At 49.8% G+C, this 72089-nt stretch overlaps 2 protein-coding genes across 4 annotated transcripts; one reads left to right on the top strand and one right to left on the bottom strand.

Moving 5' to 3' along the window:
* Positions 1-13523: 13523 nt before the first annotated feature.
* Positions 13524-24790, top strand: LOC142488378 (thiosulfate sulfurtransferase-like). The gene is made up of 2 exons (XM_075588849.1): positions 13524-14161; positions 24126-24790. Exons 1-2 carry the CDS (start codon positions 13570-13572, stop codon positions 24422-24424), a joined length of 891 nt encoding a protein of 296 aa, XP_075444964.1. The 5' UTR covers positions 13524-13569; the 3' UTR covers positions 24425-24790.
* A 10659-nt stretch (positions 24791-35449) lies between these two features.
* On the bottom strand, positions 35450-68008 carry LOC142488366 (uncharacterized). 3 transcript variants are annotated; one of them, XM_075588805.1, is made up of 5 exons: positions 67713-68008; positions 41869-42001; positions 40719-40832; positions 40387-40497; positions 35450-38264 (listed from the first exon to the last, which is right to left on the bottom strand). In XM_075588805.1, the coding sequence occupies exons 3-5, from the start codon at positions 40732-40734 to the stop codon at positions 37126-37128; spliced, it is 1266 nt and encodes a 421-aa protein (XP_075444920.1). In that variant the 5' UTR covers positions 40735-40832; positions 41869-42001; positions 67713-68008; the 3' UTR covers positions 35450-37125. The 3 variants fall into 3 exon arrangements, with proteins under 3 accessions (XP_075444920.1, XP_075444918.1, XP_075444921.1); XM_075588803.1 differs by having other exon boundaries at positions 41944-42001; XM_075588806.1 differs by lacking the exon at positions 41869-42001.
* Positions 68009-72089: the final 4081 nt, after the last annotated feature.

Raw genomic sequence — 72089 nt, 5'->3', positions numbered from 1 at the left:
GGGGGAAGAAAATGGAGAAAAGAGGGGGGGGGGATGAGAAAAACCCACTAATCTTGAAATGTATTAATAGTCCAAGTTGGGGGCCCAATCAGGCAGACTGTACATCATATATGCAAAACATACATTGATTGTGAACCTAAAAACAAAAAGTATATAATCAGACAAAATAAAACATATTTTTTGAAATCTAACTTATACCTATATTAAAAACATATAAGCAGCCTTCATGAAGAACAGAGGATAACTGCTAACTTAGTAGTACATATATTCAATTTATCAAACCATGAAACAAGAAGAAGAGTCATATACGGTAATACATATTCGGCTTGTCCAAAAATGGGAATGCGGTTTTGCGGTTTTACTTATATTGTTTGTGATTGCAACCACAATAATTTCATACAGTCCATTCATTTGTTGTAGACTGATTAGTCAAAAACAAAGATACAGGGTTATTACGGTTAATGAACACAATACAATGCAATGATGAGCTTGGAGAGGTGAGACCATGCATAATACTGAAATATCTGACAATGGTTTACTTTAGAAAATGATTAATGCTCCATTCAATGTTAATTCCATCTGGAAAACGGGTTTTTAGCATGAAGATCCAGAATGACTCCCTGCAATCTAACCGTTGTGTCAAATCACCGCCCCTTATTTTGGGTAAAATTCTCTCAATTCCCATAAAGGAAAAACTCTCGGTGCCACCCTTAGCACATTCTGAGAAATGCTTGGAGACCGGGTGCGCCAAGTCTCCTCTCTTGATGAGTCTAAAATGCTCTTGCATTCTGATCTTAAGGGACCTTGTTGTCCTTCCGACATATCTTTTCCCACAGCCACAGTTTATCACATAGACCACAAAAGATGTATTACAATCAATAAAATTATTAATGTTGAAACGTCTATGTGGGCTGTGGGAAAAGACAAATCTGGAGGGTTTCATGTACCGACACATGCTACAATTATTACACCTGAAGGAGCCCTTTGTATTAAATGTGTTTGTATTGGTCGTAATTTCTAGCTGTGTGTAGTTAGATTTATTTATTTATTTATAAAATGTGTTACCAGGAAGTAATATGAGACTTACCTCTCGTTTTCAAGTATGTCCTGGGCATAAAGTTTTAATGACAAATACATAGTTACAAATACATAGTTACAATGAGGGGGTTCTGGTAAGTGCATCTGCAAGGGGCCAAGCTTTATGTAACAGGTGTATAGTATTAGCCCCAGAGCTACTCATATGCTTTGTTAAGCAGGTATGTTTAAAGGTAGGTATTAAAGGTGGATAGAAAGGGTGCTAGTCAGGTGTTGAGGGGAAGGGCATTCCAGAATTGTGGGGCAGTCAGTGGGAAAGTTTTAAGGCGGGAGAAGGCTTTCGATACAAAGATAAAACACAAAAAACAGGGGCGCTGTAGCATACGAAGGTGTATTATAGGACTGGATGTATGTTCACAAATAAATATCACGAACAGCTGTGGGCCATGAGATAATAACAAAAAACTATTGCCTGTATATATGGTGTGGTCTCCTGCCCGATCTGGATGAAAACGTGGGCTGCACAGACGTGTGTGGCAATATCCTGCTGGTTCACCGCTGCTGGAAGCTCAGGAGCCGTTGGTGCTGCTGATCCTCCGTCTGCCACGCTAGTCCCTCGGGTATTCCTACTCGGGGTGGGGGTGTTGCGCAGCCTCCTGAAGTTCCGCTTGTACACCCGCTGGCGTCCTGATCGTCTGCTGCTGTCTCTCAGCTGACGCACTCCAGCACACTTCCAGTGTTCCGATCTTGCAGGAAATGCTATGTCCTCCTCGCTCTCAGGCTAAATCAAACTGGAACACTAACAATCAGGCTGTAACTAAACTTGACTCTCTGCTTTAAAAGTGAGGAGGAAAATTGAGTGCGAGATGCGGGATTTGATAGGAAGCCAGGAGAGGGATTTCAGCAGGGGATTCGCTGAGACAGATTTAGGAAAGAGTAGAGTGATTCTGGCAGCAGAGTTTAAGATAGATTGTATGGGATACAGGTGAGAGGCAGGAAGGCCGGACAGCAGGAGGTTACAGTATTCGAGATGGGAGAGAATGGGGGCCTGAGTCAGAGTTTTAGCAGTCGAGCAACAGAGGAAAGGGCCTATCTTTGTAATATTGCGGTGGAAAAAGCGACAAGTTTTAGATATGTTTTGAACGTGAGAGGAGAATGTGAGAGAGGAGTCGAGTTGACCCGTAGGCAGCGTGCTTGGGCTACTGGGTGAATGACAGAACTTCCAACAGTAATGTGGAAGGAGGTAGTGGGGCCAGGTTTGGGAGGAAGTATGAGGAGCTCGGGTTTTGCCATGTTAAGTTTAGGTCGGCGGAGGGCCATCCAGAAGGATATCACAGAGAGACATTCAGAAACTTTGGTCTGTACAGCAGGTGTAAGGTCAGCGGTTGAAAAGTAAATTTGTGTGTCATCAGCATAGAGATGATATTTGAACCCAAGAGATGTAATTAGGTCACCTAGAGAGAGTGTGTACAGAGAAAAGAAGAGAGGTCCCAGGACAGAGCCCTGGGGTACACCCACAGAGAGATCGATAGAGGAGTAGATGTTAGCAAAAGAGACACTAAAAGTACGATGGGAGAGGTAAGAAGAGATCCAGGATAGAGCTTTGTTACAAATACAGTACCAAGAGTATGGAGAATGTGAAGGAGAAGAAGGAGGTCCACAGTATCAAATGCTGCAGAGAGATCGAGTAATATGAGCAGAGTGTAATGACCTCTGTCTTTGGCAGCATGGAGGTCATTAGTTATTTTAGTGAGGGTTGTTTCAGTGGAGTGAGCAGTGCGGAAGCCAGATTGTAGAGGGTTTAGGAGAGAATATGTGGTGAGAAAATGGAGCAGAATAGAAGACGTTCAAGAAGTTTACAGGCAAAAGGCAGGAGGGAGACAGGTCGATAGTTAGAAAGACATTAAGGGATTGTAGTGGGGCTTTAGGGGGCCGGTAGATGCCAGCAATAAGAACGGAACCCGCACTGTGGGCCAGTTTGCCATTGAATTCCGAACCCTTGCTGCAGAGACGGGCTGGAACGATGAAGCTCTGATGGCAGCATTGTGGCAGGACTTTCTGAGTATTTAAAGGACGGGGAAAAAAAAAAAAGTCTGAAAACATCCCCGAGGAATTGGCGAGAAGCTTTGAAGCAGGAGAGAATCACTTGCCCGCAGATAAACACCTCCTACGTGGAAAATGTAATGAATAAAACAACTTCTTCAGTGGCGCTGATTTATTTACATACCTCTTTCTTTTAGTCAGGGCAAGAAAAAGTGCTGAAATTACCATTTTCATGCAGTCTGATGGGTGAATAAAAGAGAAACGTTTGGCTATATTTTGACGGATTTCGTTTCCAGTCTGTACTGTGCCAGCAGCATCTTTCGTGGTCATAGTCCCAGAATACCATAGGCCCTTAGATTGTAAGCTCTTCAGGGCAGGGACTCCTTTTCCTAATGTTATTTTTATGTCTGAAGCACTTCTTCCCATTATGTGTTATTTGTATTACTTGTTATTTATACGATTGTCCCGTGTATTACTGCTGTGAAGTGCTATGTACATTAATGGTGCTATATAGATAAAGACATACAATACATATAGTGGCGGATTTGAAAATCCGCTGCCGCTAGGCACCTGCCTCTGTCGGTCGCCTCCTTGCTAGTGCCGTCCTCCATTTCCTTTGGAATCCCAGCGTCAAATGACGCCGCGGACGTCATCAACGTGACGTTGCACGGCACCGCGTTGCCATGGTAACACAACGTCATGACGTCATTTGGAGACGCCGCGTGTCGTCACGTTGGGACGTCCGCAGTCATCTGACGCTGGGGTTACAAAGGAGATGGAAGGAGGCGGCCAACACATGTAAGTGACTTCCCATTAGGTCCAGTAGGCCAGAGAGTGAGGCAAATGTATATGTGGGCGGACATTTTTGCTGTCCCCAAATTTTGCCGCCAATGGCCTGGGCCTAAAGGGAAACCTGCTACTGCATACATACACACAAATACACAAACAAACATCTAGACGACAACCATGAACTTTAGGAGAACAAGTACACAGCCTAACCCACTGGTAGGCCACAGGCAGGCCGTGGGGGCTTCCCCTGCAGCCCATAACCAGCGTCCTGTCTCTTTGCCGGTGTCCCTCTGCTGCACAGACAGGTGTCTCAGTGTTAAGTTACTACAGGCCTATAATAACCACTGAATTCCCAATGTAATATTAGTGAATGATATGAATTCTTTTAAATAGATTTATTTCTATCAAATTTTGCTAAATATATGTGTAACCCTGTTTCCCGTACCCAATCTCACATGGGGTCTCCTAAGGGAAATAGCTCTCTGGTTACATTGCTCTTGTTGGTGCATACCTGCTGGTAACAGGGGGCCCTGAGTCTCCCGCGATGACATGGGGGATAACAGGACAGGCTTCTGGGGCTGTGTTCGAATTCTTCTTACTGGTGCAGCGCCTCCATCTTGTGCAGCCCCCAGTTATGTGTGGTGGAGTACCTGCAAAAGAACTTGTCCCTCTCCTCCCAATATACTCCACTCTCAGGCAGGAGGTATAGGTAAAAGCAGATGGTCTTTCTTGGTCCTTCTTGATTCAGCACAGTCTCTGTCACAGCACGCAGCACTCAGAGGTTGTCACCTTCAGGATGTCCCTGGTCACCACTCCTAGTCAGGGCCCTAGAAGCTGTCCTTGCTCTTCTCTTACTAACCTTGTGGAGTAAGAGGAATATCTCTCCCCTCTCCCAGGGGGAGGGCCTCAAGCGTACCAGAGCCCTGGCAGCTTGCTGGAATCGACTATCCTCTGTCAAAGATGGAGAGGAACTCACTCAATCAGGAAGTGGCAGTTCATTTAGTACAGATCCAGTAGACCCACTCGTGTGCCTCTGATTGACACAAGGCCTGAGTACTACCTTCTCTGACCAACTGAATTACAGTGTGTGGGGAAAACCCATATTTACTCCTGGCAGACCTGCCCTTACCAGGTATTACTGCACAGGAGGAGGACAGAATAATAGCCCAAACCTACCAAGGCTATATATGTAATAGGTTTGTGTGTGGCCGTTTTTAGGGCTCGAGGGCTGTACATGCGGCCCTTGAATTATATCCTTTTTTCCCACCATTGACTTAACTCCCTCAGTTTTAGAGGGGACAACAATGTATTGTTCAGTTAAAAAAATGCAGTGGTGGACATAAACGGGTTTGCATTCATATTTCTGCGACAGAACAAAATGGCCGCTATCAATTGGTATACATCTGAGTTGCCATTTTGAAACGTATCCGGCTTTTCTCAATAGCCTGTTCATTTTAAAATGGCTGAAACAGGAAGTAATCTGGCGGCCATGTTCAACAACGCAGCATGATTCGTGTACAAAAATTCCAAGTTTAACCCTTTCGCCACCAACTCATTGCTTCTCACCTATAATCTGCAGTTCCTCACAACAGGAGCGGCCCTAATTGTGGGCGTCACCGGTTCCCAAGCAATGAAAACAAAAAATGTGCAGTGAAACTTGCCTTTAACATGAAGGTTCAATAAATCCATTGATTTTCTTTGCGCAGAAGAGCAAAGTACAAACACTGCGGCTTTTAAGTGTTACTTTTATTAGGGGTTGGGCTAATTGCTGCAGTGTGATTATCAACTAAGAAGCGACGTGGGCTGCTTATCAACGCAGGATTTATATCAGTCTCACGGCTGCAAAACTGGTATAATTCTAGGACAAGAAAACAGCCCCCGAATTTGAGCTTCATAGATTTCTCCATCCGCAATCCGAAGAAGCTGTGCAGATAAGGCAGTGTTTTTTTACCCAGAGTTCCTAAGAAGCATTGGGTTCCCCGGGCATCCCTAAAGGGGTTCCTGTAATTTTCTGGTCATTTGAAAGTTGTATCAAATACAGAAGAATTTACAATGCATCTGATCTCAGACGCGCTATTAGAGAGGGTTGGGGTTCCTTCCAATGCATCTGATCTCAGACACACTATTAGAGAGGGTTGGGGTTCCTTACAATGCATCGGATATCAGACACACTATTAGAGAGGGTTGGGGTACCATACAATGCATCTGATCATAGACATGCGTATTAGAGAGGGTTGGGGTTCCGTACAATGCATCTGATCACAGACGCGCTATTAGAGAGGGTTGGGGTTCCGTCTATGCATCTGATCATAGACACTTATTAGAGAGGGTTGAGGTTCCTTACAATGCATCTAATCTCGGAACCGCTATTAGAGAGGCTCGGGGTTCCTTACAATGCATCTGATCTCAGACACACTATTAGACATGGTTGGGGTTCCTCAGAACTTCACTTAGGGTTCCTTAACCAAAAAAAGTTTGGAAACCACAGAGATAATGTGTCAAAAAAATAATGTAAAGTAAGCCCTATAGCCTGTAGGAGCGGGACGCCATGACCTATGGTGCCTCTTACGCACCCCCCCTCCTGTTGGGTTGGTTAGGGTTAATATGTTGGTAAGAAATTAGTGACAGGGCTTTCTTAATGTTATAAGGGGGTTCGAACTGAAAAGCAGCCTCTTCATTGGACACCAGCGAAGATTGCCATTTAGACTACTCATCGTGATATCGTTCGAGCGATCTAGGAGAGCAACGGGCCACAAAGCCTCCAGATGGTACAGAATGCGGGCAGCGGAAGAGGAGCATCGCATGGCACCTCTACTCAGAGAGGCCCACAATCGCAGGTCGGACTGGCTTGCTTGGCCACTACGGGTGAAGCAGTAGGAGAGGGAGTCTGTATGGTATAACAAATATTCCTAGTGGTGGAACGACATCTCTCCAAATGTACGTTGTGACGTTGGGTGCTGTGGTATCTCTGGGTTGCACCCTGCAGATACGGCCCACATAATGGGAACATGTATATAAATGTATTATTGCTGTGTTCCCCCTGTGAATGTATGTCACTGTCCCTTCTTAGGTATTTGTATTGTACTGCTTGTGGGCTAAGTGGGATTGGACCCATTCCCTAAGTAACCTGTTTGGGGTTATAACTCTGGAACCGCTGGGGCTAGCAACTAGTTTCTGGTACCGCCCCACCTTGCTTGAAGGGGCTAAACTGTGTTGGAAAACCCCAGCGCCTCGGGGAACCCCTTCCTGGTAATCGAAAAAATGTTTCTTTTGCTGAATAGAATCAGTGTTATATCCCTTCCCCTGAAACGCACCAATCTGCTAAATTGCCCTAACTTCGGTTCCGGAGGTCCTAGAAACTCCTCACAGCGGTCCCCCGATAATGGACCCTGGGAGCCAGTAAGACAGCCTATCCCCGCGAATCCTAATCCTTAGGGGGTTCGGGGTTCACTCAGTTTTTCGATTACCAGGAAGGGGTTCCCCAAGACACTGGTTTTGCAAGATGCATTTTTGAGGAGCAGAGACCAGTTTAAAGGGTTTTAAATAGCCCTGTTATGTTGGGGACAGATTAAGTGGTGTCCGGCCGGGTCCTGTGGTGTTGGTGTGGTTTACGGTTTTGTTGTTTCCTCACAAAGGGAATAATCTCATATTATTTTCTCATCCGGCCGTCCGGTCAGCAATGAGGGTCACGAGCGGTTGGCTGCGGGATCGTGACATAGCAACGGCCAGTCTGGCAAGGTTTAAATGATGTTATATTTTTGGTTGTGGAAACATTATGGTGGTAATAATAAGCAAAGCCATGGCCGGTTTACTCCAGCCCTTTGTCGTATGTTTATTGGTGTGTTAATCATGTGTGGGTCTGTATCTGTGTACATGTGTGTGCATGTGCATATCACTGTGCCTGTGTTTGGACTGCATGTATTAGCGTGTTGAGGTGTATGTACCATTAACCCCTTGCCTGCTTTCCTCATCCCACTGGCAATAAAAGGGATCACATTTGTAGTTACTGTACCACATATTTGTTCTGTCTGACCGCCTCGCAGCCTCCGCAGGTTCACTTTTACATGTAAGTGACTCCCAGCAGCATTTTGTCCTCAGCTCCGTAAAAAAACAAATGTGGTCATTAGAGATAATTACGTCACTTACCTTTTACCTCCGCCAACTTTTGACATCAGTGATTGCAGTACGATGGTACAGTACTAGGGGGTACTGAGTACCAATGTTCATTTATTTGCAAAGCCAGAGTACCACTACTTTTTCATTTAAACACTCGCAGCTCCACCTTCTATTAAAAAAATATAATAATAAAGCCTCTCTCCTTTTTTTGTTTTAGAAGTATAAATATTGCACAAATCCTTTTAGAATATGGTCCGATTAGCTTTACCTCAATATTTAATACATTTAGGACATAGTATCCCTACTTTTTAATCCACTTAGACAAATGTTGACACAACACAATAAAGGTTAATTATTAAAATGTATTGTCCGTGAAAGAAAAATCATTGGCTCCTTGTCACTATCAGAGAAAAGTGTGAAACACTTTGCCAGATAAACGACGCATGTTTCATCCTGCGAGATTTGAAGGACAACACTTTGATCCACTGACACTGAGTCACTCGTAATCAATTGACCCTTTTAGTGTGAATATTAGGTTAGGATCAGGTTTGTCCCAGGACAGGTTTGCTTGACAATGCCAGCTAAGGGGATAATATAAGACAATACCCTGGCATTTGGTTCTGTCAAAACTTTAACCCTTTAATGTGACAACATATTGCAAAGACCTTGGCGGCCAAAGGATCGACTCCTACGTAGAGATGGGAGAATTTGGGGGGGCCGATTTGGATCCGCAGCGGATCGGCCGGTTCCGTTGATTTCAGCGGATCGGCCGGTTCCGTTGATTTCAGCGGATCGGCCGGTTCTTTTGGTCGGCGGATTTGAGCGGCTCAATCTGAAAAAGGGCGATTTTGGCGTTTTGCGGATTTTGTATTATTATTACCAGTACACTCAGCGGATTCCGCCCCCTGTGGTCGGATTTGTAGAATCCAATCTGCAGATTCAGCGATCCGTTGGCGGATTCTTAAGAATCCACTGCTGTAAAAAACCTTGGACCCTTCTTTCACATGGGAGCCTGGTTCAATTCCCGGTGTCGGCTCCTTGTGACCTTGGGCAAGTCACTTCATCTCCCTGTGCCTCGGGCACCAAAAACATAGATTGTAAGCTCCACGGGGCAGGGACCTGTGTCTGCAAAATGTCTCTGTAAAGCGCTACGTAAAATTGTTGTGTATCTGATTAAATGTGACTGTGGTCGGTTATGTGGGAAAAACACTACGAGCGCTGCGTAGACATGTATTAGAGCACATTAACTCTGTTATCAACAAAGCTGACACGCCAGTTGCACGTCATGTTTATTTGGTACACAAGGGTGACCCAAAATGTCTTCAATTTATAGGGATAGATCGTGTAATAAATACCATAAGAGGTGGTGATATTGATAAAAATTTGCTTCAAAGAGAAGCCGAGTGGATATATCGCCTTAAAACTTTATACCCACATGGCCTCAACGAGGGCTTCACATTCACACCCTTCATTTAACTATTTACTTCATCCATCAATGATGACTGTGTGTCTATTTTACCTGGCTCAAAGTGAGCATGTCCCCATTCTGTTTGTCTCTTCCTCTTTTATTCCCCTTTTTATTTTGTTTCTGTTATTAATTAATCGTCATAGTCTGACATGTCTATGCAATCTGCACTTCAACATGTAACAATGTTGCCATGTCTCTCTCCTCGGTTTATCACAAGTTGTTCAGATTGTTTCCAGTTACAGTAATATACTGAGAATTTAGCATAGTGCAGATTTATTTTTGATACAATTTTTGTATTTATTAAGTACCATGTTCTCTTTGATTTAATAAAATATGTGATTATTTAGTGTGTGTAACACATTGCGGGTATATGTACACTGGCCGTCTGCATATTTGATCATTCAGCTCCTGTTCAATGCTTATAACAGTGAGCAGTAGTCATTTTGCGTTTAAAGTGCTCATGACGCACTTACTCGCAAATGACTATAAATAGATGGCTTGTTGTAGTATCCCGTGAACAAAGGAACATAGGCCACAACGGGTTTAGCAAATCAAACTCATTAATTGAGCCAACACAACGTTTCGACCATAATGGTCTTTATCAAGTGACATTATAAAGACCATTATGGTCGAAACGTTGTGTTGGCTCAATAAATGAGTTTGATTTGCTAAACCCGTTGTGCCCTATGTTCCTTTGTTCATCTGTTCAGGACTGATCGCAGGCTTTCGTGCAAACACTGGAGCACCGGTAACTGTATCATTATTTTTCTTTTTTGAGGTGTGCAGCATTTCTCTCATATTGTCTGGATTGTTGTAGTATCCCGACATCCACCTGCCCCTGACGAAGCTCCGCCTGGAGAGAAACACGTAGGGGGTGGGCGCAGTGACGTGGTGACGTCACATCACGTGGTGTAGCTGATTCCTGTTGTACCCGAGCCCCGGCATGTATGCTGGATGTGCGTGATCTGCCGTGTCCCATGAGAGACGCAGCGTCCAATCTATGATCAGCTAAGTATTCTTATATGATGATACAGAGTGTTATGCTGCAAGGTATATGATTTTCATCACTAGCTACAGGGACTCCCGAGTAAAATTTGACAGCGATGTTGGAGCTGTGCTGTTTGATTTCAAGCAGCGTTCATATGGTAGTTTAGTTGATTAGGGAATTCCCTCATTTGCTTTGCAAACATACCTCTGAGACAAGACTGTTTATTAGTGACCCTGGAGTTTGCATGGATGTTAGTCCATGTGTTATTTTGTTTCACTCTATGTATTATCCATCTAGATGCTGGGGCATAGATATATGAGCTTGACTGCCAGATTTCAGAGTTATTAACTGTGTGCAATACTCTTGATTTATCAACTTGAGCAGGAGGATAGGTTAACACCATATATTATATAGTATTGTGTAATCACATAATCATTACCTACATACAATTGAGCAGGATTTATATGAAATATTTAGTGTGGTGTGCACCATAAATGTACACTCTGTGAGTGATCTTGTGATGCGTCACAATCTTCACCCAATTGTTAATGCTACGTAAAATTAGCAGCGCTATACAAGAACATGCTATTATTATTATTATTCATACAGTATTTAGGACTTAGCCTTATGTCTATCCCAAGCGTGTTTGAATTCCTTTAGTGTATTAGCCCCTAACACCTCTGCTGGAAGACTAATCTATGAATCCATAGGAAAAGGTGGAATCCATACGGCAGAACATCCCCTCTGTTTCTTCCCCCCATCCTACACCTCTTCCTAACTCTCCTCCTGCCTTCCTTGAGTCTTTTTCCACTGTCTCAGAGGAGGATGTGTCGCTGTTGATCTCCTCTTCTCCCTCTACCACTTGCCCTCTTGACCCCATTCCCTCCCATCTCCTAAAACCTCTAGCTCCTACTATAATCCCTACGCTTACACACATTTTTAACTCCTCCCTCTGCTCTGGAACCTTTCCATCCTCCTTCAAACATGCAACAGTCATACCATTACTCAAAAACAGCAAGCTTGACCCTACCTGTCTTTCTAACTATCGACCTGTCTCCCTCCTGCCTTTTGCCTCTAAACTACTTGAACGTCTTGTATTCTCTCGCTTGCTCCATTTTCTCAACACCTATTCTCTCCTAGACCCTATACAATCTGGCTTCCGCACTGCTCACTCCACCGAAACAGCCCTCACTAAAATAATTGACGACCTCCATGCTGCCAAAGACAGAGGTCATTACACTCTGCTCATATTACTCGACCTCTCTGCAGCATTTGACACCGTGGACCACCCTCTTCTCCTCCACATTCTCCATACTCTAGGTATTCGGAACAAAGCTCTATCCTGGATCTCATCCTACCTCTCCCATCATACTTTTAGTGTCTCTTCTGCTAACACCTCCTCCTCCTCTATTGATCTCTCTGTGGGGGTACCCCAGGGCTCTGTCCTGGGACCTCTTCTCTTTTCTCTGTACACACTCTCTCTAGGTGACCTAATAACATCTTTTGGGTTTAATTATCACCTCTATGCCGACGACACACAAATATACTTTTCAACACCTGACCTTACACCTGCTGTACAAACCAAAGTTTCTGAATGTCTCTCTGCTATATCATCCTGGATGGCCCTCCGACGCCTTAAACTCAACATGGCTAAAACAGAGCTCCTCATACTTCCTCCCAAACCTGGCCCTACTACCTCCTTACACATTACTGTTGGAACTACAATCATTCACCCATTAGCCCAAGCACGCTGCCTAGGGGTCACATTCGACTCCTCTCTCACATTCGCCCCTCACATTCAAAACATTTCTAAAACTTGTCGCTTTTTCCTCCGCAATATAACTAAGATACGCCTCTGTTGTTCGACTGCTAAAACTCTGACTCAGGCCCTCATTCTCTCCCGTCTTGATTACTGTAACCTCCTGCTGTCCGGCCTTCCTGCCTCTCACCTGTCTCCCCTACAATCTATCCTAAATGCTGCTGCCAGAATCACTCTACTCTTTCCTAGATCTGTCTCAGCATCTCCCCTCATGAAATCCCTCTCCTGGCTTCTGATCAAATCCCGCATCTCACACTCCATTCTTCTCCTCACTTTTAAAGCTTTACATTCTTCTGCCCCTCCTTACATCTCAGCCCTAATTTCTTGGTATGCACCATCCAGACTCTTGCGTTCTTCTCAAGGATGTCTTCTTTCTACCCCCTTTGTATCTAAAGCCCTCTCCCGCCTTAAACCTTTTTCACTGACTGCCCCACACCTCTGGAATGCCCTTCCCCTCAGTACCCGACTAGCACCCTCTCTATCCACCTTTAAGACCCACCTTAAGACACACTTGCTTAAAGAAGCATATGAATAGCACTGTGGATATTCTAAACACGATACATAATGCTTGGCCCCCTGCAGACGCACTTACCAGAACTCCCTCCTACTGTCTCTGTACGTTCTCCCTACCTACCAATTAGACTGTAAGCTCCTCGGGGCAGGGACTCCTCTTCCGAAATGTTACTTTTATGTCTAAAGCACTTATTCCCATGATCTGTTATTTATATTATCTGTTATTTATTTGATTACCACATGTATTACTACTGTGAAGCGCTATGTACACTAATGGCGCTATATAAATAAAGACATACAATACAATACAATACAATCCACCACCCTTTCTTTGAAGAATAACTTCTCCACGTTTCCCCTTAACCTGCCACCCCCCAGCTTCAGAGGACGACCTCTTCTTCTAACACCTCTCTCTCTGAAATGTGCTTCCCTCTTGTACTTTGTAGAAATCCTGTACGTGTTTGACATGCAAGATAGGGCAAAATCAGAGCAACACGCATTGATAAAAACATGCCCGTCCCATAAAATGACAGGCACGGCTTTAAATTACAAGATAGTTCTGCAACGTGATAAACACGCACAGATATCAGGTCGCTTGTGCTTTAGCCCTTCGGCTGCCCAATGTGTCGCAGGCGTCTCTGCGGGGCAAATAAAGAGAAAATGATTAACAACAAAATCTGGATCAGCCCAAGAAAACACCCCATGGAACATCCAACCCTTTAATAACATTCCCACCCCTTCTGCCCACAAAGGTCATCAAAACTGAAGCACAGCTCCCTCCGCTCTGCTTCAGCAAGTATGGCTCAACAGATGGTCTGCCGGGCGATGGTCTCTTCCAACTGGCTTTCAGGAGCCCTGCGGACCAGAGGCTCGGGGCCGGCCCTGAGGGTGCTAGATACCTCGTTGTATGCGCCAGGCGAGAGAGACGCCCGCAAGGAGTTTGCAGAGAGACACATCCCTGGGGCATCATTCTTCGATATAGAGCAGTGCAAAGATCAGAAGTCTCCATATGAGATGATGATGCCCAGTCAGTCCCACTTTGCCAAGTACGTGGGCAGTCTTGGCATCAATAACGAGAGCCACGTGGTGGTGTATGACGGGGATAACCTGGGAATGTTGTACTCCCCGAGGGTTTGGTGGATGTTTAGGGTCTTTGGTCACTATAAGGTGTCGGTCTTAGATGGAGGGTTTAAGAACTGGCTGAACCGGGGGCTACCGGTGACCACCGAGATAACACAGCCGAAGCCGGAGACTTTCCAAGCTGTGCTGGACCCCTTGCTGGTGAAGAACTTCGAAGACATTCAAGAAAACCTGAGCAGCAAATGCTTTCAGCTAGTGGACTGTCGCTCAGAGGGGAGATACAGGGGGCCGGAGCCAAAGCCGGGGGACGGTGAGAAGGGACAGGAGATGCTCAGGGGGTCACAAAGACAAAGGAGGGGGGATGCAGAGAGGAGGATGACGATGGGCATGCATGGACAAAGACACAAGTTACAAAGTTGAGTCACACAAGGACACTGAAATAGAGAGACGAATTGTGCAACTGGAACAGAATGACAAGGACACTGATAGATACAGTGGCATAGGGAGACAGAGGGAAGAATGACAGCCAAATAGAGATATGTAGTAATAAATAGAGAACGATAGAGACTGGTTGGCAAACAAATACACAGTAGCACAGGGAGAGAGGAACAGACTGTTACAGAGAACGGATCAATCGGGGACACAGAGAGTGAGAAGGATCACAGAGGGAAGCAGAGGTATGTGAAACTCACAGAAAGGGGGTAAAGAAATGAGTACACAGGAGATCAGAGAGAGAGAAAAAGACAAAGAAGCACAGAGAAAACCCAGAAGCACAGAGACAGAGCTACACAGAGAAAACCCAGAAGCACAGAGACAGAGATACACAGAGAAACCCAGCAGCACAGAGATACATTACACAGAGAAAACCAGCAGCACAGAGACAGAGATACACAGAGAAGCCTCAGCAGCACAGAGACAGAGCTACACATAGAAAACCCAGAAGCACAGAGACAGAGCTACACAGAGAAACCCAGCAGCACAGAGACAGAGCTACACAGAGAAAACCCATAAGCACAGAGACAGAGATACACAGAGAAAACCCAGCAGCACAGAGACAGAGATACACAGAGAAAACCCAGCAGCACAGAGACAGAGCTACACAGAGAAAACTCAGCAGCACAGAGACAGAGATACACAGAGAAACCCAGCAGCACAGAGACAGAGATACACAGAGAAACCCAGCAGCACAGAGACAGATATACACAGAGAAACCCAGCATCACAGAGACAGAGATACACAGAGAAACCCCAGCAGCACCGAGACAGAGATACACAGAGAAACACAGCAGCACAGAGACAGAGATACACAGAGAAACCCAGCAGAACAGAGACAGAGATACACAGAGAAACCCAGCAGCACAGAGACAGAGATACACAGAGAAACCCAGCAACACAGAGACAGAGATACACAGAGAAAACCCAGCAGCACAGAGACAGAGATACACAGAGAAAACCAGCAGCACAGAGACAGAGATACACAGAGAAACCCAGCAGCACAGAGACAGAGATACACAGAGAAAACTCAGCAGCACAGAGACATAGCTACATTACACAGAGAAACCCAGCAGCACAGAGACAGAGATACACAGAGAAACCCAGCAGCACAGAGACAGAGATACACAGAGAAAACGCAGCAGCACAGAGAGATACACAGAGAAAACTCAGCAGCACAGAGACAGAGATACACAGAGAAAACTCAGCAGCACAGAGACAGAGATACACAGAGAAACCCCAGCAGCACAGAGACAGAGATACATTACACAGAGAAACCCAGCAGCACAGAGACAGAGATACACAGAGAAAACTCAGCAGCACAGAGACAGAGATACACAGAGAAACCCAGCAGCACAGAGACAGAGATACACAGAGAAACCCAGCAGCACAGAGACAGAGATACACAGAGAAACCCCAGCAGCACAGAGACAGAGATACACAGAGAAACCCCAGCAGCACAGAGACAGAGATACACAGAGAAACCCCAGCAGCACAGAGACAGAGATACACAGAGAAACCCCAGCAGCACAGAGACAGAGATACATTACACAGAGAAACCCAGCAGCACAGAGACAGAGATACACAGAGAAAACTCAGCAGCACAGAGACAGAGAAAACAGAGAAACCCAGCAGCACAGAGACAGAGATACAAAGAGAACCCCAGCAGCACAGAGACAGAGATACACAGAGAGAACCCCAGCAGCACAGAGCCAGAGATACACAGAGAAACCCAGCAGCACAGAGACAGAGATACACAGGAAAACCCAGCAGCACAGAGACAGAGATACACAGAGAAACCCAGCAGCACAGAGACAGAGATACACAGAGAAACCCAGCAGCACAGAGACAGAGATACACAGAGAACCCCAGCAGCACAGAGACAGAGATACACAGAGAAACCTAGCAGCAGAGACAGAGATACACAGAGAAACCCAGCAGCACAGAAACAGAGATACACAGAGAAACCCAGCAGCACAGAGACAGAGATACACAGAGAAAACCCAGCAGCACAGAGACAGAGATACACAGAGAAACCCAGCAGCACAGAGACAGAGATACACAGAGAAACCCCAGCAGCACAGAGACAGAGATACACAGAGAAAACCCAGCAGCACAGAGACAGAGATACACAGAGAAACCCAGCAGCACAGAGACAGAGAAACACAGAGAACCCCAGCAGCACAGCGACAGAGAAACACAGAGACAGAGATACCCAGAGAAACCCAGCAGCACAGAGACAGAGATACACAGAGAAGCCCAGCAGCACAGAGACAGAGATACACAGAGAAACCCAGCAACACAGAGACAGAGCTACATTACACAGAGAAACCCATCAGCACAGAGACAGAGATACACAGAGAAACCCAGCAGCACAGAGACAGAGATACACAGAGAAACCCAGCAGCACAGAGACAGAGATACACAGAGAAAACTCAGCAGCACAGAGACAGAGATACACAGAGAAAACTCAGCAGCACAAAGACAGAGATACACAGAGAAAACTCAGCAGCACAGAGACAGAGATACACAGAGAAACCCCAGCAGCACAGAGACAGAGATACACAGAGAAAACTCAGCAGCACAGAGACAGAGATACACAGAGAAAAATTCAGCAGCACAGAGACAGAGCTACACAGAGAAACCCAGCAGCACAGAGACAGAGATACAGAGAAACCCAGCAGCACAAAGACAGAGATACACAGAGAAACCCAGCAGCACAGAGACAGAGATACACAGAGAAAACTCAGCAGCACAGAGACAGAGATACACAGAGAAAACTCAGCAGCACAGAGACAGAGATACACAGAAAAAACTCAGCAGCACAGAGACAGAGATACACAGAGAAACCCAGCCGCCCAGAGACAGAGCTACACAGAGAAACCCAGCAGCACAGAGACAGAGCTACACAGAGAAAACCCAGCAGCACAGAGACAGAGATACACAGAGAAACACAGAGAACCCCAGCAGCACAGAGACAGAGATACACAGAGAAACCCAGCAGCACAGAGACAGAGATACACAGAGAAACCCAGCAGCACAGAGACAGAGATACACAGAGAAAACCCAGCAGCACAGAGACAGAGATACACAGAGAAACCTCAGCAGCACAGAGACAGAGATACACAGAGAAACACAGAGAAACCCAGCAGCACAGAGACAGAGATACACAGAGAAACCCCAGCAGCACAGAGACAGAGCTACATTATATAGCAATGTGTGTGTGTTCCTGCATTATATAACTGTGTGTGCGTGTGTGCTTGTGGGTTCCTGCATTATATAGCTGTGTGTGTGTGTTCCTGCATTATATAGCTGTGTGTGTGTGTGTGCGTGTGTGTTCCTGCATTATATAGCAGTGTGTGTGTGTGTGTTCCTGCAGTATATACAGTGTGTGTTCCTGCATTATATAGCTGTGTGTGTGTGTTCCTGCATTATATAGCAGTGTGTGTGTGTTCCTGCATTATATAGCAGTGTGTGTGTGTTCCTGCAGTATATACAGTGTGTGTGAGTGTGATCCTGCATTATATAGCAGTGTGTGTATCTTATCCTGCATTATACAGCAGTGTGTGTGCGTATTCCTGCATAGCAGTGTGTGCGTGTTCCTGCATTATATAGCAGTGTGTGTGTGTGTGTGTGTGTGTGTGTGTGTGTGTGTGTGTGTGTGTGTGTGTGTGTGTGTGTGTGTGTGATCCTGCATTATATAGCTGTGTGTGTGTGTTCCTGCATTATATAGCTGTGTGTGTGTCTGATCCTGCATTATATAGCTGTGTGTGTGTGTTCCTGCATTATATAGCTGTGTGTGTGTTCCTGCATTATATAGCAGTGTGTGTGTGTGTTCCTGCAGTATATACAGTGTGTGTGAGTGTGATCCTGCATTATATAGCAGTGTGTGTGTGTGTGTGTTCCTGCAGTATATACAGTGTGTGTGTTCCTGCATTATATAGCTGTGTGTGTGTGTGTTCCTGCATTATATAGCTGTGTGTGTGTGTTCCTGCATTATATAGCTGTGTGTGTGTATGATCCTGCATTATATAGCTGTGTGTGTGTGTTCCTGCTTTATATAGCAGTGTGTGTGTGTGTTCCTGCAGTATATACAGTGTGTGTGAGTGTGATCCTGCATTATATAGCAGTGTGTGTGTGTGTGTGTTCCTGCAGTATATACAGTGTGTGTGTTCCTGCATTATATAGCTGTGTGTGTGTGTGTTCCTGCATTATATAGCAGTGTGTGTGTGTTCCTGCAGTATATACAGTGTGTGTGAGTGTGATCCTGCATTATATAGCAGTGTGTGTATCTTATCCTGCATTATACAGCAGTGTGTGTGCGTATTCCTGCATTATATAGCAGTGTGTGCGTGTTCCTGCATTATATAGCAGTGTGTGTGTGTGTGTGTGTGTGTGTGTGTGTGTGTGTGTGTGTGTGTGTGTGTGTGTGTGTGTGTGTGTGTGTGTGTGTGTGTGTGTGTGTGTGTGTGTGTGTGTGTGTGTGATCCTGCATTATATAGCAGTGTGTGTATCTTATCCTGCATTATACAGCAGTGTGTGTGCGTATTCCTGCATTATATAGCAGTGTGTGCGTGTTCCTGCATTATATAGCAGTGTGTGTGTGTGTGTGTGTGTGTGTGTGTGTGTGTGTGTGTGTGTGTGTGTGTGTGTGTGTGTGTGTGTGTGATCCTGCATTATATAGCAGTGTGTGTATCTTATCCTGCATTATACAGCAGTGTGTGCGCGTATTCCTGCATTATATAGCAGTGTGTGCGTGTTCCTGCATTATATAGCAGTGTGTGTGTGTGTGTGTGTGTGTGTGTGTGTGTGTGTGTGTGTGTGTGTGTGTGTGTGTGTGTGTGTGTGTGTGTGTGTGTGTGTGTGTGTGTGTGTGTGTGTGTGTGTGTGTGATCCTGCATTATATAGCTGTGTGTGTGTTCCTGCATTATATAGCTGTGTGTGTGTGTTCATGCATTATATAGCAGTGTGTGTGTGTTCCTGCAGTATATACAGTGTGTGTGAGTGTGATCCTGCATTATATAGCAGTGTGTGTATCTTATCCTGCATTATACAGCAGTGTGTGTGCGTATTCCTGCATTATATAGCAGTGTGTGCGTGTTCCTGCATTATATAGCAGTGTGTGTATGTGTGTGTGTGTGTATGTGTGTGTGTGTGTGTGTTCCTGCATTATATAGCTGTGTGTGTGTGTGTTCCTGCATTATATAGCTGTGTGTGTGTGTGTGTGTGTGTGTGTGTGTGTGTGTGTGTGTGTGTGTGTGTGTGTGTGTGTGTGTGTGTGTGTGTGTGTGTGTGTGTGTGTGTGTGTGTGTGTGTGTCTGATCCTGCATTATATAGCTGTGTGTGTATGTTCCTGCATTATATAGCTGTGTGTGTGTGTGTCTGATCCTGCATTATATAGCTGTGTGTGTGTGTGTTCCTGCATTATATAGCTGTGTGTGTGTTCCTGCATTATATAGCAGTGTGTGTGTGTGTTCCTGCAGTATATACAGTGTGTGTGAGTGTGATCCTGCATTATATAGCAGTGTGTGTATCTTATCCTGCATTATACAGCAGTGTGTGTGCGTATTCCTGCATTATATAGGAGTGTGCGTGTTCCTGCATTATATAGCAGTGTGTGTGTGTGTTCCTGCAGTATATAGTAGTGTGTGTGATCCTGCATTATATTGCAGTGTGTGTGTGAGTCTGATCCTGCATTATATTGCAGTGTGTGTGCGTGATCCTGCATGATATAGCAGTGTGTATGTGTGCGTGATCCTGCATTATATTGCAGTGTGTGTGTGTGTCTGATCCTGCATTATATAGCAGTGTGTGTGAGTCTGATCCTGCATTATATAGCAGTGTGAGTGTGATCCTGCATTATATAGCAGTGTGAATGTAATCCTGCATTATATAGCAGTGTGTGTGAGTGTGATCCTGCATTATATAGCAGTGTGTGTGAGTGTGATCCTGCATTATGTAGCAGTGTGTGTAAGTCTGATCCTGCATTATATAGCAGTGTGTGTGAGTGTGATCCTGCATTATATAGCAGTGTGTGTGTGTGCGTGATCCTGCATTATATAGCAGTGTGTGTGTGTGTCTGATCCTGCATTATATAGCAGTGTGTGTGAGTCTGATCCTGCATTATATAGGAGTGTGTGTGAGTCTGATCCTGCATTATATAGCAGTGTGTGTGTGAGTGTGATCCTGCATTATATAGAAGTGTGTGTGTGTGTGCGTGATCCTGCATTATATTGCAGTGTGTGTGTGTGTGTCTGATCCTGCATTATATAGCAGTGTGTGTGAGTGTGATCCTGCATTATATAGCAGTGTGTGTGAGTGTGATCCTGCATTATATAGCAGTGTGTGTGAGTCTGATCCTGCATTATATAGCAGTGTGTGTGCGTGATCCTGCATTATATAGCAGTGTGTGTGTGAGTGTGATCCTGCATTATATAGCAGTGTGTGTGTGTGTGCGTGATCCTGCATTATATTGCAGTGTGTGTCTGATCCTGCATTATATAGCAGTGTGTGTGAGTGTGATCCTGCATTATATAGTAGTGTGTGTGTGTGTGTGTGTTCCTGCATTATATAGCAGTGTGTGTGAGTGTATCCTGCATTATATAGCAATGTGTGTGTGTGTGTGTGTGTGTTATCCTGCAGTATATAGCAGTGTGTGTGAGTGTGATCCTGCATTATACTGTATAGCAGTGTGTGTGTGATCCTGCAGTATATAGCAGTGTGTGTGTAAGTCTGATCCTGCATTATATAGCAGTGTGTGAGTGTGATCCTGCATTATATTAGTGTGTGTGTGTGATCCTGCATTATATAGCAATGTTTGTGTGAGTCTGATCCTGCATTATATAGCAATGTTTGTGTGAGTCTGATCCTGCATTATATAGCAGTGTGTGTGTGTGTGTGTGTGTGTGTGTGAGTATTATCCTGCATTACATATATAGCAGTGTGTGTGTGTGTATATTATATAACAGTGTGTGTGTATAGTATATAACAGTGTGTGTGTGTGTGTGTGTGTGTGTGTGTGTGTGTGTGTGTGTGTGTGTGTGTGTGTGTGTGTGTGTGTGTGTGTGTGTGTGTGTGTGTGTGTGTGTGTAAGTGTGATCCTGCACTATATAGTAGTGTGTGTGAGTCTGATCTTGCATTATATAGCAGTGTGTGTGTGTGAGTGTGATCCTGAATTACAGTATATAGCAGTGTGTGTATATTATATAACAGTGTGTGTAATTGTGATCCTGCACTATATAGTAGTGTGTGTGAGTTTGATCTTGCATTATATAGCAGTGTGTGTGTGTGAGTATGATTCTGCATTATATAGTAGTGTGTGTGTGTGAGTATGATTCTGCATTACAGTATATAGCAGTGTGTGTATATTATATAACAGTGTGTGTGAGTGTGATCCTGCATTATATAGCAGTGTGTGTGTGTGTGTGTGTGTGTGTGTGTGTGTGTGTGTGTGTGTGTGTGTGTGTGTGTGTGTGTGTGTGTGTGTGTGTGTGTGTGTGTGTGTGTGTGTGTGTGTGTGTGTGTGTGTGTGTGTGTGATCCTGCATTACAGTATATAGCAGTGTGTGTATATTATATAACAGTGTGTGTGAGTGTGATCCTGCATTATATAGGTGTGTGTGTGTGTGTGTGATCCTGCATTACAGTATATAGCAGTGTGTGTATATTATATAACAGTGTGTGTGAGTGTGATCCTGCATTATATAGGTGTGTGTGTGTGTGTGTGTGTGTGTGTGTGTGTGTGTGTGTGTGTGTGTGTGTGTGTGTGTGTGTGTGTGTGTGTGTGTGTGTGTGTGTGTGTGTGATCCTGCATTACAGTATATAGCAGTGTGTGTGCATTACAGTATATAGCAGTGTGTGTGTGTGTGTGTGTGTGTGTGTGTGTGTGTGTGTGTGTGTGTGTGTGTGTGTGTGTGTGTGTGTGTGTGTGTGTGTGTGTGTGTGAGTGTGATCCTGCATTACAGTATATAGCAGTGTGTGTGTGTGAGTGTGATCCTGCATTATATAGCAGTGTGTGTGTGTGTGTGTGAGTGTGATCCTGCATTACAGTATATAGCAGTGTGTGTATATTATATAACAGTGTGTGTGAGTGTGATCCTGCATTATATAGCAGTGTGTGTGTGTGTGTGTGTGTGTGAGTGTGATCCTGCATTACAGTATATAGCAGTGTGTGTGTGTATATTATATAACAGTGTGTGTGAGTGTGATTCTGCATTATATAGCTGTGTGAGTCTGATACGCAGATCTCCAGACTGAGAATGGGTCATCATTTTTTCCTTTTTTCTTCTGAATCTGCCTCTTTCTCTTCCTGCTTCACCTCCTCCTTTCTCTGACCTCCTTTCACTCCACATTCCCTTCAATTCTCTCCTTTCTATCTGAATCTCAATGTGTTATCACGCTCCTCAGTCCCCCAACATTTTCCCCTCTCTCCTCCCCCCGGAGACGTCCTCCTTCCCATCAATCTAAAAAATATATAAATGGGAAGGCAGAACCACACCTTTAAATATAACGCCCATCGGTACTAATGATATGTAAAAGTTCCCCCTAACAACGTATATCCACAAAGGTCTGTTAAAGTCGGTATTTAACGTGACGTTAATTAGGTCATACCTAAAGGTGGCAATACTCCCATCCAAGCTCTAAAACATGGGGAGAGAGAATTATACCTGTGCACACCTGAGATACATATTAATTAAAATAATTTCTCTCTCTTCTCTCCTCCAAAACCCATATTTCAGGGTCCGGGTGGGAGTAACCCCACCTAAAACAGGAGCACCGCCATGCTATTTAAAGCTAATGCAAGGTGGTAAACGTTACGTGGCGCTAAGTCTGCGCTAATGAGGTACACAACGGCTGTTGTTTTTGCATATAATTAGCTTTGTGGGTATGCGTGGACCTCAGAGGAAATAACGTCTGTTAATGATTTTGATAACGGCACCTCATTAGCACTGAGTTAACAGACCTCTATGGATCTGGTTGTTTAGAAAGGTACCCGGGCGCTATCTCTGTGTGGCTTATCTGATGTGCAGAAGTATAAAAAGAGTGGTGTAATACTGCCTGTAAATGGTTTTCGGGTGGTATCCTCTTGTGACTCGGAACCCCAGCAGGATCTATCCGGGACCCTTGTAGGTAATGAATACAAAAAGGATGGGGGAGCACAATGGTTGGAAACAGGCAGTGTTGTAGAACTAGTAATTGCTTTTAAAGATGAAGCAGTTATATCCTGAGCAGGTGTGGTGGCTCAGGTGTCTAATGTTCAATTAGAAGGATAGGCACACATATGGGTGTATGTGTGTTGGTGTGAAGGTGAAATAGAATAAAGGTAAATAAGACTTACACGGCCTTGTGTAAGCCCAGTCGCATCAGAGTTTCTTTGGGAGTCCCGTGTGCTTCTGATGAGGCTATGGATCTGGGCCTTAGAGCTCACAGGACTTCAACCTGTGACCGTGAGCTCCAAGCTCAGACACAGTTGCACTGATCCATCCAGCACTGGGGTGGGAAGAAAGGGCCCTACAAGCCGTTGAATAGCGGGCACTGGGTACCTGTCACCAGCAGCGAGGAAGACGCTATCGGCCACTTGGGTACTACCCCCATGTCCACGGCTCTGGGTTTACCACCTTAACACGGTCTTCTCTCTATTTCTTCACCTCCCTTTTTACCATCTGTCTTTTTTCATTTTCTCTCTCTTCCTCCCCATTTCTCTCACTCCTTATTCTCCATCTCTCCATTTTTTTCCCTGTATCTCCTCTCCACTTAACACTCCTCCTTTTTCCCCATCTCTCAGGCATTGAACCCGGGCATATCCCCGGCTCCATAAACCTCCCCTTTTCCAGCTTCCTGACGAAGGAAGGGTATCAGAAGTCCCCCATCGAGATCCAAGATCTGCTCCAGGAGAAGGGCATAGACCTGAACAAGCCCCTGACAGCCACATGTCGCCGTGGAGTCACTGCCTGCCACCTGGCTCTGGCCTCCTTCGTACTGGGCAAGCAAGACACAGCCATCTACGATGGCTCCTGGGCCGAATGGTTCCACCGCGCAAAACCCGAGCACAAGGTCTTTGAGAGGAAGAGCAATAGGGCATAAACTATTTGGAGCCCATGTTGCTATGTAACATGGCTGCCACATGTATCAAGCAAGATGACTGGCTAGGTTACATGGTCTTGTGCCGTGCCAGAGCAACATGGCTGTTGAGGTTGCTATGAAACAAAATCCTGACCAATGAAAGTGAACATGGGAGCCTCGTTGTTTTTGCCAAATACCCAGAATGCTTTCCCTCAAGGGAAAGGGTTGGAGAAACGTGGCTAGGTGAAGTGGGATGTGTATTCAAGCTCTTGTTTTGTGGTGTCTGGTTCTAGATAGTTCTACTGCAGCCTAAAGCATTAGCTGCACTGTGACTTCAATGTCTATGTATCTGTGTATGTTGATTCAATACTGAATAAAAGTGAACAGAATGGCTGCTAGAAGTATTTTGTGTGGAAGATTACATAAGGCCTTGACCCCGCTGCCTACTACAGTGTCCGCTGTGGCGGACGCTGCACGCACGAGAGCCCTCCCCTCAATAGCGCCGGGCCCGGTGCGAGGGGGGGCCGCAGCGCTCGGGCGAGAGCTGCTCCTAGAGCAGGACTCGCTACGGAGTGCAAAGCCACGCCCCCCGGTGGTTCAGCCAATGAGGGCGAACCTGTCTGGTGACATCATGGCCGCGCCCCCGTCACTCCCCCGCCACGCCCCCCCGGTCTCTCAGTGCAGCTCCCTGCAGACCAGGTAATCGGCTGCACGCGCCGCCAATCTCGCGGGCGCGCGTTGCAGCTGAGTTACCGGGGCCTTAGCCTAACCTGTAACAAGCTAACATGACTGCATACAGTACACACACAGATATCCAACAAGCTCTGAGAAACCCCAACCATTACCACATTATATATATATATATATATATTGTATATAAGTGTCAAAAGGAGTGCTAGTGGGCGTGGCTAAATGTATACAACAAAAAACAGACAAAGATGCCCAAAGCTACTTCCAATGTGACAAAAATACACAGTGCAATACTTATATATTCTCTTGAAAAAAGGGTCATTTAGTTTAACCCTTTGGCCAAAGCATCTTAAGCCTGCTGCTGTTTGTTGCATACAGCACACACACGCAGACACAGACACGCACACACACACACACACAGTGCTAAGAGCAACAAACAGAGACATTCTAAAACCTCTCTAGGAAAATCCATGTTTAATCATTCTTTTTTTCTTTTTGCCCCAAATGAGGATTTCACTCATTTGCAGCCAGATGGGGCAGGTCAGGGGTTAAATCTACTTTCTACTGGAACAAAGACAGGTGAAATACAGTATATGTCCCTTGCACATATATATACGCACATTCACTTACTGTATCTAGGGTTACCGGACTACGGGGTAAATTATATATACTCTGCAGTTGTTCGGGACGTGTTCAGATGAAAATCCTCATGACTTATGGATGCCCCATTATTCCTCCCCCTTCCCCCACCGTTACCAAACATGGACACATAAAACACGCCACACTGTATATGGGGTATAGCAGCCACAGCTTTATTTAACTCCAACGTATGTATATAACCTGTAGATCGAATCGTGCCAGATTGCCCGTGGCTGTGTCTTGAGCCCACGCATACACGTGTCCTGTGACCGCCCCTGCTGGCCAGATAACTGGCTCAGCCACCACGGGGAATTACCAACCGGGAATTATGCCATCTCCACCCAAAACAACCGAGGGCATTCGCCCACCACCTGCCATAGGACCCAGTCGGTCACCCACAAAACTCCCGCCAGAACGGAGATTATTTCAGGCCTTCAATTAGTCTCTTTGCCCCACCATAACCTCCTACACCGTGTTATACCCCATTGCCTACCGCGAACACCCTCCCTACACCCGGGAACGACACCACCAATGTACCCAAATCCCACTTTGTCTCGTGGCGTAACTCAAGTGTCTGCTGCTGGACAAGCTATTCCCCCCCCACACACACGGGGGGGAACACCTAGGCACCCAACCTAGGACATCGGACAGGACACATGACCCAATATACTCCTCTTCTCTCATGTTCGCTGCTGAACGAAGCATGACTTTAAATTGGCGAAATAAGCCAATGATGCCTAACATGACATAATTAAACTCCATCCTTCCTCCCCAATTTGCGACAGGTCCTAAATGAAGGCAATTCCTGAAAAAGGTCTGTGGAAAAAAAAAGTGTAACCACAAGCAAAAAGGGTACAATACCCTCCTAACAGTTCATTTACTTATGTAGCCAGGTCCCCTATCTTCGGGTCTGTGGGGTGATGGGATGGCTGCAGATCTGCCATTTTGTTATTAGCGCTGTTTTTTTTTTTTTATATATATATATATATATATATATGCAAATACAACTGTATGCTCATCTGCATGTCTTAGGCAGGTCTGCAACCCCACCTTTCACCATTATCACCCAGCATACAGCACTTCAACTGCAGCAAGGGATTCTGAGAAATTACATGCAAATGAGCACTCAGTGCCACTTTTTGCTTCAAAAACCATTTTTAACATGGTTCCCTATAGGCTTAAGCTTGCTGCATGGTCACAGCTTTGAGCACAGCCAGGGTTAAGGTGCATACCCAGAAAACCCACCCACAGACAGCTTTTTGTTTTGAAAATTCTTTTATTATGCAGCGAATCTTTACAACAAGATTATAACAGTACATAAATCATTTTCCAAACAAAAAAAAAACAGCGACGTAAACAACGGCGCAGTGCATATCCCACACAACTCACATACATTTTTTTTAATGGTTTCCCCAAAAGTAAAAAAAACTGTGACGAACACGGCGGTGCAGTGCATTTATACGTATGCACCGCACCACAGACATGACATATCATACACACATTATCTCTAACTTTATTGCACAGAAAAACTTTTGGGGCGGGGGAGTAAGGGGGGTGGGGAGGGGGGTGTTTAGTCCTCCTCCTCAGGACCGTCAAAGATGGAATAGTCCTTGAGCAGGCTGTGGAGCAGCCTGCGACAGTCCTGTACCGACATCCTCTTCTTCCCCCTGGTCAAACGTTCCCTGGCAAATAGTAAAACGTCTTTGAAACAGCACATTAGACGCCAACCGGCTTCGATTGCGTCCTCTGTGTGTGTTCCTGTGAAAAGTCCGTGGAACATCGAGTAGTACGTGACGCACTTCCTCGGTATACAATCCTTTGTCAGTGTCAAGCGCGAGCAGCAAGGCCTGCGCAAAGGGGCAGTTCCAGAAGAGGTGTATGATGCTTTCCTCCACTGGGTTGCACCTGGGGCAGTGCCTCACGAGGCTGAGTTTGCTCTGGTACTTGTCCGCATTCACAGGGAGTCCCCCGTGTATGGCCTGCCAAGCAATGTCTTTGTGTTTGTTCATTAGTCTTTTCGATGCCACATTCCTCCACACCGTTCCAAAGGTGTTGGGGTGGAGACCTGGGACCGATTCCATGATGTCTTTAGCCCTGATAATTTTGTAGATGACCTTGGGCTTCCACAGGTCTGGTTTTACTCCCTCCAGATTGTTCTGCCTCACGAACTTCTGCACGTCCTTGTAGAACCAGGGCTTGCGCCAGCTGTAAGGGATGGAGCTGTCCCACTTGTCCCACCCCAGTGCTCTCCAGAGCGGCAGGAGTAGGAGGCAGGAAGGATCTCGTTCAGCAGTACCAGCTTTTCCCCCTCAATGGTGAGGGGTCTGAGGCGCCACAATCCGATCTTCTGCTTCACCTTGTTCAGCCTCTCGTTCCAGCTCTTCAGGGCAGCACCCTCACTCCCCACACCAAACCAGACTCCAAGGATTTGAATGAGGCCTGCTCTGATGGGGAAGGGGAGGGGGTCGGCAGTCAGGTTCCAAAGCCCAAATAGCTTGGTCTCTGACTTCCCGCAGTTGACTTTTGCTCCTGAAGCTTTTCCCGAAGTCCTCGCACGTCTGGACCAGTGTCTTCACCGACCGGCTATCTGCACAGAAGATGGTGACGTCATCCATGTAGAGCGAGCACTTCACTTCGCGTCTCTGGGATCCTGGCACGACGATCCCTCTGATCTCTGCGTCTCGTCTGATGCACTGGGCGAAGAGCTCTATACAACAGACACAAAGGAGAGGTGAAAGAGGGCAGCCCTGCCTAACCCCTGAGAGGACAGGGAAGGGGTTAGTCTTCCATCCGTTCACGATCGCCACACTGAAAATGTCAAGGTACATCAGGTTAACATAAGAACAGTCCAGATAATAGAGAGGAGTGCTGCACACCTTAAAAAGAGAAAAATGATACAATTACCGGTGCTCCAATGTTAGAACGAAAGCCTGCAGTCAGTCCTGGGTACATAGAGGAAGGAACAGAGGGCACAGCGGATTTTGCAAATTCAAACTCATTTGTTGAGCAAACAGTGTTGGCTCAATAAATGAGTTTGAATTTGCAAAATCCGCTGTGCCCTCTGTTCCTTCCTCTAACATAAGAACAGAACATCTCCCCCATCCCATACTCACGCAGCACCCTGCCCATGAAATCATGGGAGACGCGGTCAAAGGCCTTCTCCTGATCAAGGGTGACCAGAGCCGCGTGTACACGGCGGTCTCTGATGTAGTGGACTGCGTCTCTGATTAGGGCGAGGCTGTCTGCGATCCTGCGTCCGGGGATGCCGCACGTCTGGTCTGGGTGGATGATCTGGCTGATGACCTTCTTCAGTCTGTTCGCTGGGACTTTTGCTAGGATCTTGTAGTCCGCGTTCAGGAGCGAGATGGGACGCCAGTTCTTGAAGTCGCACCTCTACCCCTTCCGTTTGTACAAGAGCGTCAGCATTCCTTCCCTCAGCGTTGGGGGCATCCTACCTTCTGCTTCCATTTCCCTGTAAAGCTCGAGCAGGTCCGGGCTGATCAGGTCCCACAGCTTCGTGTATAACTCAGCTGGGATACCATCTCCGCCCGGCGTTCTACCCGTCTTAAAGGATTTGGTTGCAGCGTGGAGCTCCTCCAGCGTCAGGGGGGCGTTCATGGCTGCTTTTCCTGCCGGGTCGATGGTGTTTGTAATCCCTGACAGGAATTTGTCAGCCTGGTCTCGGTCTGATGCTTTTGGGAGTAGAGGTCTTCATAGAAATCTTTCACGACTCCCATGACTTCCTCCTTCCCCTGCTGCACGTTGCCATCTTTGTCTCGCTGCTCCCTCAGGGGTGTGTGGGCAGAGTGGAGTTTCTTGAAGAAGAAGGCATTGCATTTCTCCCCCCTCTCAAGGTTCTCCACCTTGGAACAGAAGATGATTCGTCTGGATTCCTCCTCAAAGTGCTTTTGCAGGCTCTCCTTGGTTTCCTCCAGGTCGTCATCCACGTTCCATCCGCAGCGTTTGAGGTCATGCAGGGACTGCAGCTTGCGCTGCAGGCCCTCGTACTCCCCCTTCCTCTCACACGCCAGGCGCCTGCCCTTTGCCTGCAGGAAGCAGCGGATCCTTATCTTCGTGAATTCCCACCACTCTGCAGTGCTGGGGAAACAGGCCTTTTCTTCTTTCCATGCTGTGTATGCTGTGTACCTTAATGGGTCTCATCAGTGTGGGGTTGATTAACTGGGTATGCAAAGAAGCTATGGGATAGGCTATACCATAATACTGAGTTACGTTATGGTGAGTAAAAAAAGTGACAAAAACCCTCCACAGGAAAGCAAATATGCAAATTATATATATATATATATATATATATATATATATATATATATATTTGCATATTTGCTTTCCTATATATATAGAGCCCTTTGTCTGGAGCAGTGATAATGCATGCATATAGTAAAGCATGTGACACACTAACACCACTAATAAGATATATCCATGAATAACTGTAATTGGGGTTCAAAGATTCCCATTATATGTGTGATACCTTATTTATAAAAATGTTAAGGTGGGTAAATGTTTTCCTACACTACCTGAGGGCACAGAAACTTCCATAGGGTTGATGCACAACAGGGAGCCAGGAATATTGAGTTCTATATTATATATATTCTATATTCTATATTAAAAGGAGGAGTGGCTCAGTGAGTAAAGACACTGACTGGCACTGAGTTTGGACCGGCACCAGGGAGGCCTGGTTCAATTCCCGGTGTCGGCTCCTTGTGACCTTGGGCAAGTCATCTTATCTCCCTGTGCCTCAGGCACCAAAAACAGGGACTGTGTCTGGAAAAATCTTTCTGTAAAGCGCTACATAAAACTAGCAGCGCTATACAAGAACAAACAATTATTATATCAAGAGACCGCATAAAGACACGCATTGTGATGGAATCACCAGTTAGTGTGTTTACATGCATTTCCTTCCCTCGAGTATTTGGCTTATGGCGTGACAAACAATATTTTTGAGGTACCTATTATGTTTACAATTAACACACACCTTTTGTCTTTCACAATCTTCTTTATTTTGGTTTTTGAACCAATAACAGAAAATGCACTCGAATTACTCGCCTACAATAAAAGTTGTTGAAACATTTTTTTTTAACTTGATCGATTTATTTGTATTTTTTGATGCAGTTGACGGATTTCTTACCTGCTGACTGCCGTGTTGTGATGCAATAAGCCGGTTAAATAGGACAACTTTTACTTCGTGAAGTCCACTACGTAGGATAATTTACCATGACATTCATTCTTAGAAGTTAATTCTATATGCAGACAAAGATGCCCAAAGCTACTTCCAATGTGACAAAAATACACAGTGCAATACCTATATATTCTCTTGAAAAAAAGGGTCATTTAGTTTAACCCTTTGGCCAAAGCATATCAAGCCTGCTGCCACTTTCAAGGCATGACCGTAGCGGGTCCTAACACTCCCTGGGAATAGTGTGTTCAACTAAATGACCCTTTTTTCAAGAGAATATATAGGTATTGCACTGTGTATTTTTGTCACATTGGAAGTAGCTTTGGGCATCTTTGTCTGTTTTGTTTGTTGAATACATGTAGCCACGCCCACTAGCACTCCTTTTGACACTTATATACATATATATTATGTGGTAATGGTAGAGGTGTCTCAGAGCTTGTTGGGTATCTGTGTGTTCATTAATTCTATATCCACCAAAAGGAGTCAACGGGCCGTTTTAGGACAAAATTCCCTATAATTTTAATGGAGAATTTCGAACAAAAATAGCACGCAGCAGCGAAAATAGAATAAGCCTCCTGGGTCTTTCTTGATATATTAAAAAACATGTATTACATGAAAACATTCAGATGTCATGGTTCTTAATTACGATGCAACTGCCTTTAAATAATTGAAATGATTGGGACATCTGAAACGTGTATGTATTAACTTGCATGTATTAATTTGCCATCGGTACAAATTTGTACAAGTACTGTAAGATAAGTGACAGCCAGGCACCAGAACTGAGACTTTCTGAATTAGCAGAGTCAGACCAATCCAAGCACACAAGACCCGTAGAAACTATCCTGCTGGATCACTTCCCTAATGGAAAGTGCGTCAGTATTCACAAGACCACGGAAATATTGTGGCCATCTGCAGCAACCTATTATTCTACAGCTGCTTCAAAAGTTCATGACATGCATATTGTGACACTATTGGCTTATGTGCAAGTAAATTGCTACCTGTCCCACATCCAACAACTACTTCAAGGCCAGGTGTGCATCAGCAGCTGTAAGTTTTGTTGTGCTCCAGTGTATGTACAGTAGGTTTCTGTCCTCTATAAATCAGGAGATATTATGTATTTTAATCCATCTGGTGCTTCAGCGGTTAATGGTGTACCAATTTGGGTTTAAAAATACAATGTATTGAGTTTATGACAGGTCAAGATATTTCCTGGGTCTGTGCGGGGGGGAGGGCTTCAAAGAGAACTTAATTGGGGGAGAGGGGGCTGGCAAAAACAGGCCAACAAAAAGCGACATATGAGCTGTTTAGAAGGTTCTAAATGCCAACCAGATACTATTCTGTCAGTCTCAAAGAAGATGCAATGTTTGTGAATAATTACAGGTGCATTCCAGAGAGGTGACACACAGGGTATGCTTTCATTGTAGTACGTTATTAAAAATTAGAATATTATGTGATGTCATCTACTGTACATACTAAAAATTACATGTGTGTAATCGTGGCACTGAGAAATTTATTGAGGTTAGATATGGGAGGTTTAGCAGGTAATAAGGGACAGATATCCATTTGTCACTCAAATTTAGGATTACAATGGTCATACTTAAATCTTGTTGCGTTCGTAATAACCGCCTGAATGTATTGATGTGACTCACGTGTGTCTAGGTACTAAAGAAGGAAAGTTATGAATGCGTTTATATACCAAGGGAAAGTTTAAACATCGTTTTTGTAAAAGTTTTTTTTACTCTGTCATAAAACTCTCAATCTCTCAGCTGATTTACGACAGGGGTGGGTTTATGTTGTTTCAATGGAGGAAAATTGTACTTAAATCTGAGCAAAGAATTATGAAAATCAGATTTCAACAGAGGTGTGTTTTGGACCAAACACGTGATTTCTCATAATTACTATGCCAGTGACTGTAGAGGGAGAGGGGGGTTGTCCCGGTATTAAAGGGGTTGCACCCCATATGGCCACCCCGACCTCACCAGGGAGGCAAGGGGTTAAATGGACTGCGGTCCAGGAATGTGGCTTACACCTTGTCATGTCAGGAAACTGTATGTTCCCCTGTTCCCATGTTTCATTATAATCCTGTATTTTAATGTTTTAAAGTGCATTTCTTTATCTCCAGTTCTGGAGGTCGCAGAGAGTTGATATTTGGCCAATGTGTGGAGTCACTGTAGGCATTAAAAACTGGCAAATTTCGACCCACTGAGCCCACCAGAATGGAACTTATTAATATGTGTAGATATTAAAGTGTATATGTATGGTATTTTGGATCTGTTCTGAAAATGCAGACTCCATCTGCTATGCTAATAGGTCATGAAGGGCAGCTGGCTGATTGAGCCTAAGCACTGTGATCAAAAAGTTAACTGCCTGATTGTTTACACTAAGTACTAATCAACAGACCAAGTACTAATCAACAGACTCTGCCACTCTAATTGTTACCTGAGGGTGGAGAATCATCAAACTGGAGTGGTTTGTAAGTGTTATGTCTACACCTACAAACAATGCAGATACTTCATTTGGTAGACTGGTCGTTGCACCTGATTTAATTATGGGGCTACCCATAGAGTCCCAGTACACATGGGCTAATTAGCTGGGGGGCATGGGTTAATCTGTGTCTCCACGTTAGGGATTGGATACAGATAATTGTTCACCAATAGTCTGTATTCAATGTTAAGAATAGGGTTACACAGGAATATAAACTGTGTCAACCCTACAGTTTTTAGTTGTGCTTCTGATTCCACCTGGAATGTCACCGGATTGCTGGAGAATTGCTAGCTGATACTTCTCCATCCCCCAACCCTAAGTAAGTGTTACCTTCTTGCCTGTTAATTGTACTATATTGCTGTGTTCACCTTTTTTAAGGAATAAATTATATTTTATTATATCTAAGCCTCGTTCAGTTCAACCCAGATATTTGGTGTTCATTATATCTTGTCATAAGCTACCGTGACCTCTCTGGGAGAAAACCTATGACATATGGTAATGTATAGGGATTTCTATTTTATGTTTTATCCTGTTATTTTAAGAAACGGTCCTGCATTTACTGTAATTGTATGTTCTTGTAATCCTTTTCTGTAATCTAAGCATGATATATATTATATATATATTATATATATATATATATATATGAAAAAATCATCTCAGTTGGCACACTGTAAACATAGATAAAATGCTGATGCTTGCCCCATATGCACATGTAAAAATAGAATTTACCAGATTGGAGTCCGGAAAAAACGAGACAGCACACAGTCTTAGTGATTCCAATGCAGATGTAATCAAAGTAACATGGCACCACCTGGTGGTGCCATGTTACTTTGATTACATCTGCATTGGAATCACTAAGACTGTGTGCTGTCTCGTTTTTTCCGGACTCCAATCTGGTAAATTCTATTTTTATATATATATATATATATATATATATACACACACACACACACACACATTTTAGGCCTCGGCCATGTTACTTGCTTGCTGGCGGAAGCGCGCTGAGGCGCGCTCCCGCTCAGCACTGAGCCCCTACAGCCGCAATTAGAGCGGCTTTAGTAGGGGCTCACCTGCGCTTCCGCGCGCTTGCGGAAGCGCAGGTCTTGGGGGAATTTAAAATTCCCCCGCTTGCCGGCGAGACAGGCCGGTCACGTGAGCGGTTCGCCCAATGAGGGCGAACCAGCTCCGTGACGTCACTGGCCCGCCCCCGGCCAGTGACGCGCCCGCCCCTGGACCGCCCCCTGACGGCTGCTGAGAGCGCTTGCGGTAAGCAACCGCAAGGCCAGGGAAAGCACCCGCTTTCCCTGCGCCTCAGCACGCCAGCAGGGACCGTGGACTCGGCCTAATAAGTGATGCTTTGGGCTCTGAATTAACTTTTGCATGCTCTGGAGAGAATAGTTACATTTTCGGACACATTTTGCTACAACAGATGTGTGTGTTAAGTGCATAGTTTTTCTATAATAAACAGGGATCTGAGACCCTGGCAAATATTAATTGTACATCTTTTATTTGCATTTCTTGGGTGGTGGGAGCATATAGATATGATTGCAATTGAATAAGGGGTTAATATTAACTCATTGAAAGTACCATGCAGGGTGGAAAGGTAAGTTGGCTAGAGTAGCCGTGTGTATTAACCCTGATTACATATCTAAATCACGTGCCCAATTGTTTGCTCTTCGTGACAGATGGTATATGGGGACGGATAGAGGGGAGATATTGTTTGTTTGAGGGATCTTTGCGAAGGTGAAAATTGGGACAGCTTGCAAGCTGTTTATTAACCCTTGTCCCATATGCATGTCATGTGCTCACAGGTGTGCCATACGTGACAAACATACTTTAAACTTCTGGAAAAGTTTAGTCATACTTAGTGTAAGAAATCCAATTTAGCAATAATTATATTGTAATGAATGAATCTGTTATCAAAGGCAGAATGTTAAAGTACACAGTATAATAGTCAGGACTTTCTTCATATCTATATATTTGTCTGATATATATATATATATATATTTGTCTGATAATATATATATATATATATATATATCTGATTGTAGGTTCAGTTTATTGAACATTGGAGAATACATTTCCATATGTATTGAAGAATTACATAGAGGATACAATACAGTTGTTCCAATATTTCTGTAGATTTTGTTACATGTGAAGTATTCTAAGTAAAAGGTCAGATCTATTCTGACAGACAGAATTGACCCAAAAGGTCAATTCGTGGTCTAAAGTTGTTGGACAGCTGTAAGTCCTAACTGGGAAAAATGCTGCCATAAGACTTTTCATTTCAGTAAGTTTGAAACGACTTATATGTTCAGGGGTAGTTCATATGACATCAGTAATGTAGGTGAATACCATGTTGGGATATAACATTTTAAAGGTTAAAATGGCTGACTGGGTGGGTCTTTATGGATAAATACTGCAATGAGCTTAGGGAGTTTAAGAAGATAGGCCAGAGGAAGAAAGTCCAGGCCAGAGTGATGATATCATGAAGAGGAGAAAGAAATGTTAATACCTGGAGAGAATATCAAAGAAAGAAGGTTACTATGTGCAACTATTCTTAAGAATATCAATCTATTGGAAACATTATCATCATCATTCTTACTATTTTTGTATGTAAGTAATTATTCTCAAAATAAACGTTTTGTTTTTGTGTGCAAACTACAAGAATGCTGAATTCTGTTATGCTGACGTAAGTCTATAGAAAAAGCGAATTTAAGGACATTTAACACTTAGTATTGTTTCACATTGCGTAATATGGTTTCAGAGGAAGGGTCTGTGCTTAATTTGCTGCTACATTTATAAATCAGGAAAAAAAACTAACGGTAATTCAAATTATTGTATGAAGTATAAGGACAAAATCAACAAATATGCCATGTCACAGGAAACTATTTTTTCCTCTGTCCTACTGTTAATTCGATCACCGTCAGGAGTACAATTATCCTGAATAGGATATTAGGACTATACAGTAGGAAGTAGCAGTCTTCAAACATTGTCCGATGTCTATACGCAACATACCTTACATGTATTCTGTTTTGAACAATCCCATATAAAAGACAATTTAATATACTACTGTCCTTGCCAGCAACTGAGAAAACAGGAATTATTCTTGGACTACTGTAGTATGTATGTTAAACAGACCTTTGAGAAGTGCTGCCTTTTTAAACAAGGAAAACCATATCAGCCACCTCTGGCCATTCTTGGTTTATAGGTTGAATTCCTGTCTCAGCTCTTGGTTGTGGGAAACAGATTTCTCCCTCCAGGGTGATGATGAAAGAACTCGTTCCACAGAGTCAGCCACATTAGTTTCGTAGCACTGGTTTCCACATTGTACATGAGAACAAAGGCTACTTGCAAGTATTCATTTCTATGAACAGGTGGGTCTAGAGTCTCCCACCATGTGAGGTTTTCTCACACTTTGCCCAGGCAAAAGGCTTCTATTGCATGTGCATGTGCTGGTGTCGGAGGTTCAATCTTTTTATAAGCATTGCAAAACACTATACAAACAAAAGATTTCTCCCGTGTCTACATGCTGGTGCCTGGGCTTATGTACTGTTAGCTTTAACATAGTGTGCAGCTTTGCTGCTGGCTACTACCTATATGTGGCAATTCTGTGTTTCAAGAAGCATATCACGTGTATACTGTAAGCCACTGTTGGTCCAATTAAAATATTGTATTACCTATTTTTTCCCCACCGTATGGCTACAAATATTTTTGTTTACTTTGTACACACTGCAGCTTTCTTCACTTTGTGAACACTCTGGTGTGTTAGAAGGTTTACTTTCTGCGAAAAGGTTTTCCCACACTCTGTACATGCAAAAGGTCTCTCCCCTGTGTGAATCCGCTGGTGTCTGAGGAGATTCCCCCTATTGCTAAACTTTTTCTCACAGTCTGAACATGCAAAAGGTTTCTCCCCTGTGTGAATCCTCTGGTGTGTGAGGAGGGTGATCTTATGAGTAAAGCTTTTCCCACAATCTGCACATGCGAAAGGTTTTACCCCTCTGTGAATCTGCTGGTGTGTGAGGAGATGTCCCTTCTTACTGTATTGTTTCTCACACTCTGAACATGGAAAGGGCTTTTTTCCTGTATGGATGTACTGGTGAGCAAGAAGGCTGTGTTTCTGTGTGAATTTTTTCCCACACTCTATACAATTGAAAGGTTTCTCTCCTGCGTGAATCTGCTCGTGTGTCTGGAGATTCTTCCTTAGACTAAATTGTTTTCCACACTGTGAACAAGAAAAAGGTTTCTCCCCCGTGTGAATCCGCTGGTGTGCAAGGAGGTCCCTCTTCTGACTAAATTTTTTCCCACACTGTGAACAAGCAAATGACTTTGTCCCTGTGTGGACATTCTGATGGGAAATAAGATGATGCTTTAGTGTGAAGTTTTTCCCACACACTGTACATTCAAATGGTTTCTCCCCCGTGTGAATCCTCTGGTGTGAAAGGAGATTCCCCTTTTGAAAGAAACTTCGCTCACATTCTGTACAGGGGAAGAGTTTTTTCCCAGCGTGAATTCTCTGGTGTTTGCGGAGGCTTGACGCATCACTGAACTGCCTTTTACACTCTGAACAGGCAAAAGGTTTCTCCCCGGTGTGGACACGCAGGTGTGTGGTCAGGTCCCTGTGCCGCGAGAAGCTTTTCCCACACTCCCCACAGATAAAAAGCGGAGCACCCCGACTTTTAGTCTCGCTCTCATATCTTGTGCTTGACCCACCATCCCCATCACGTTGCACAGATTTTTTGGACGTGTCCAACATGCGGAAGGAATTGTTCCTTTTTGTCTGTTTTGGTTTGCGGGGAGTCAAACAATTTTTGGACATAGCAGAGCTCCACTTATGCTCCTCATTAAAGCAGGTTTCTAACAGAAAAAGACAGAAATGAAAAATAAACATTTTTTAATATTTGGCCGAATTTCCTTCAAACAACTTTAGGAAAATAAAACCAGTAACTTTCTCTTTCTTAGACAGTGGTTCTTCAATAGTGTTCCCTGGACCTGCTGTGCTTCCGGGTGACTTTGGTGGTTGTCTCTGGAGGCTCTGAAATTTGTTTCTGGTAGCTCTCATCTGAAGGTCGTGGTTTTGGCTCTCAAGGTCAGCAAATCAGTACTAAAGATCAAGTTGTAACATGCTGCTTTTCAGATACTGGTCCATTTATTTTGAGACATATGTATTTAGTATTTATTACTATATATATACTATACTATACTATATTGATGGTCCAATTATATATGGTGATCCACGAGGAAACATTTGAGTACTCCTGTTCTATCCTACCAGTAAATTATATTTTAAACAACCCAACCAGGCAGAAATATGTAATTAAAAAAAAAAAAAAAAAGGGTACAATCCTTCCTGGTATGAGTGAGCCAATCAAAGTAATATTTTTATGGGTTAAATCTATGCAAATTCAATTGCAGACTATAAGCATGTTAAACAGCTGTGCCAATGTTGCATTGTAAACATGGTAAGGTGAAACTTGGGAGGGTTAAACATCAACTTCCACACTAAAAGCTGTAATAAATGTAAAAGAAAACTAGTAGTGTATACAGTACATTTTTTTAGCTAAAATTGCTGCCTTCTGCACATCCTGGAACTGCACAACCCTTTCCCTCTTCACGTGATGATTTAAATGACAGCAGAGAGGGAAATGAGGTTTGTGTCGGTCCAGAAGAAACTGGTTCCAAGGGGAATTCACAATTTTCGAGCGGACATCTTATATCCAAGCGAGCCACCAACCTCTCTATCAATTGCTCACCTCTGCTCTAGGCTCTTTCTGGTTGTATAGTTCTGTATCGCCCACCCCAATTTATTATGTACCCCTTTTCATGTACATCCCCCACATCTTAGGATTTCTCTGGCTGCGTAGTTGTGTAACACAACTCTCTCCACCCGGGTCTCAGTTAGTGGGTGCCATTGTCTAGTTGTCTAACATTCTCGCTCACTCAAGACTATCTGTTGGTTTGGCTGTGTAGTTGTGAAACTGTGTAACCTCCTCTGCCTCCCAGGTTCTCAGTCATGTAATTGTATTCAAAGCTTCTGCTCCCCACCCCTGGCCCAGGACAGGTGTCAAGTCAAATTCCTACCACAGCAAATGTGACTTGCTGATGTCATTGATCATATCACTAATGGGCTTTGCGACATCACTCAGCCTGGGTTATATATAAGACACTGCATGCAGTGGACAATCACATACACTCACTCACTGACATTGGGTAAGTGTGTTTTACCGGAGCCTCTTGATCTGATTGTGTAGCTGTGTATCCCCGTCTCTTCCCCAGGTTCTCTCCAATTGTGTAGTTGTACGATTGTTTAAACACTCCCTTTCCCAGATTCACTCTAGTAGTGTAGTTTTGACTTGCTGATCTCACTGATCGGCACAATGACATCACCGAGTTTTGGGTATATAAGGCAGTGCCTTCACAGCCATATATGCACTGTCTGTGAGCAAATATACGTGTCTTACCCAAGGGACAGACGGACATCTGCATATTACCATTGGTGAATGAGAAAGGTGTACATGAAAGGGGTGAGAGTTTAATAAGCTGTTAAAAGGGCACAGTTTGTGACTAGATTATTTTGGTTATTTTAGAGAAATACTTTACACAGATTCCTAAGGGAGGTATAATTTAACAAACAGGACCACGGGAAAGATTGTACACATTCCAAATCATACACAGTCATTATAAGACGGTCGTCAGTGGACAATAAACGTTACCCGACAAGATGAGACCAGTCTCTACTTGATGGGGCACCAGACGTTGAGTCTGGGGTTAGCTGAAGTTTTATGAACGTTGTACCCCTGTGGATTCCTGGGACTTGTAGGACCAGAATCTCCATGCTTCAGTTGTCTTTTTTTCAGAACTTCATATTCACCCACCAGTACTACCGACTCATTATTAACCCTGAATATTTTCTAAAGGTGACCATGACTATTATAACAAGACAGTCTTGTGCTACACAAAAGGATTGTAGGATACTCACCATCGACAGTAAATGTAACAATTTCACTCTCTATTGTGGTAAGAGTCTCGGTGTCTGACTCTTCTTTTTCCGACTTAATCTCAAGCCTCTCGGGTACAACCACTGGAGAACCTGCCAACAAGAAAAGGAAAATCCATCAAGTAAAGCTGCAAACGAGGGCTCTCCTTGTGATCTCACCTCCCTCAGCTCTTACTTCATTCCATTGCAATAGCTGAATGTTTTATCCAATTAGAAAAAAAGAATCATTAGTTGTGTGTTTGATTCACAGAACTACAAAGGTAACTAGATATTCCCATCTTATGGATTTCAAAGCCAACAAAATATCTCCTCACTTAAGTGTGGGTCCATGCTGGTAGTGGGCAATGCTCCTCTGGAGGTGCTGAGATAGGAGGTTCAATGATCCATATATCAGCTCTGTCTGAGATCCATCAGAGGTAGGGTAGTGTCTACAGAAAACAAACACATGGTACGATACATTTTATTGGATCAACCAATAGTATACAGCAGGGCTGTCAAACATAAGGCCCGCAGACCATGATTGTTGATACTGGGACATAACGGGAGAGCTGGTGTGGGGGAGTGGCCTGTGCTGCCTCTTCCATGCTGCTCCCGCACCTGACTGCAGCAGGAAATCTCGCGAGGCTTTCTGGGTCAATAGAGAGCCCTGTTAGCCTGTGTGTGGGATCCTGTAGTGGTCAGCTGCGGTACAAGCATGGCAGTGGCAGCGGCACAGGCCCCTCCCCCACGCCAGCTCTCTCCTCCTGCTACCTCACCCAGTTCCGTGGATCTTGCTCACCCATAAAAAAAAACAATTGAGAGGGGGAGGGGGGATATAGGAGAGATATTGAGGTATTAAGAGTATGGAGGGGTGGAGTAAGTGTGTGTGGGGGGGAGGGGGACAGATATTGAAAGTGTGATGGAGGTATTAAGAGTATGAAGGTGTGGCTGAGTCCCCTGTGCAGCTGACCGCGCTCATGCTTGGAGAGCGGTGACGTCACCAACTCTCCAAGCATGAGTGCCGGGTGTCTGCGCTATTTCGCAAGCGCACGTGGGGGGGGGGGGCATTGCAGGTAAGCTGAGCGCAGTTAAAAGTCAGATTTTTTTGTTTACGCAAACACTAAGCGTGGGTGGCCGAACCAAAAAATCTACTCGCCACCTAGTCCCGCCCCCAACCCCGCCCATAGGCCGTCCACAACCCCGCTTTAAAAAAACAAAACATAAATTTAATAAATTCCTAGTAAGAACAACATTCGTTTTTGACAGGTTTATTTATTGTATTACATTATACTATAATTAGTCCTTGTTACGTGTGTGTGTGTGTGTGTGTGTGTGTGTGTGTGTGTGTGTGTGTGTGTGTGTGTATAAATGTCGTATCTAGAACAAAACCCAGATGTGAATGACTAGTTTCCTGAACCCCTTAACCAGTGTCTGGACGTCCCCGCTTCACAATTTCTAAAGTAACAATCCCGCCTGGGATCTTACCTGATCCGCAGTCCCTCAATGTCCAGGTACCCGCATTCCCCCAATGTTAAACATTGGAGGGGAGGCGTTCCTTACCTGTCTTCTGGGTTAGAGGGGATTCCGATGTCTTCCGTGTGAAGCTCGAGAGTTAGATCTAGAAGAAAGCAGTATAGGTTATTCCGGTGTATTATAGGGCAGTTAAGATATACAGGGTAAATAAGAGATCCAGAGCTAGAGTGTGAGAGAGACTGAGAGAGTGTGGGTGAGAGACACAGTGAGACTGAGAGAGTGTGGGTGAGAGAGACAGAGAGAGGGTGTGAGAGAGAGACAGAGAGAGGGTGTGAGAGAGAGACAGAGAGAGGATGTGAGAGAGAGACAGAGAGAGGGTGTGAGAGAGAGACAGAGAGAGGGTGTGAGAGAGAGACAGAGCGAGGGTGTGAGAGAGAGACAGAGAGAGGGTGTGAGAGAGAGACAGAGCGAGGGTGTGAGAGAGACAGAGAGAGGGTGTGAGAGAGAGACAGAGAGAGGGTGTGAGAGAGAGACAGAGAGAGGGGGAGAGACACAGAGAGAGGGGGAGAGACCCAGAGAGAGGGGGAGAGACCCAGAGAGAGGGTGAGAGACCCAGAGAGAGGGTGAGAGACCCAGAGAGAGGGTGAGAGACCCAGAGAGAGGGTGAGAGACACAGAGAGAGGGTGAGAGACACAGAGAGAGGGTGAGAGACACAGAGAGAGGGTGAGAGACACAGAGAGAGGGTGAGACACAGAGAGAGGGTGAGACAGAGAGAGAGAGGGTGAGACAGAGAGAGAGGGTGAGACAGAGAGAGAGGGTGAGACAGAGAGAGAGGGTGAGACAGAGAGAGAGGGTGAGACAGAGAGAGAGGGTGAGACAGAGAGAGAGGGTGAGACAGAGAGAGAGGGTGAGACAGAGAGAGAGGGTGAGACAGAGAGAGAGGGTGAGACAGAGAGAGAGGGTGAGACAGAGAGAGAGGGTGAGACAGAGAGAGAGGGTGAGACAGAGAGAGAGGGTGAGACAGAGAGAGAGAGGATGAGACAGAGAGAGAGGGGATGAGAGAGAGGGCGAGAGACAGAGAGGGTGATTGGGTGGGGGATTGGGGTCACTGACTGGGTGATTGGGTGGGGTGACTGACTGGGTGATTGGGTGGTGGGGTGGCGGGTGGTGGGGTGATTGGGTAGGTTGACAGGGTGGTGGGGTGATGGGGTGACTGGGTGGTGGGGTGGTGGGGTGACGGGGTGGCGGGGTGATAGGGTGACGGTGGTGGGGTGACAGGGTGACGGGGTGACGTGACGGGGTGACGTGACTGGGTGGTGGGGTAACTGAGTGCAACTTTATTTTCTTTGGGTTCACAAAATGTATTCTCATCAGATACTTATTGTGCTAATATGCACAGTGACCGCACATACAACGGGCACCTGTTAACCTGGGAGAGTTACTCTTAAACTGCAGAGTTTTGTCATGCAAGATATCAGGTAGTTCCCAAAGAGTTTGCCTGCAATGGAAACACTAAAAGTGGAAAAATATACTTAGTAATAATATCCGTCTGATAAGAAAAAGGAAGAGATTTTTTTTCCCCTTTAAGGATAGTTACATTTGTTTATACAGAGGTCCCGGTGCTGATCGATCGCAATATGGTTGAAAAAAAAAAAGCTAAGGCCACTTATAAAACCCTACAACGGACAGGTGCACAGGAAGGACCCTGCCATGTATGTGCTGTATGAAAAGGACAGGTTCACAGGAAGGGCCCTGCCATGTACGTGCTGTATGAAAAGGACAGGTTCACAGGAAGGGCCCTGCCATGTACGTGCTGTATGAAACAGACAGGTTCACAGGAAGGGCCCTGCCATGTATGTGCTGTATGAAACGGACAGGTGCACAGGAAGGGCCCTGCCATGTATGTGCTGTATGAAACGGACAGGTTCACAGGAAGGGCCCTGCCATGTACGTGCTGTATGAAACGGACAGGTTCACAGGAAGGGCCCTGCCATGTACGTGCTGCATGAAACAGACAGGTTCACAGGAAGGGCCCTGCCATGTACGTGCTGTATGAAACGGACAGGTTCACAGGAAGGGCCCTGCCATGTACGTGCTGTATGAAACGGACAGGTTCACAGGAAGGGCCCTGCCATGTATGTGCTGCATGAAACGGACAGGTGCACAGGAAGGGCCCTGCCATGTACGTGCTGTATGAAACGGACAGGTTCACAGGAAGGGCCCTGCCATGTACGTGCTGTATGAAACAGACAGGTTCACAGGAAGGGCCCTGCCATGTATGTGCTGCATGAAACAGACAGGTTCACAGGAAGGACCCTGCCATGTATGTGCTGCATGAAACAGACAGGTTCACAGGAAGGGCCCTGCCATGTACGTGCTGTATGAAACGGACAGGTTCACAGGAAGGGCCCTGCCATGTACGTGCTGCATGAAACGGACAGGTGCACAGGAAGGGCCCTGCCATTTACGTGCTGTATGAAACAGACAGGTTCACAGGAAGGGCCCTGCCATGTATGTGCTGCATGAAACAGACAGGTTCACAGGAAGGGCCCTGCCATGTACGTGCTGTATGAAACGGACAGGTTCACAGGAAGGGCCCTGCCATGTACGTGCTGCATGAAACGGACAGGTGCACAGGAAGGGCCCTGCCATGTACGTGCTGTATGAAACGGACAGGTTCACAGGAAGGGCCCTGCCATTTACGTGCTGTATGAAACAGACAGGTTCACAGGAAGGGCCCTGCCATGTACGTGCTGCATGAAACGGACAGGTTCACAGGAAGGGCCCTGCCATGTATGTGCTGTATGAAACGGACAGGTTCACAGGAAGGGCCCTGCCATGTACGTGCTGTATGAAACGGACAGGTTCACAGGAAGGGCCCTGCCATGTACGTGCTGTATGAAACGGACAGGTTCACAGGAAGGGCCCTGCCATGTACGTGCTGCATGAAACAGACAGGTTCACAGGAAGGGCCCTGCCATGTACGTGCTGTATGAAACAGACAGGTTCACAGGAAGGGCCCTGCCATGTACGTGCTGTATGAAACAGACAGGTTCACAGGAAGGGCCCTGCCATGTATGTGCTGCATGAAACAGACAGGTTCACAGGAAGGGCCCTGCCATGTACGTGCTGTATGAAACGGACAGGTTCACAGGAAGGGCCCTGCCATGTACGTGCTGCATGAAACGGACAGGTTCACAGGAAGGGCCCTGCCATGTACGTGCTGCATGAAACAGACAGGTTCACAGGAAGGGCCCTGCCATGTACGTGCTGTATGAAACGGACAGGTTCACAGGAAGGGCCCTGCCATGTACGTGCTGCATGAAACGGACAGGCTCACAGGAAGGGCCCTGCCATGTACGTGCTGCATGAAATGGACAGGTTCACAGGAAGGACCCTGCCATGTATGTGCTGCATGAAACAGACAGGTTCACAGGAAGGGCCCTGCCATGTACGTGCTGTATGAAACGGACAGGTTCACAGGAAGGGCCCTGCCATGTACGTGCTGCATGAAACGGACAGGTTCACAGGAAGGGCCCTGCCATGTATGTGCTGCATGAAACGGACAAGTTCACAGGAAGGGCCCTGCCATGTACGTGCTGTATGAAACGGACAGGTTCACAGGAAGGGCCCTGCCATGTATGTGCTGCATGAAACAGACAGGTTCACAGGAAGGGCCCTGCCATGTACGTGCTGTATGAAACGGACAGGTTCACAGGAAGGACCCTGCCATGTACGTGCTGTATGAAACGGACAGGTTCACAGGAAGGGCCCTGCCATGTACGTGCTGCATGAAACAGACAGGTTCACAGGAAGGGCCCTGCCATGTACGTGCTGCATGAAACGGACAGGTGCACAGGAAGGGCCCTGCCATGTACGTGCTGTATGAAACGGACAGGTTCACAGGAAGGGCCCTGCCATGTACGTGCTGCATGAAACGGGCAGGTTCACAGGAAGGGCCCTGCCATGTACGTGCTGCATGAAACGGACAGGTTCACAGGAAGGGCCCTGCCATGTACGTGCTGTATGAAACGGACAGGTGCACAGGAAGGGCCCTGCCATGTACGTGCTGCATGAAACGGACAGGTTCACAGGAAGGGCCCTGCCATGTACGTGCTGTATGAAACGGACAGGTTCACAGGAAGGGCCCTGCCATGTACGTGCTGCATGAAACGGGCAGGTTCACAGGAAGGGCCCTGCCATGTACGTGCTGCATGAAACGGACAGGTTCACAGGAAGGGCCCTGCCATGTACGTGCTGTATGAAACAGACAGGTTCACAGGAAGGGCCCTGCCATGTACGTGCTGCATGAAACGGACAGGTTCACAGGAAGGGCCCTGCCATGTACGTGCTGCATGAAACGGACAGGTTCACAGGAAGGGCCCTGCCATGTATGTGCTGCATGAAACGGGCAGGTTCACAGGAAGGGCCCTGCCATGTACGTGCTGCATGAAACGGACAGGTTCACAGGAAGGGCCCTGCCATGTACGTGCTGCATGAAACGGACAGGTTCACAGGAAGGGCCCTGCCATGTACGTGCTGTATGAAACGGACAGGTGCACAGGAAGGGCCCTGCCATGTACGTGCTGTATGAAACGGACAGGTTCACAGGAAGGGCCCTGCCATGTACGTGCTGCATGAAACGGACAGGTTCACAGGAAGGGCCCTGCCATGTACGTGCTGCATGAAACGGACAGGTTCACAGGAAGGGCCCTGCCATGTATGTGCTGCATGAAACGGGCAGGTTCACAGGAAGGGCCCTGCCATGTACGTGCTGCATGAAACGGACAGGTTCACAGGAAGGGCCCTGCCATGTACGTGCTGCATGAAACGGACAGGTTCACAGGAAGGGCCCTGCCATGTACGTGCTGTATGAAACGGACAGGTGCACAGGAAGGGCCCTGCCATGTACGTGCTGTATGAAACGGACAGGTTCACAGGAAGGGCCCTGCCATGTACGTGCTGTATGAAACGGACAGGTTCACAGGAAGGGCCCTGCCATGTACGTGCTGCATGAAACAGACAGGTTCACAGGAAGGGCCCTGCCATGTACGTGCTGTATGAAACGGACAGGTTCACAGGAAGGGCCCTGCCATGTACGTGCTGTATGAAACGGACAGGTTCACAGGAAGGGCCCTGCCATGTACGTGCTGCATGAAACAGACAGGTTCACAGGAAGGGCCCTGCCATGTACGTGCTGTATGAAACAGACAGGTTCACAGGAAGGGCCCTGCCATGTACGTGCTGCATGAAATGGACAGGTTCACAGGAAGGGCCCTGCCATGTATGTGCTGCATGAAACAGACAGGTTCACAGGAAGGGCCCTGCCATGTACGTGCTGTATGAAACGGACAGGTTCACAGGAAGGGCCCTGCCATGTACGTGCTGCATGAAACGGACAGGTTCACAGGAAGGGCCCTGCCATGTACGTGCTGTATGAAACGGACAGGTTCACAGGAAGGGCCCTGCCATGTACGTGCTGTATGAAACGGACAGGTTCACAGGAAGGGCCCTGCCATGTACGTGCTGCATGAAACAGACAGGTTCACAGGAAGGGCCCTGCCATGTACGTGCTGCATGAAACAGACAGGTTCACAGGAAGGGCCCTGCCATGTACGTGCTGCATGAAATGGACAGGTTCACAGGAAGGACCCTGCCATGTACGTGCTGTATGAAACGGACAGGTTCACAGGAAGGGCCCTGCCATGTACGTGCTGCATGAAACGGACAGGTTCACAGGAAGGACCCTGCCATGTACGTGCTGCATGAAACAGACAGGTTCACAGGAAGGGCCCTGCCATGTACGTGCTGCATGAAACGGACAGGTTCACAGGAAGGGCCCTGCCATGTACGTGCTGCATGAAACGGACAGGTTCACAGGAAGGGCCCTGCCATGTACGTGCTGTATGAAACGGACAGGTGCACAGGAAGGACCCTGCCATGTACGTGCTGCATGAAACGGACAGGTTCACAGGAAGGGCCCTGCCATGTATGTGCTGCATGAAACAGACAGGTTCACAGGAAGGGCCCTGCCATGTACGTGCTGCATGAAACAGACAGGTTCACAGGAAGGACCCTGCCATGTATGTGCTGCATGAAACGGACAGGTTCACAGGAAGGGCCCTGCCATGTACGTGCTGTATGAAACGGACAGGTTCACAGGAAGGGCCCTGCCATGTACGTGCTGTATGAAACAGACAGGTTCACAGGAAGGGCCCTGCCATGTACTTGCTGTATGAAACGGACAGGTTCACAGGAAGGGCCCTGCCATGTACGTGCTGTATGAAACGGACAGGTTCACAGGAAGGGCCCTGCCATGTACGTGCTGCATGAAACAGACAGGTTCACAGGAAGGGCCCTGCCATGTACGTGCTGTATGAAACGGACAGGTTCACAGGAAGGGCCCTGCCATGTACGTGCTGTATGAAACGGACAGGTTCACAGGAAGGGCCCTGCCATGTACCTGCTGTATGAAACGGACAGGTTCACAGGAAGGGCCCTGCCATGTACGTGCTGCATGAAACAGACAGGTTCACAGGAAGGGCCCTGCCATGTACGTGCTGCATGAAACGGACAGGTGCACAGGAAGGGCCCTGCCATGTACGTGCTCTATGAAACAGACAGGTTCACAGGAAGGACCCTGCCATGTATGTGCTGCATGAAACAGACAGGTTCACAGGAAGGGCCCTGCCATGTACGTGCTGCATGAAACAGACAGGTTCACAGGAAGGACCCTGCCATGTACGTGCTGCATGAAACGGACAGGTTCACAGGAAGGGCCCTGCCATGTACGTGCTGCATGAAACGGACAGGTGCACAGGAAGGGCCCTGCCATGTACGTGCTGTATGAAACGGACAGGTTCACAGGAAGGGCCCTGCCATGTACGTGCTGCATGAAACAGACAGGTTCACAGGAAGGGCCCTGCCATGTACGTGCTGCATGAAACAGACAGGTTCACAGGAAGGGCCCTGCCATGTACGTGCTGCATGAAACAGACAGGTTCACAGGAAGGGCCCTGCCATGTACGTGCTGTATGAAACGGACAGGTTCACAGGAAGGGCCCTGCAATGTACGTGCTGTATGAAACGGACAGGTTCACAGGAAGGGCCCTGCCATGTACGTGCTGCATGAAACAGACAGGTTCACAGGAAGGGCCCTGCCATGTACGTGCTGCATGAAACGGACAGGTTCACAGGAAGGACCCTGCCATGTACGTGCTGTATGAAACGGACAGGTTCACAGGAAGGGCCCTGCCATGTACGTGCTGCATGAAACGGACAGGCTCACAGGAAGGGCCCTGCCATGTACGTGCTGCATGAAACGGACAGGTTCACAGGAAGGGCCCTGCCATGTACGTGCTGTATGAAACGGACAGGTTCACAGGAAGGGCCCTGCCATGTACTTGCTGTATGAAACGGACAGGTTCACAGGAAGGGCCCTGCCATGTACGTGCTGTATGAAACGGACAGGTTCACAGGAAGGGCCCTGCCATGTACGTGCTGTATGAAACGGACAGGTTCACAGGAAGGGCCCTGCCATGTACGTGCTGCATGAAACGGACAGGTTCACAGGAAGGGCCCTGCCATGTACGTGCTGCATGAAACGGACAGGTTCACAGGAAGGGCCCTGCCATGTACGTGCTGTATGAAACGGACAGGTTCACAGGAAGGGCCCTGCCATGTACGTGCTGTATGAAACGGACAGGTTCACAGGAAGGGCCCTGCCATGTATGTGCTGCATGAAACAGACAGGTGCACAGGAAGGGCCCTGCCATGTATGTGCTGCATGAAACAGACAGGTGCACAGGAAGGGCCCTGCCATGTACGTGCTGCATGAAACAGACAGGTTCACAGGAAGGGCCCTGCCATGTACGTGCTGCATGAAACAGACAGGTGCACAGGAAGGGCCCTGCCATGTACGTGCTGCATGAAACAGACAGGTGCACAGGAAGGGCCCTGCCATGTACGTGCTGCATGAAACGGACAGGTTCACAGGAAGGGCCCTGCCATGTACGTGCTGCATGAAACAGACAGGTTCACAGGAAGGGCCCTGCCATGTACGTGCTGCATGAAACAGACAGGTTCACAGGAAGGGCCCTGCCATGTACGTGCTGTATGAAACAGACAGGTTCACAGGAAGGGCCCTGCCATGTACGTGCTGCATGAAACAGACAGGTTCACAGGAAGGGCCCTGCCATGTACGTGCTGTATGAAACAGACAGGTTCACAGGAAGGGCCCTGCCATGTACGTGCTGTATGAAACGGACAGGTTCACAGGAAGGGCCCTGCCATGTACGTGCTGCATGAAACAGACAGGTTCACAGGAAGGGCCCTGCCATGTATGTGCTGTATGAAACGGACAGGTTCACAGGAAGGGCCCTGCCATGTACGTGCTGTATGAAACGGACAGGTTCACAGGAAGGGCCCTGCCATGTACGTGCTGTATGAAACGGACAGGTTCACAGGAAGGGCCCTGCCATGTACGTGCTGTATGAAACAGACAGGTTCACAGGAAGGGCCCTGCCATGTACGTGCTGCATGAAACAGACAGGTTCACAGGAAGGGCCCTGCCATGTACGTGCTGCATGAAACGGACAGGTTCACAGGAAGGGCCCTGCCATGTACGTGCTGCATGAAATGGACAGGTTCACAGGAAGGGCCCTGCCATGTACGTGCTGTATGAAACGGACAGGTTCACAGGAAGGGCCCTGCCATGTACGTGCTGTATGAAACAGACAGGCTCACAGGAAGGACCCTGCCATGTACTTGCTGCATGAAACGGGCAGGTTCACAGGAAGGGCCCTGCCATGTACGTGCTGTATGAAACGGACAGGTGCACAGGAAGGGCCCTGCCATGTACGTGCTGTATGAAACGGACAGGTTCACAGGAAGGGCCCTGCCATGTACGTGCTGTATGAAACGGACAGGTGCACAGGAAGGGCCCTGCCATGTACGTGCTGCATGAAACAGACAGGTTCACAGGAAGGGCCCTGCCATGTACGTGCTGCATGAAACAGACAGGTTCACAGGAAGGGCCCTGCCATGTACGTGCTGCATGAAATGGACAGGTTCACAGGAAGGGCCCTGCCATGTACGTGCTGTATGAAACAGACAGGTTCACAGGAAGGGCCCTGCCATGTACGTGCTGCATGAAACGGACAGGTTCACAGGAAGGGCCCTGCCATGTACGTGCTGTATGAAACGGACAGGTTCACAGGAAGGGCCCTGCCATGTACGTGCTGCATGAAACAGACAGGTTCACAGGAAGGGCCCTGCCATGTACGTGCTGCATGAAACGGACAGGTTCACAGGAAGGGCCCTGCCATGTACGTGCTGCATGAAACGGACAGGTTCACAGGAAGGGCCCTGCCATGTACGTGCTGCATGAAACGGACAGGTTCACAGGAAGGGCCCTGCCATGTACGTGCTGCATGAAACAGACAGGTTCACAGGAAGGGCCCTGCCATGTACGTGCTGTATGAAACGGACAGGTTCACAGGAAGGGCCCTGCCATGTACGTGCTGCATGAAACAGACAGGTTCACAGGAAGGGCCCTGCCATGTACGTGCTGTATGAAACAGACAGGCTCACAGGAAGGGCCCTGCCATGTACGTGCTGCATGAAACGGACAGGTTCACAGGAAGGGCCCTGCCATGTACGTGCTGCATGAAACAGACAGGTTCACAGGAAGGGCCCTGCCATGTACGTGCTGTATGAAACAGACAGGTTCACAGGAAGGGCCCTGCCATGTACGTGCTGTATGAAACGGACAGGTTCACAGGAAGGGCCCTGCCATGTACGTGCTGTATGAAACGGACAGGTTCACAGGAAGGGCCCTGCCATGTACGTGCTGCATGAAACAGACAGGTGCACAGGAAGGGCCCTGCCATGTACGTGCTGCATGAAACAGACAGGTTCACAGGAAGGGCCCTGCCATGTACGTGCTGTATGAAACGGACAGGTTCACAGGAAGGGCCCTGCCATGTACGTGCTGTATGAAACAGACAGGTTCACAGGAAGGGCCCTGCCATGTACGTGCTGTATGAAACGGACAGGTTCACAGGAAGGGCCCTGCCATGTACGTGCTGCATGAAACGGACAGGTTCACAGGAAGGGCCCTGCCATGTATGTGCTGTATGAAACGGACAGGTTCACAGGAAGGGCCCTGCCATGTACCTGCTGTATGAAACGGACAGGTTCACAGGAAGGGCCCTGCCATGTACGTGCTGTATGAAACGGACAGGTTCACAGGAAGGACCCTGCCATGTACGTGCTGCATGAAACGGACAGGTTCACAGGAAGGGCCCTGCCATGTACGTGCTGCATGAAACGGACAGGTTCACAGGAAGGGCCCTGCCATGTATGTGCTGTATGAAACGGACAGGTTCACAGGAAGGGCCCTGCCATGTACCTGCTGTATGAAACGGACAGGTTCACAGGAAGGGCCCTGCCATGTACGTGCTGCATGAAATGGACAGGTTCACAGGAAGGGCCCTGCCATGTACGTGCTGTATGAAACAGACAGGTTCACAGGAAGGGCCCTGCCATGTACGTGCTGCATGAAACAGACAGGTTCACAGGAAGGGCCCTGCCATGTATGTGCTGCATGAAACAGACAGGCTCACAGGAAGGGCCCTGCCATGTACGTGCTGCATGAAACAGACAGGCTCACAGGAAGGGCCCTGCCATGTACGTGCTGCATGAAACGGACAGGCTCACAGGAAGGGCCCTGCCATGTACGTGCTGCATGAAACGGACAGGTTCACAGGAAGGGCCCTGCCATGTACGTGCTGCATGAAACGGACAGGTGCACAGGAAGGACCCTGCCATGTACTTGCTGTATGAAACGGACAGGTGCACAGGAAGGGCCCTGCCATGTACGTGCTGCATGAAACGGACAGGTTCACAGGAAGGGCCCTGCCATGTACTTGCTGTATGAAACGGACAGGTTCACAGGAAGGGCCCTGCCATGTACGTGCTGCATGAAACGGGCAGGTTCACAGGAAGGACCCTGCCATGTAAGTGCTTTATGAAACAGACAGGTTCACAGTTAGGGCCCTGCCATGTACGTGCTGCATGAAATGGACAGGTTCACAGAGAGGACTCTGCCATGTACTTACTGTATCATGATGACTTAGAACAGCAATAGCCTTTGTCTCTCCAGACCATTCACCCGATAGAAGGAGAGTAACCTCGCTAGACTGCCCTAACTACACCTAGCTTCCCTCCTTCAATAGCACTTGTTCTGGAAGCGTACCTTGTTACTTCCAACCTTGTTTCGCCTGTCCTGTTACAGATCTCAGCAGCGCCTCCAAATGTAACGGTGTTCCCCCCCCCCCCCATCCAATCGCAGATAGGGGCCATTACAGGGTGTGTGTGGTACCCATTGGGTAGAATAGTAGCCAGGGGGTACCCCGCTACACATGTAAAAATGGTTCTCAGGCAAAAAGGTGACACGGCGTGCTCGTTTGCATGTCATTTCCCGGAATCCCTTGCTGCAGTGGGAGCACAGTATGCTGGGGATAATGGTGAAAGGCGGGGTTCCAGATCTGTCTAAGAGTATAAGTTATCTTTTTATTTGCTATATGCTATACGGTGGAGGTTTCTTCTCGCCTTTTTCACCCACCATTATTTAAAATGTGTATGGTAAATCCTACAGCCTTGAAAATTGCACAGTCAGTACAACCAGCCTCACACTGATGAGACCAATAGAGGACAAAACATGTCTGTGAGTGGTTTCTCTGGTTTTGCATATAATCCCCTGCTGTGCTTAAAAGCGGTGTCAACAGCGAGCATTAGCGTATAGGGGTTCCTTGTAAAAATGGTTTTCAGGCAAAATCCCTTGCTGCAGTGAAAGCACTGTATGCTAGGTGATAATATAACTCTCCTCCTGCCTTCCTTGGCCCCTTTTCCGCTGTCACAGAGGAGGATGTGTCACTGCTGATCTCTTCTCCCTCTACCAGTTGCCCTCTTGACCATTCCCTCCCCTGTCCTAAAACCTCTTGCTCCATAATCCATGCACTCACACATTTTTAACTCCTCACTCTACTCTGGTACCTTTCCCTCCTCCTTTAAGCATGCAACCATTATACCATTACTCAAAAACAGCAAGCATGACCCTACCTGTCCTTCTAACTATCGACCTGTCTCCCTCCTGCCTTTTGCCTCTAAACTCCTTGAACGTCTTGTATTCTCTCGCTTGCTCCATTTTCTCAACACCTAGTCTCTCCTTGACCCTCTACAATATGACTTCTGCACTGCTCACTCCATGGAGACAATTCTCACAAAAAAAATAACTAATGACCGCCATGCTGCTAAAGACAGAGGTCATTACACTCTGCTCATATTACTCGACCTCTCTGCAGCATTTGACACCGTGGACCACCCTCTTCTCCTTCATATTTTCCATACTCTTGGTATTCGGAACAAAGCTCTATCCTGGATCTCATCCTACCTCTCCCATCGTACTTTCAGCGTCTCTTCTGCTAACACTTCCCCCTCCTCTATTGATCTCTCTGTGGGGGTACCTCAGGGCTCTGTCCTGGGACCCCTTCTCTTTTCTCTTTACACACCTCTCTCTAGGTGACCTAATAACATCTCTTGGGTTTAAATATCACCTCTATGCTGACGACATACAAATTTATTTTTCGACCCCTGACCTTACACCTGCTGTACTGACTAAGGCTAAGGCCCCTCTCCCTCAGTCAGCGCGCCCGCACTGCAGACAGGCGGCGCGCTGACAGACACAGACAGCGATATGCGGTCTGTAGGGAGCGGGGCGGAAGTGGGCGGGAGGGGGGCGTGGTTTGAGCGGAGGGACCCGCTACTCCCCCCCTCCCTCCACAGGCTCGGGCTGCAGGACAGTAGGGAGCTGCTGCGGCTGGAAGGTAAGCAGCTCCCTCCACCTTCCCCCACAAATGCCCTCCTCACACATGCGCGCACACACACACACACACACTACCTTTTGTAGGAAGCTGTCTGACAGCTCCCGCCCCCGCCGCTGATTGGCTCATCAGCGCACCACGTGACGCGTCACCACTCGGATCACAATTTTCTTGCATCCCCTGGCAGCTGACGCGTCACAGTGCGTAGTGAGCCGTGCAGCGAGGGGGGACTGGGACCGGCTCAGAAGGATTCCCCTGCTGGTGGGGAACACTCGCGCGGCCACCCGTGCCGCCGGGCACAGCGGGTCCCAGCCCTAATGTTTCTGGCCATCTCTCTGCTATATCTTCCTGGATGGCCCTCCACCGACTTAAACTTAAGATGGCAAAAACAGAGCTCCTCATACTTCCTCCCAAACCTGGCCCTACTACCTCCTTCCACATTACTGTTGGAAGTATCATCACCCAGTAGCCCAAGCACGCTGCCTACGGGTCACACTCGACTCCTCTCTCCCATTTAAAACGTTTCTAAAACCGGTCGCATTTTCCTTCGCAATATTACACAGATACGCTCTTTCCTCTGTTGCTCGACTGCTATAACTCTGACTCAGGCCCTCATTCTCTCCTGTCTTGATTACTTTAACCTCCTGCTGTCCGGCCTTCCTGCCTCTCACCTGTCTCCCCTACAATCTATCCTAAACACTGCTGCCAGAATCACTCTACTCTTTCCTAGATCTGTCTCAGCATCTCCCCTCCTGAAATCCCTCTCCTGGCTTCCGATCAAATCCCGTATCTCACACTCCATTCTTCTCCTCACTTTTAAAGCTTTACACTCTCTGCCCCTCCTTACATCTCAGCCCTAATTTCTCGCTATGTACCATTCTGACTCTTGCGTTCTTCTCAAGGATGTCTTCTCTCTACCCCCTTTGTATCTAAAGCCCTCTCCCACCTTAACCTTTCTCCCTGACTGCCCCACACCTCTGGAATGCCCTTCGCCTCAATACCCGACTAGCACCCCCTCTATCCACCTTTAAGACCCACCTTAAGGCACACTTGCTTAAAAAAGCATACGAGTAGCACTGTGGATAATACTAGACACATGATACATAAAGCTTGGTCCCCTGCAGCCGCACTTACCAGAACTCCCTCCTACTGTCTCGGTACTGTATGTTCTCCCCACCAATTAGATTGTAAGCTCTTTGGAGCAGGGACTCCTTTTCCTAAATGTTACTTTTATGTCTGAAGCACTTATTCCCAAGATCTGTTATTTGTATTATTTGTATTAATGGCGCTATATAAATAAAGACATACATACATAATGGTGAAAGGCAGGGTTACAGACCTGTCTAATATGTGAATGTGCTCACAAGTGATGATAGATATTACACACATACACACACACACACACACACAGTGATGTATTAGCCAGATCGACCCCCAATGGGACCTTTTTCAAGTTCGATCTGGCTTATTACTTTTTGGAGTGTGCTGGTTCATCTGCTCATGTAATGCAATGTTGAATGAAGGCCTTCCCAATGATAAATATATGTGCACACACATGCATGTTATCTATAGAATGTATTCTATGTATAATGCAAAATAAATATGTTCTGTGTTATATAAAGGAGGAGGGAGTGGAGAGGCAGAATGGGCTGTGTGAGGTGAGTATGAGAGGAAAAAGGGAGACCCAGCGACACAGGGAGACGCGCAGGCACCCAGCGACACAGGGAGACGCACAAGCACCCAGCGACACAGGGAGACGCACAGGCACCCAGCGACACAGGGAGACGCGCAGGCACCCAGCGACACAGGGTGACGCACAGGCACCCAGCGACACAGGGAGACGCACAGGCACCCAGCGACACAGGGAGACACACAGGCACCCAGCGACACAGGGAGACGCACAGGCACCCAGCGACACAGGGAGACGCACAGGCACCCAGCGACACAGGGAGACGCACAGGCACCCAGCGACACAGGGAGACGCACAGGCACCCAGCGACACAGGGAGACACACAGGCACCCAGCGACACAGGGAAACGCGCAGGCACCCAGCGACACAGGGAGACGCACAGGCACCCAGCGACACAGGGAGACGCACAGGCACCCAGCGACACAGGGAGACACACAGGCACCCAGCGACACAGGGAGACGCACAGGCACCCAGCGACACAGGGAGACGCACAGGCACCCAGCGACACAGGGAGACGCACAGGCACCCAGCGACACAGGGAGACGCACAGGCACCCAGCGACACAGGGAGACACGCAGGAACCCAGCGACACAGGGAGACACACAGGCACCCAGCGACACAGGGAGACACACAGGCACCCAGCGACACAGGGAGACGCACAGGCACCCAGCGACACAGGGAGACACACAGGCACCCAGCGACACAGGGAGACACACAGGCACCCAGCGACACAGGGAGACGCACAGGCACCCAGCGACACAGGGAGACGCACAGGCACCCAGCGACACAGGGAGACGCACAGGCACCCAGCGACACAGGGAGACACACAGGCACCCAGCGACACAGGGAGACGCACAGGCACCCAGCGACACAGGGAGACGCACAGGCACCCAGCGACACAGGGAGACGCACAGGCACCCAGCGACACGCGCAGGCACCCAGCGACACAGGGAGACGCACAGGCACCCAGCGACACAGGGAGACGCGCAGGCACCCAGCGACACAGGGAGACGCGCAGGCACCCAGCGACACAGGGAGACGCACAGGCACCCAGCGACACAGGGAGACGCACAGGCACCCAGCGACACAGGGAGACGCACAGGCACCCAGCGACACAGGGAGACGCACAGGCACCCAGCGACACAGGGAGACGCACAGGCACCCAGCGACACAGGGAGACACACAGGCACCCAGCGACACAGGGAGACGCACAGGCACCCAGCGACACAGGGAGACGCACAGGCACCCAGCGACACAGGGAGACGCACAGGCACCCAGCGACACAGGGAGACACACAGGCACCCAGCGACACAGGGAGACGCACAGGCACCCAGCGACACAGGGAGACGCACAGGCACCCAGCGACACAGGGAGACGCACAGGCACCCAGCGACACAGGGAGACGCACAGGCACCCAGCGACACAGGGAGACGCACAGGCACCCAGCGACACAGGGAGACACACAGGCACCCAGCGACACAAGGAGACGCGCAGGCACCCAGCGACACAGGGAGACGCACAGGCACCCAGCGACACAGGGAGACACACAGGCACCCAGCGACACAGGGAGACACACAGGCACCCAGCGACACAGGGAGACACGCAGGCACCCAGCGACACAGGGAGACACACAGGCACCCAGCGACACAGGGAGACGCACAGGCACCCAGCGACACAGGGAGACACACAGGCACCCAGCGACACAGGGAGACACGCAGGCACCCAGCGACACAGGGAGACGCACAGGCACCCAGCGACACAGGGAGACGCGCAGGCACCCAGCGACACAGGGAGACGCGCAGGCACCCAGCGACACAGGGAGACGCACAGGCACCCAGCGACACAGGGAGACACACAGGCACCCAGCGACACAGGGAGACACACACGCACCCAGCGACACAGGGAGACACACACGCACCCAGCGACACAGGGAGACGCACAGGCACCCAGCGACACAGGGAGACACACAGGCACCAAGCGACACAGGGAGACGCACAGGCACCCAGCGACACAGGGAGACACACAGGCACCCAGCGACACAGGGAGACACACAGGCACCCAGCGACACAGGGAGACACACAGGCACCCAGCGACACAGGGAGACGCGCAGGCACCCAGCGCCACAGGGAGACGCACAGGCACCCAGCGACACAGGGAGACGCACAGGCACCCAGCGACACAGGGAGACGCACAGGCACCCAGCGACACAGGGAGACTCACAGGCACCCAGCGACACAGGGAGACACACAGGCACCCAGCGACACAGGGAGACACACAGGCACCCAGCGACACAGGGAGACACACAGGCACCCAGCGACACAGGGAGACACACAGGCACCCAGCGACACAGGGAGACGCACAGGCACCCAGCGACACAGGGAGACGCACAGGCACCCAGCGACACAGGGAGACGCACAGGCACCCAGCGACACAGGGAGACGCACAGGCACCCAGCGACACAGGGAGACACACAGGCACCCAGCGACACAGGGAGACGCGCAGGCACCCAGCGACACAGGGAGACGCGCAGGCACCCAGCGACACAGGGAGACGCACAGGCACCCAGCGACACAGGGAGACGCACAGGCACCCAGCGACACAAGGAGACGCGCAGGCACCCAGCGACACAGGGAGACGCACAGGCACCCAGCGACACAGGGAGACACACAGGCACCCAGCGACACAGGGAGACACACAGGCACCCAGCGACACAGGGAGACACACAGGCACCCAGCGACACAGGGAGACGCGCAGGCACCCAGCGACACAGGGAGACGCACAGGCACCCAGCGACACAGGGAGACGCACAGGCACCCAGCGACACAGGGAGACGCACAGGCACCCAGCGACACAAGGAGACGCGCAGGCACCCAGCGACACAGGGAGACGCACAGGCACCCAGCGACACAGGGAGACGCACAGGCACCCAGCGACACAGGGAGACGCACAGGCACCCAGCGACACAGGGAGACGCACAGACACCCAGCGACACAGGGAGACGCGCAGGCACCGAGCGACACAGGGAGACACACAGGCACCCAGCGACACAGGGAGACACACAGGCACCCAGCGACACAGGGAGACGCACAGGCACCCAGCGCCACAGGGAGACGCACAGGCACCCAGCGACACAGGGAGACACGCAGGCACCCAGCGACACAGGGAGACGCGCAGGCACCCAGCGACACAGGGAGACACACAGGCACCCAGCGACACAGGGAGACACACAGGCACCCAGCGACACAGGGAGACGCACAGGCACCCAGCGACACAGGGAGACGCACAGGCACCCAGCGACACAGGGAGACTCACAGGCACCCAGCGACACAGGGAGACACACAGGCACCCAGCGACACAGGGAGACACACAGGCACCCAGCGACACAGGGAGACACGCAGGCACCCAGCGACACAGGGAGACACGCAGGCACCCAGCGACACGCGCAGGCACCCAGCGACACAGGGAGACGCACAGGCACCCAGCGACACAGGGAGACGCGCAGGCACCCAGCGACACAGGGAGACGCGCAGGCACCCAGCGACACAGGGAGACACACAGGCACCCAGCGACACAGAGAGACACACAGGCACCCAGCGACACAGGGAGACACACAGGCACCCAGCGACACAGGGAGACGCACAGGCACCCAGCGACACAAGGAGACGCACAGGCACCCAGCGACACAGGGAGACGCACAGGCACCCAGCGCCACAGGGAGACGCACAGGCACCCAGCGACACAGGGAGACACACAGGCACCCAGCGACACAGGGAGACGCACAGGCACCCAGCGACACAGGGAGACACACAGGCACCCAGCGACACAGGGAGACACACAGGCACCCAGCGACACAGGGAGACACACAGGCACCCAGCGACACAGGGAGACGCACAGGCACCCAGCGACACAGGGAGACGCACACGCACCCAGCGACACAGGGAGACACGCAGGCACCCAGCGACACAGGGAGACACGCAGGCACCCAGCGACACAGGGAGACGCACACGCACCCAGCGACACAGGGAGACACACAGGCACCCACCGACACAGGGAGACACACAGGCACCCAGCGACACAGGGAGACGCGCAGGCACCCAGCGACACAGGGAGACACACAGGCACCCAGCGACACAGGGAGACGCACAGGCACCCAGCGACACAGGGAGACACACAGGCACCCAGCGACACAGGGAGACGCACAGGCACCCAGCGACACAGGGAGACACACAGGCACCCAGCGACACAGGGAGACGCGCAGGCACCCAGCGACACAGGGAGACGCACAGGCACCCAGCGACACAGGGAGACGCACAGGCACCCAGCGACACAGGGAGACGCGCAGGCACCCAGCGACACAGGGAGACGCACAGGCACCCAGCGACACAGGGAGACGCACAGGCACCCAGCGACACAGGGAGACGCACAGGCACCCAGCGACACAGGGAGACGCACAGGCACCCAGCGACACAGAGAGACGCACAGGCACCCAGCGACACAGGGAGACACACAGGCACCCAGCGACACAGGGAGACGCGCAGGCACCCAGCGACACAGGGAGACGCACAGGCACCCAGCGACACAGGGAGACGCACAGGCACCCAGCGACACAGGGAGACACACAGGCACCCAGCGACACAGGGAGACGCACAGGCACCCAGCGACACAGGGAGACGCGCAGGCACCCAGCGACACAGGGAGACGCACAGGCACCCAGCGACACAGGGAGACGCACAGGCACCCAGCAACACAGGGAGACACACAGTCACCCAGCGACACAGGGAGACACACAGGCACCCAGCGACACAGGGAGACGCACAGGCACCCAGCGACACAGGGAGACGCGCAGGCACCCAGCGACACAGGGAGACGCACAGGCACCCAGCGACACAGGGAGACACCCAGGCACCCAGCGACACAGGGAGACGCACAGGCACCCAGCGACACAGGGAGACACACAGGCACCCAGCGACACAGGGAGACACACAGGCACCCAGCGACACAGGGAGACACACAGGCACCCAGCGACACAGGGAGACGCGCAGGCACCCAGCGACACAGGGAGACGCACAGGCACCCAGCGACACAGGGAGACGCGCAGGCACCCAGCGACACAGGGAGACGCACAGGCACCCAGCGACACAGGGAGACACACAGGCACCCAGCGACACAGGGAGACACGCAGGCACCCAGCGACACAGGGAGACGCACAGGCACCCAGCGACACAGGGAGACGCACAGGCACCCAGCAACACAGGGAGACACACAGTCACCCAGCGACACAGGGAGACGCACAGGCACCCAGCGACACAGGGAGACGCGCAGGCACCCAGCGACACAGGGAGACGCACAGGCACCCAGCGACACAGGGAGACACACAGGCACCCAGCGACACAGGGAGACACACAGGCACCCAGCGACACAGGGAGACACACAGGCACCCAGCGACACAGGGAGACGCACAGGCACCCAGCGACACAGGGAGACACACAGGCACCCAGCGACACAGGGAGACACACAGGCACCCAGCGACACAGGGAGACACACAGGCACCCAGCGACACAGGGAGACACACAGGCACCCAGCGACACAAGGAGACGCGCAGGCACCCAGCGACACAGGGAGACGCACAGGCACCCAGCGACACAGGGAGACGCGCAGGCACCCAGCGACACAGGGAGACGCACAGGCACCCAGCGACACAGGGAGACACACAGGCACCCAGCGACACAGGGAGACACGCAGGCACCCAGCGACACAGGGAGACACGCAGGCACCCAGCGACACAGGGAGACACGCAGGCACCCAGCGACACAGGGAGACGCACAGGCACCCAGCGACACAGGGAGACACACAGGCACCCAGCGACACAGGGAGACACACAGGCACCCATCGACACAGGGAGACACACAGGCACCCAGCGACACAAGGAGACACACAGGCACCCAGCGACACAGGGAGACACACAGGCACCCAGCGACACAGGGAGACGCGCAGGCACCCAGCGACACAGGGAGACGCACAGGCACCCAGCGACACAGGGAGACGCACAGGCACCCAGCGACACAGGGAGACTCACAGGCACCCAGCGACACAGGGAGACGCACAGGCACCCAGCGACACAGGGAGACACGCAGGCACCCAGCGACACAGGGAGACACACAGGCACCCAGCGACACAGGGAGACACACAGGCACCCAGCGACACAGGGAGACACACAGGCACCCAGCGACACAAGGAGACGCGCAGGCACCCAGCGACACAGGGAGACGCACAGGCACCCAGCGACACAGGGAGACGCGCAGGCACCCAGCGACACACACAGGCACCCAGCGACACAGGGAGACACACAGGCACCCAGCGACACAGGGAGACGCGCAGGCACCCAGCGACACAGGGAGACGCGCAGGCACCCAGCGACACAGGGAGACGCGCAGGCACCCAGCGACACAGGGAGACGCACAGGCACCCAGCGACACAGGGAGGCGCACAGGCACCCAGCGACACAGGGAGACACACAGGGAGACACACAGGCACCCAGCGACACAGGGAGGCACACAGGCACCCAGCGACACAGGGAGACGCGCAGGCACCCAGCGACACAGGGAGACACACAGGCACCCAGCGACACAGGGAGACACACAGGCACCCAGCGACACAGGGAGACGCACAGGCACCCAGCGACACAGGGAGACGCACAGGCACCCAGCGACACAGGGAGACACGCAGGCACCCAGCGACACAGGGAGACACACAGGCACCCAGCGACACAGGGAGGCACACAGGCACCCAGCGACACAGGGAGACACGCAGGCACCCAGCGACACAGGGAGACACACAGGCACCCAGCGACACAGGGAGACGCGCAGGCACCCAGCGACACAGGGAGACACACAGGCACCCAGCGACACAGGGAGACGCGCAGGCACCCAGCGACACAGGGAGACACACAGGCACCCAGCGACACAGGGAGACACACAGGCACCCAGCGACACAGGGAGACACACAGGCACCCAGCGACACAGGGAGACGCACAGGCACCCAGCGACACAGGGAGACACACAGGCACCCAGCGACACAGGGAGACACACAGGCACCCAGCGACACAGGGAGGCACCCAGCGACACAGGGAGACGCACAGGCACCCAGCGACACAGGGAGACACACAGGCACCCAGCGACACAGGGAGACACACAGGCACCCAGCGACACAGGGAGACACACAGGCACCCAGCGACACAGGGAGACACACAGGCACCCAGCGACACAGGGAGACACACAGGCACCCAGCGACACAGGGAGACACACAGACACCCAGCGACACAGGGAGACGCGCAGGCACCCAGCGACACAGGGAGACGGCCAGGCACCCAGCGACACAGGGAGACGGCCAGGCACCCAGCGACACAGGGAGACGGCCAGGCACCCAGCGACACAGGGAGACGCACAGGCACCCAGCGACACAGGGAGACGCACAGGCACCCAGCAACACAGGGAGACGCACAGGCACCCAGCGACACAGGGAGACGCACAGGCACCCAGCGACACAGGGAGACGCACAGGCACCCAGCGACACAGGGAGACGCACAGGCACCCAGCGACACAGGGAGACACACAGGCACCCAGCGACACAGGGAGACGCACAGGCACCCAGCGACACAGGGAGACACACAGGCACCCAGCGACACAGGGAGACGCACAGGCACCCAGCGACACAGGGAGACACACAGGCACCCAGCGACACAGGGAGACGCACAGGCACCCAGCGACACAGGGAGACACACAGGCACCCAGCGACACAGGGAGACGCACAGGCACCCAGCGACACAGGGAGACACACAGGCACCCAGCGACACAGGGAGACACACAGGCACCCAGCGACACAGGGAGACACACAGGCACCCAGCGACACAGGGAGACGCACAGGCACCCAGCGACACAGGGAGACGCACAGGCACCCAGCGACACAGGGAGACGCACAGGCACCCAGCGACACAGGGAGACGCACAGGCACCCAGCGACACAGGGAGACACGCAGGCACCCAGCGACACAGGGAGACACGCAGGCACCCAGCGACACAGGGAGACACGCAGGCACCCAGCGACACAGGGAGACACACAGGCACCCAGCGACACAGGGAGACGCACAGGCACCCAGCGACACAAGGAGACGCACAGGCACCCAGCAACACAGGGAGACACACAGGCACCCAGCGACACAAGGAGACGCACAGGCACCCAGCGACACAGGGAGACACACAGGCACCCAGCGACACAGGGAGACACACAGGCACCCAGCGACACAGGGAGACACACAGGCACCCAGCGACACAGGGAGACACACAGGCACCCAGCGACACAGGGAGACGCACAGGCACCCAGCGACACAGGGAGACACACAGGCACCCAGCGACACAAGGAGACGCACAGGCACCCAGCGACACAGGGAGACACACAGGCACCCAGCGACACAGGGAGACACACAGGCACCCAGCGACACAGGGAGACGCACAGGCACCCAGCGCCACAGGGAGACACACAGGCACCCAGCGACACAGGGAGACGCACAGGCACCCAGCGACACAGGGAGACACACAGGCACCCAGCGACACAGGGAGACGCGCAGGCACCCAGCGACACAGGGAGACGCGCAGGCACCCAGCGACACAGGGAGACACACAGGCACCCAGCGACACAGGGAGACGCACAGGCACCCAGCGACACAGGGAGACACACAGGCACCCAGCGACACAGGGAGACACACAGGCACCCAGCGACACAGGGAGACGCACAGGCACCCAGCGACACAGGGAGACACACAGGCACCCAGCGACACAGAGAGACGCACAGGCACCCAGCGACACAGGGAGACGCACAGGCACCCAGCGACACAGGGAGACACACAGGCACCCAGCGACACAAGGAGACGCACAGGCACCCAGCGACACAGGGAAACGCACAGGCACCCAGCGACACAGGGAGACGCACAGGCACCCAGCGACACAGGGAGACGCGCAGGCACCCAGCGACACAGGGAGACGCGCAGGCACCCAGCGACACAGGGAGACACACAGGCACCCAGCGACACAGGGAGACACACAGGCACCCAGCGACACAGGGAGACACACAGACACCCAGCGACACAGGGAGACGCGCAGGCACCCAGCGACACAGGGAGACACACAGGCACCCAGCGACACAGGGAGACACACAGGCACCCAGCGACACAGGGAGACACACAGGCACCCAGCGACACAGGGAGACACACAGGCACCCAGCGACACAGGGAGACACACAGGCACCCAGCGACACAGGGAGACACGCAGGAACCCAGCGACACAGGGAGACACACAGGCACCCAGCGACACAGGGAGACGCACAGGCACCCAGCGACACAGGGAGACACACAGGCACCCAGCGACACAGGGAGACACACAGGCACCCAGCGACACAAGGAGACGCACAGGCACCCAGCGACACAGGGAGACACACAGGCACCCAGCGACACAAGGAGACGCACAGGCACCCAGCGACACAGGGAGACACACAGGCACCCAGCGACACAGGGAGACGCACAGGCACCCAGCGACACAGGGAGACACACAGGCACCCAGCGACACAGGGAGACACACAGGCACCCAGCGACACAGGGAGACACACAGGCACCCAGCGACACAGGGAGACGCACAGGCACCCAGCGACACAGGGAGACGCACAGGCACCCAGCGACACAGGGAGACACACAGGCACCCAGCGACACAGGGAGACGCGCAGGCACCCAGCGACACAAGGAGACGCACAGGCACCCAGCGGCACAGGGAGACGCACAGGCACCCAGCGACACAGGGAGACACACAGGCACCCAGCGACACAGGGAGACACACAGGCACCCAGCGACACAGGGAGACACACAGGCACCCAGCGACACAGGGAGACACACAGGCACCCAGCGACACAGGGAGACACACAGGCACCCAGCGACACAGGGAGACACACAGGCACCCAGCGACACAGGGAGACGCACAGGCACCCAGCGACACAGGGAGACGCACAGGCACCCAGCGACACAGGGAGACGCACAGGCACCCAGCGACACAGGGAGACGCACAGGCACCCAGCGACACAGGGAGACGCACAGGCACCCAGCGACACAGGGAGACACACAGACACCCAGCGACACAAGGAGACGCGCAGGCACCCAGCGACACAGGGAGACACGCAGGCACCCAGCGACACAGGGAGACGCACAGGCACCCAGCGACACAGGGAGACGCACAGGCACCCAGCGACACAGGGAGACGCGCAGGCACCCAGCGACACAGGGAGACGCACAGGCACCCAGCGACACAGGGAGACACACAGGCACCCAGCGACACAGGGAGACGCACAGGCACCCAGCGACACAGGGAGACGCACAGGCACCCAGCGACACAGGGAGACACACAGGCACCCAGCGACACAGGGAGACGCACAGGCACCCAGCGACACAGGGAGACGCGCAGGCACCGAGCGACACAGGGAGACACACAGGCACCCAGCGACACAGGGAGACACATAGGCACCCAGTGGGAAGGGGACACCCTGCCAGACACCCAGTCACCTTTGTGTGTGGGGGGTCACTGCTCTCCCTCACAGTGGCTGCGGCTTCTTACTGAAGATTGGGGGAGGGGGGGCTGCAGATCTCCCTGACATTCAACAACACAGGGACATTGTGACGGATGTCACAGGGTCATCAGGACAGGCCGAGCAGAGCAGGACGGAGCCAGGCAGGCTGTGCTTAGGGGCTGCACCATACACTGTGCATTATTATAGGACAAAGAGGAGACACCCCCCCATGCTGTACTGTAGCAGATAGGCCCACAGCAGGCTGACTTCCATAATAATAAGGCTCCTAGTGACGGGAAAATGCATTGACCCGCAGATAATGTACAATTACAGCCATTCATTCATAGGCAGTATACATTTGGTTAACCCCTTGTATGCCACACAGCACAATTCATGTGTACCCTTTGTGGTAGAGAAGTAAACACTCCAATCAATTGTGTCCCCAATCTGATCAACTAACAATTTACCAAAACCGTTCATTCCCAATGTAACACAAACCCCCATTATCTCCCAGCCCCTGTGATACCAGCAGGATTAACCCCTCCAGTGCCAGAGGCTCCCCCCTCACTATCAGAGGCTCAGCCTCTCAGGCTCCTGTGTGTAAGGAAGCTCAGAACAGCACTGGGATAATGTGCACAGGTCACACAAGGGAGGGGAAGGGAGGAGGAGGAAAGCACTTACCCAATAACACAGGCTGAAGATCTCTGTGCAGCAGGGGGTGGGTAATGTGAGGGGGACACAGGAAAAGGGACTTAGAGGCTGCAGAGCCTATTCCTCAGTGTGTCCCCCCCTCAGTGCCTGAGATGTGCACTTTATCCCCTCCTCACTGTGTGTGTACTTCCTATGGAGGGTGGGGGGAGCCCCTGTGATCTCTCAGTCCTTCCCTGTGGGAGTGACCTGGATCCCTCCTCAGGATGTGGGACAGTCTGTGCTCAGGATCAGGTTACAGGCTGGGAGTAGGACAGCCCTTCCTAGCACACTCTGTGCTGTGTATTTATTTATGAAATGTGTTACCAGGAAGTAATACAGTGAGAGTTACCTCCTCGTTTTCAAGTATGTCCTGGGCACAGAGTTATGATGATAAATACAGTTACATTAAGAGAACAGGGTTATACATTGTATACAAGACATTGCATGCACAGTAAGAGATTCTATATGTTATAGGCATATGTAACTGTTGTATTGTATGTATGTCTTTATTTATATAGTGCCATTAATGTACATAGCGCTTCACAGCAGTAATACACGTGGTAATCAAATAAATAACAGATAATATAAATAACAGAACATGGGAATAAGTGCTTCAGACATAAAAGTAACATTAAGGAAGAGGAGTCCCTGCTCCGAGGAGCTTACAGTCTAATTGATTTACATACAGTATGTGTATTTGAGCAGGGAATGTGTGACTGAAGCAGTGTGTATCTTTGTGTTATCATTGCTGTGTCTGTTGTCTCAGGAGACAGTGAGGTCTGAGTATCTGTGCAAAAGTGTCAATTTAAAAAAATATATAATTAATAGAGGATTATTCTGTATGTATATCTTTATTTATAGACAATACGGTACAGGGATTTATAATACAATAAGTGCAGCAAACAAGCTTACAATCTAAGGTTTATTATCATTGATCCATATGGTGCAATCTCCCCAGAAACTTGCAGATTCTTACATGGCTAACAGTACCAAGGGAGGTACTAGGGCGGAAGCGCGTAAAGCGGGTAAAGCGGGAGAAACCCCACAACCTCCTGCTACGCCTACTGAGGCACAATTCCAGGTGCTGCTGACGCACAGTGGGGACTGGGGAAAGGTGATTGAGGGGTTGTACAGAAGGGGGGTACGGAGAGAGTTTACCGTTACAGCCCATTTGACATTGTTGATCACCCCCTTCTTCTGAACAGTCTCCACTCCATTGGCCTCCGTAACGCAGCCTCCTTCTGGCTTACGTCCTACCTATCCAACCGCTCCTTCTGTGTTTTCTTCTCTGATGTCTTCTCCACTTTACTCCCTCTCTCTGTTGGAGTCTCACGAGGCTCTGTCCTTGGCCCTCTGCTCTTCTCACTGTACACCTCTTCTCTTGGTGAACTAATTCAATCATTTGGCTTTCAGTATCATCTATATGCCGATGACACCCACATTGTATTATATTGTATTGTATGTCTTTATTTATATAGCGCCATTAATGTACATAGCGCTTCACAGCAGCAATACATATGGTATTCAAATAAATAACAGATAATATAAATAACAGAGCATGGGAATAAGTGCTTTAGACATAAAAGTAACATTTCGGAAGAGGAGTTCCTGCCCCGAGGAGCTTACAGTCTAATTGGTAGGTAGGGAGAACGTACAGAGACAGTAGGAGGGAGTTCTGGTAAGTGCGTCTGCAGGGGGCCAAGCTTTATGTATCGTGTTTAGAATAGCCACAGTGCTATTCATATGCCTCTTTAAGCAAGTGTGTCTTAAGGTGGGTCTTAAAGGTGGATAGAGAGGGTGCTAGTCGGGTACTGAGGGGAAGGGCATTCCAGGTGTGGGGCAGTCAGTGAAAAAGGTTTAAGGCGGGAGAGGGCTTTAGATACAAAGAGGGTAGAAAGAAGACATCCTTGAGAAGAACGCAAGAGTCTGGATGGTGTACAACGAGAAATTAGGGCTTAGATGTAGGGAGGGGCAGAAGAGTGTAAAGCTTTAAAAGTGAGGAGGAGAATGGAGTGTGAGATGCGGGATTTGATCGGAAGCCAGGAGAGGGATTTCATGAGGGGAGATGCTGAGACAGATCTAGGAAAGAGTAGAGTGATTCTGGCAGCAGCGTTTCGGATAGATTGTAAGGGAGACAGGTGAGAGGCAGGAAGGCCGGACAGCAGGAGGTTACAGTAATCAAGATGGGAGAGAATGAGGGCCTGAGTCAGAGTTTTAGCAGTCGAGCAACAGAGGAAAGGGCGTATCTTAGTTATATTGCGGAGGAAAAAGCGACAGGTTTTAGAAATGTTTTGAATGTGAGGGGCGAATGTGAGAGAGGAGTCGAGTGTGACCCCTAGGCAGTGTGCTTGGGCTACTGGGTGAATGATCGTAGTTCCAACAGTAATGTGGAAGGAGGTAGTAAGGCCAGGTTTGGGAGGATGTATGAGGAGCTCTGTTTTAGCCATGTTGAGTTTAAGGCGGCGGAGGGCCATTCAGGATGCTATAGCAGAGAGACATTCAGAAACTTTGGTTTGTACAGCAGGTGTAAGGTCGGGTGTTGAAAAGTATATTTGTGTGTCGTCAGCATAGAGGTGATAATTAAACTCAAAAGATGTTATTAGGTCACCTAGAGAGAGTGTATACAGAGAAAAGAGGTCCCAGGACGGAGCCCTGGGGTACCCCCACAGAGAAATCAATAGAGGAGGAGGAGGTGTTAGCAGAAGAGACACTGAAAGTACGATGGGAGAGGTAGGATGAGATCCAGGATAGAGCTTTGTTCCGAATGCCAAGAGTATGGAGAATGTGAAGGAGAAGAGGGTGGTCCACGGTGGCAAATGCTGCAGAGAGGTCGAGTAATATGAGCAGAGTGTAATGACCTCTGTCTTTGGCAGCATGGAGGTCGTCAGTTATTTTAGCGAGGGCTGTTTCCGTGGAGTGAGCAGTGCGGAAGCCAGATTGTAGAGGTTCTAGGAGAGAATAGGTGTTGAGAAAATGGAGCAAGCGAGAGAATACAAGACATTCAAGGAGTTTTGAGGCAAAAGGCAGGAGGGAGACAGGTCGATAGTTAGAAAGACAGGTAGGGTCAAGCTTGCTGTTTTTGAGTAATGGTATGACTGTTGCATGTTTGAAGGAGGATGGAAAGGTTCCAGAGCAGAGGGAGGAGTTAAAAATGTGTGTGAGCGTAGGGATTATAGTAGGAGCAAGAGGTTTTAGGAGATGTGAGGGAATGGGGTCAAGCGGGCAAGTGGTAGAGGGAGAAGAGGCGATCAACAGCGACACATCCTCCTCTGAGACAGTGGAAAAAGAGTCAAGGAAGGCCGGAGGAGAGTTAGGAAGAGGTGTAGGATGGGAGGAAGAATCAGAGGGGATGTTCTGACGTATGGATTCCACCTTTTCCTTAAAATAGTCAGCAAAGTCCTGAGCGGAGATGGAGGAAGGAGAAGCAGCTGAGGGTGGTTTGAGTAGAGTATCAAAGACAGAGAACAGTCGGTGTGGGTTAGACTTGTGCATGTTGATTAGTGAAGAAAAGTAGGCTTGTTTAGCTTACGAGAGGGCAGAGATAGCATAAATTTGTAGTGAAGGAAGTCTGCGAGAGTATGAGATTTCCTCCAGAGGCGTTCAGAGGAACGAGTGGAGGAACGCAGCATGCGTGTGGGAATTTAACCAGGGTCTAGGGTTAGATGGGCGAGTGCGGCAGAGAGAAAGCGGGGCATGTAGATCAAGAGAGGAGGACAAGGCAGAGTTGTAGTTCCTGACCAGGTTGTCAGGGTCTGTAGCAGAGCTGAGAGAGGAGAGGGAGGAGCGTAAAGTGGACTCAAAGTCAGGTAAGTGAATAGAGCGCAGGTTTCTGCAAAACCGGGGGGTAGACGGAGGGGGAGAAGGGGAGAAGCGAGATAGAGAGAATGAGATGAGGTGATGGTCAGAGAGAGGAAAAGTGGAAATGGAGAAATCGGAGAGAGAGAAGTTTTTAGTGAAAACCAGGTCTAAGTAGTGGCCATCCTTGTGGGTGCTGGCTTCAGTCCACTGTTGAAGGCCAAAAGAAGAGGTTAGAGAAAGAAAGCGGGACGCCCAAGGGAGAGAGGGGTCATCAATGTGGCAATTGAAGTCCCCAAGGAGAAGAACAGGGGAGTCTGAGGAGAGAAAGAAAGAGAGCCAGGATTCAAAGTGAGAGAGAAAGGCAGAAGGGGGATGAGTAGAGGTAGGTGGGCGATAGATGACCGCCATGTGGACAGGGAGAGGAGAGAAAATTTGGACTGTGTGAACCTCAAAGGAGAGAAAAGCAAGAGAGGGGGGAATAGGAAGGGTTCATGTATCACTCCTCTACTGACCTCTCCCCACTCTCCTGTGCCGTGTCTCCAATGGTCTCTTTGCAATCTCCTCCTGGAT

Source organism: Ascaphus truei, chromosome 2, assembly GCF_040206685.1.
Source record: "Ascaphus truei isolate aAscTru1 chromosome 2, aAscTru1.hap1, whole genome shotgun sequence".
NCBI lineage: Eukaryota > Metazoa > Chordata > Amphibia > Anura > Ascaphidae > Ascaphus > Ascaphus truei.
Note: the sequence above shows the minus strand (reverse complement) of the source record. Positions and strands in the feature narration are given on the sequence as shown.

Excerpts from the sequence above, each read along its gene's own strand:
- LOC142488378 (XM_075588849.1), top strand. The coding sequence starts at position 13,570 with ATGGCTCAACAGATGGTCTGCCGGGCGATGGTCTCTTCCAACTGGCTT. Across the intron at positions 14,162-24,125 it reads GGAGCCAAAGCCGGGGGACG|GCATTGAACCCGGGCATATC; the intron begins GTGAGAAGGGAC and ends CCCATCTCTCAG.
- LOC142488366 (XM_075588805.1), bottom strand. Across the intron at positions 38,265-40,386 it reads TGTTACATTTACTGTCGATG|AAACCTGCTTTAATGAGGAG; the intron begins GTGAGTATCCTA and ends TTTTTCTGTTAG.